This window comes from Enhydra lutris, unplaced genomic scaffold, assembly GCF_002288905.1.
Source record: "Enhydra lutris kenyoni isolate GAN:26980312 unplaced genomic scaffold, ASM228890v2 scaffoldscaffold3, whole genome shotgun sequence".
NCBI classification, from domain to species: Eukaryota; Metazoa; Chordata; class Mammalia; order Carnivora; family Mustelidae; genus Enhydra; species Enhydra lutris.
In genome coordinates this window covers 30293497-30365585 of record NW_019154087.1, presented here as the reverse complement: position 1 = coordinate 30365585, position 72089 = coordinate 30293497, and the positions used below count along the sequence as shown (strand labels likewise).

Here is a 72089-nt window from a genome sequence, read left to right as displayed (position 1 = left end):
CCTCATTAGGTTTGCTCTATCAGATAAGAATATGCAGTTATTTTTGGGAAGTTGTCCATGACATAAGCTGAAGGTGGAATTGTCTGTGCTTATGAACAAATCCAGTCCTTAAGCTTGATTTTGTCTAGGGTTCAGTGTGATATTGCTCAGGTTCTTGCTGATGCAACTTTTAATTTGGTGGATTGTGGATTTATTGTTTAGGATTTAGCTTTTGTGGTGAAGGAGCATGTCAGTGTAAGATCAGAGAATATTGGCTAATTAACTAGGAAACATTTCAGCAGATGGTGACCCAGTATAAAATAAGCCCTAATTAAAAGCTGTTTGAAGGGATGATAAATAGAAAAATATAGCTTTGGAAGAGCAGTCAGTTACTAAACTCCTGTCTCTGTGTACATTCTGATCACTTTTCACTTTGTTCTTTACCATCTCTCACTGGTGATATAAAATCTCTAGCGTAACAGCAGACATGGAGTTCATAATTTATTTAGTGCTAGTTCCCATATTCTTCTGTTTTGTCTTTCACTGCCCATCTATCTTTTCTTACTTTCCTCCTTCCCTTCACTGCCTTTCCCTTTGTCATCTTTCTAATTCCCTTCATTCCTTTTCTCCTGTAACCAGCCTCCTATACCTTCTACTTTGATTAGATATAATATGGACTAGAAGCATATGAATTTGCATAAGTATTTGTTGTGTTCATTAAATTAGGTGTTGAATTTCCTGGTCTTAAATTTAAAGATAGGTGAATTTAATGTTTAATAAGATTTAAAGCAGTAATACTCCTAAAACTGGGTATTTAATGATTTTGTAAAATTTGAGATGTATTGATTGAGAGGAGATTTGAGAGTGGCAAGGAGCCTTTGACAGGTCAGTATTTTCCCATCCCTGGTTTCAGTTCTGTTCAATAATCATTAACCCTTCCAAATCACTTTGGAGACTATCATGGCGTCCTAGTGTGCATTTCTAGACTTTTTCAGACAAAATCTGAGATCACTATAATGTATGAGTCCAAAACAATAGAGATGGAAAATTAGTCTGTTAGCCACTGCATATTCATTTGTTGGTATCAATTTTGTATCATAGAAGTAGAGGGGAATAAACTTCTTGTTCTCTTTCCCTCAAAAATGAAAAAAAAGTTACTACTTAAAACACCTTCTAGGTCACATTGTGAACTATATAGGCCTATGATATTATATAATTTAAGTAAAATTTTCAATCCTGAAAAAATAATTATGATGGATGAGTGAACTACTAGTATTTTACAAGTATTAAGAATATCTTAAACATTCATTACCTCTATTCATTTATCTTAGTTTTAAAATTTCTTCTTTTACTAAGAAAAGTGAACAGACCCCAAATCCAAATTCTATGCATATTATTTATATATGTAATATATACATGAAACAAAACAGGATTTCCTTACATTTACCCTCATAGGTAAAAGTTAAAAGACTTAAATTTACCTTAATACGAACTTCCCCAGCCTTTGGTGGTTCAACTTGTACTTCCTCAACTGAAAGAGAAGAATTTGCTGCCCAGGCAATGGCGGCCCGGCATGTAATTATCTGTTGACATGACAACAATAAAGTGACATCATTGAGTGAAAAAAATTAACTTTCATTCTGATCATACAAATGACAGTTATTTGTTATAATTAGTAAAAATATAAAAATCAAAAAAGAAAAAGAAGAAAGATCCTTGCAATTTCATATACAACCTGTTGAAATTTTAGCATATTCCCTTCCAGTTTAACAACAATTTTGGTATAGTTGAGATTGTGTCTATAAGCGTTTTATATTCTGCTTTTTTGCTAGTAACAGCCACCATATAGTGAGCATTTTTCATTTACTTGTAAGTAAGCATTTTCTCATGACTTCAAATGCTTTGTAATCAGAAATTTAAATGGCTACTTTATATTTCATCATTTGAATATGTCCCAGTTTGCTTAATGACTATCTAGACATGTAATTATTTCCATTGTTTTGACTACTCTAAAATATATTTTGATAAACAACTTTGTTCATAATTTTGACTTGCCTGGTTTCCTAAAGTAACAATTACTTTGGAAAAGATAGAGACCTTTTTAGGGCTAAATTGATTTCCAAATTTCTTTACAGAAATGTTGCATAACTTGGCATAATTCCTAGAAGTATAAAAGAATATCTGTATCATCATTTATTCTGCCCTCTTTAGCATTGACAGTAGTCATCCAAAACAAAGTATCTAATAGGTACAAAAAACTAGCTCTTTTTTTTCACTAGTATTTTTATTAAAGACTTTATTTATTTATTTGACAGACAGAGATCACAAGTATTCAGAGAGGCAGGCAGAGAGAGAGGGAAGCAGGGTCCCCGATGGGCAGAGAGCCCAATGTGGGGCTCGATCCCGGGACCCCGAGATCATGACCTGAGCTGAAAGCAGAGGCTTAACCCACTGGGCCACTCAGGTTTTCTCTCTCTGTCAAGTAAATAAACAAAATCTTAAAAAAAAAAATACAAAGAAAAGGGACAAATGCCAGAAAAGAAATTCAAATAAAAGGATACAAAAAAAAAAAAAAATTACTTCTGGGATGCCTGGTTAGCTCAGTTTGTTAAGTGTCCACTTCTTGGTTTTGGCTCAGGTCATGATATCATTGGTTGTGGGCTGGAGCCCCGAATCTGGCTTCTTGCTCAGCCAGGAGTCTACTTGAAAGATTCTCTCCTTCTGCCCGCATCTCCCCACTTCACGCTTGCTCTCTCTCTCAAAATAAATAAATAAATCTTAAAAAAAAAAAAAAAAGGAAAAAACATTACTTGTTTCAGGATGAAATAATTCTGCTTTTACCTACTGAACTCAATTAAAAATTTATGAAAATCTTTTGTAATTTCAAAATAATACACACTCAAGGCAAAAAACTTGGAAAACTCAGACAAATGTAAAAAGGAAAAAATGCAGGTCTGGCACCCAGCTATTACTATTTCTAACATTTTAGGGTAAGTCTTTCCAATTGATATTCCATGTGTGTCTGTGTAATCATACTAAGGATACTGTTTTATAGTCTGTTCTTGCAGTTTGCTTTATAAATATTTCCACGTAATTTAAAATGATCACTTAGGACTTTATTGACTAATATATCATAATTTATTTAATCAGTTTCCTAGTATTTGACATATCTGCTTCCAGTGTTATACTTTTTGGGTTTTTTTAAGAGAGATTTAAAGAGAGAGAGAGTAAGCACAAGTGTTGGGAGGAGCAGAGGGAGAGGGACAAGCAGGCTCCATGTGGAGTGCAGAGCCCAACATGGGGCTCAAACCCACTACCCCAAGATCATGGCATGAGCCGAAATCAATAGAAGCTTAACTGACTGAGCCATCCAGTTGTCCCTCCAGCGTTATACCCTTTAAAACAATGCCACAGTTAACTTATTTATAGAAACAACGTTATTATTTCTTTTAAATAAATCTCTGGGTCAAATGATAGACATGTTTTTAAGACATTTGATACAATATTGTCAAACTATCACCTAAGAAATTTCTAGCAAGTTATTTTCCCACCAGTGATGTGTGAGTTTCCACAGTTGGGAGACATTAGGCATTGTCACTAAAAATCTTTGCTAATCTGATTGGAGAAAATGGTGTCTTAATTTTATTTCAGTGTACATTTTTTAGATAACTAATGAAAATGATATAGATCTATTTGAAAGGTAGCACTTATTTTGCCTGAAGTGTCCATGATGAATTTTCTTTCCATGGTGCCTTACAGGTATACCCGAGAGAAATGCACTTCTTTGACTGCTCCTGGACAACCTAGACACAGTATTTATACTGTTGCACACCAAAAGTCATTAAAAATAATTACATAATTACACATCAACTTGGGGAAAACCAGACAGGCGAAGGAACATGGGAGAGTGATTAGGGAGGCAGTGGGTTGAAACAAGGATGCTGAATAAGGAGAGCTTGAAAGGTAGCAATGCATGAGAAAGCAATGAAGAGACTATTAAAATGTGAATCAAGTGATAGTAACTAAAAAGAAGATCAATTACTAATTAGTTAACAATAAGACTTTCTGGAATGTCAGTTACATGAAAGGTATTGCTAGATCCAGGCAAGGAAAGTATAACACAGGGTCTCTAGGAGTCAAAAAAGATGGAAAAGCATAAATAATGATACAAAATACTACAAAAGTGTAGCAGTTTCTCTGCCACAAACATATTACCTTGACAGTTCACAGCTACTATAATTTGGGTAGGAATGGAAGTGAGAGTAATTTGGGACGAGCTTCAGTAATTAGTAGCTCCCTAGTTTGGAGTCTGGCAACAGAACTCTCTTAACCCCCTAGTTAGTTGTTTATAAGTTTCATTTGAAGGGTTTTATATCTCCTAATAATTCAGAAATCCTCTCAGGGTCCTGGCCCTAAAACTACTGTCTTATCATGCAGTGTAGGGACTTGCCATTCCACTAAAGATATTCTGAAGCTCTTGCTGCAAAACTTGGATCAGAAACTGGACTAGGGTGGAGAGACTCAGCTTCTTTGTTCTGAAACCTGGCCAGAAGAATGCTCTGTGGAGGCATGTCAAGTAACTATGCTTTATATAGGGACGTATCACCTTTCTGGGCAAGATGGTACAAGAATGGAGGTTCTTGGATGGAGTTGAAGGAATTTAAGATTGTACATTCTTCTCTCTCCTTAAATAAACTTTCTCTGCAATACCCTTGTCATGAAGCTTTCTGCATCCATGCACTACTTGTGGAAACTACACATTGTACCTTTTCAGCAATGCTTGGATGATGAGATTTCAATATTGCCTGAGAAGATTGACTGTGACTTGAAGTGAATGAATGTTCTGATGTGAATGATTTTTTTCAGAAGAACCAGTTTGGGTTTGTCTCTCCCATAGCATCTTGCTAAAGGCTAAAACATTAGGAAGTTTTTTTTTTTTCTCTTCCAAATTGCCTAAATTTAGAGCTTCAGTGGGCATGTGGTCTGAATCCTGAGATGACAGGTGATAACTTACAATGTAATTGCTTTTCTACAAGATCTATCTTCCAAATCAAGGATGGTGGGATCTTCACTGCTTCTCAATCCCCTCCACTCAGTGAATTCCATAGTTCTGGAACATCAATGAACCATTTCTCTTCTGGAACCCAATTTTTGTATTAGAGCTCTTTTATTTCCAAATTACTGAAACCCAACATGAGCAAACTTAAGGCAAAGGAGGAAAATGTTGACTTCACAGAAATCATGAAAGGAATGAACAAACAAGGTCAAGGGCGGGAATGCAACTGGGAACAGCAACTAGAATCAATTCAACTTCAGTAGGATTTTCCCTCTTCCTTATGTGAGGCAATGCAACAAAATGGTTAAAAGCATGGACACTAACACTAACAATCCTGCATTCAATCTTAGCTCCATCTCTTATGTGCTGGGGCATAAGGCAAGAAATCCAACATCTCTGTACTTCAGTTTCCCCATCAATAAGGTGAGGATGACTGTAACAGTTTCTACCTCATCGGTTTGTTATAAGCATTAATTAACAAATAACAGTTGTTTAGAACTGTGCCAAGTACATAGCATGGCCTATATATAGGTATTATCTATTATTATTATTATTATTATTATTTTTATTATGGTGTCTCTGAGCACTTTTATTGCCTCTTCTAAACACTGTCTTTCTTTTGCCATATAGTGGGAAATATGGCCACAAAAAAACCACTTAATTCTTAAATCTAACAATTGTAACTAGAGAGTTCAGATCTGTCTGTGCTCTTAGGTTCAAAAATGTTAAGGGAGTCTCTCCTTGTTCAATTTGGGTCAGGTGCTCACTCTTGGACCAATGAAACCTGCCCACGCTGTGCAGATGTGGAATAAGTTGGTAATTGTTTTCACAGCCATGTTGATGAATAGCTGAAGGTTGCTGGGGAAGATCACAGGGCTGATTGGCTCCATTGTAAATTCTGGATCACCAAGGTGAAATGAAGTCTCAATAGTGCTTGGCAATATATCATTTTCCTAGCCAAATTGCTGTCCAATTTCCTGAAATAAATATCAGTCTTTCAACACTTGTGTCAAATATCTGACCATTATCCCACTCCCCATCTTTTTCCATCCTCCTTTCCCTCTAGAGATGAACTTACAGCACACTGAAAATTCACCCAGTTGTTCTGGGCAAAACCCTCCCCTTTCTATATTCACTTCATTGACAATTCCTGCCAAATCTACCTCTGATATATTTCCCAAATTTGCTAGTGTTTAATATCTTACTCTCTACTCTAGAATACAATTTCTATAAGACTTGGAACCTTGAATCTCAATATTTTTTCCTCTCTTCAAAGTAACTGGAATGATGCCAGTTACATAGTAGGAACTCAGTAAGTATCTAATTAATGAATAAAAGTGAAGTTATCAGAAAAGAACTTCCATGGATGTCTATTATGTAATCTATGTATAACGCGGTCATCCCTACTCATGTTTTTCTTCCCTATCACTTGTCTCTGCTTGGGAAACTCAATGTTACTGATTTCTTCTGTCAGTGTAACTTGTCAGCTTTTTTTTATGATCTTATTTTTTAAGTAATTTCTACACCCAACGTGGGACACGATCTCACAACCTTGAGACCAACAGTCACACACTCCACTGATTGAGCCAGCCAGGCACCTCAACTTATCAGCTTTTTAACATAGTCATCCATCTCCCACTAAGAAGAAAAGCAGAAACAAACTTTCCATTTCCCACATCTCTTTCCAACTACTACTGGGAATCAAGATGGATGTTTATGTGGCTCTCTGAATTGAGGGTTAAGAGTTAAAAGCCAAATACTATTAATCTGGGCTTCTGGTTATTAGCTTTGAGAAATTTTAATTATCCTGGGTGTAATTGGGACTTTGCAAGTTGAGCAATTGGTGGGTGGATTTTTATATTTGAATAATTTTAGTTTCACTTCATAATCTTAGTAAGAGGATGCCAGTGTATAATTTGACTTTGTAATTTGGACTGTATTGCTTCAGGGAGTTTCTACAGTGTTTTGGTAGGTGTTTGGTAGTGACTGCAAAGATAACAATAAACCAGAGTCTTATCATTGCAGACACAATTTAAGAAAAGATGCTTTACATTCACTCTTTCTTCGTCTTCCTTTCACTCCTTCACACGCAACATCCAGTTTTTACTCCCAGCACTCCACTAAAGCATCATATTGAACTTTGTTCATGATCTCCATTTCAGAAAAGTCAATGGCCATTTTTCAGCAGTTACCCTGACAGTTCAGTGCCACTGGTCACATCCTCCTTGTAACTCTTTCTTCCTTTGATTTCTTGGTTCAAACCTCTTCTGTTTTTTTCCCCATAATATTTGGTTGTTCCTTTTCTGACATTTTTTTTTTTAAAGCTTCATCCTCCTCTTCTTAACAATTAAGTATTCATGCCAATGTTCCTGACTTTGGCAGAGCCGACTTGCTGAGATTGAGAATTCAGCCTCCTCTCTTTCTGCTACCCCTGCAATAATTGTAGACTTGATACTTAGCTATGGTTAGCTCTTCAGCTTCAGGAGATTGGAAATGAAATGTTTACTGTGGAATTGTTCTTTTATGCTTCATTCTCTTCCTAAGCCATCATCTTCAGTATAGTTGATGTTTAAACAAGAGGCTTATCATGTCTCTTTATTAAAGCAATATTTTTTCTTATTATAAGTAGCATGTGCTCATTTTTAAAAATTTAGAAAATTTAGGAAGCATAAAGGAAAAAATAAAAATTCTTATAACCACATTACTTATTAATCACCATAAGTATTTTAGAACTTTTTTCTACAAATATAAATTTTATTTTTTTCAAAGTTAAGATTGTATGGTTGTATTATATATGTTGTCCAGTTTTTATAGTTATCATCATTTGGAGCTTCAGCCTCATATAAAGGCTCCATCATGGTAGTAATTGGAAGTTTCACCACAATGTGATTTTCATGGAGTTCCTGATGAAGATTTTTGCTTCCAGAAATTGTGGAGCAATTTATATTCCTAGAAGGATTAAACAGAAGTGCAAATTTATATAATTTCACTATCATTGAATATTATATCATTTTATATATTTCTCATGTTGTAGGGTTTATTGTACTTACTTATGCATAGCAAACTTTAGAGTGAGAGTTTAACAATATATCAACATTTCCTTTGCTGTTCAGTGTTGCGATTGAGAGCAATAATTCTTCCTGATCACAAAGTAGTGATGATGATGCTAATGATGATGGTTTAACTATCTAATGGTTTTAAGTAATTTGTATATATTAGCCTTTGGTATGATATACTATGGTATAGTATAAAAGTATTATTTTTGGTGTCAGTAGACATAGGTCTCAATTCTGGCTGCTCTGCTTATTAGCTTCATTAACTTGGCAATCCATTATATATCCAGGTATAGGTTATCTCTCCTCTAAAATACCAAAGTAATACCTCTCATTATTATGTAGATCACATGATGTTATGTATGTATGGAACTCTTACATACTCTTACATACCTTACATATATAAGGTACTCTTACATACATCATTTCATGTGATCTCCATACTGTACATAATAATGTTTTTTCTTCTGCTATTTATAGCTATAATTTTTAAATGGTTATTATAAGCCATGATCTATGCTAAAAACTTTGATCACACTTCAGTTAATTATTAATTAAACAAATCTGAAATATTCTCAAAGTATTTCAGGATTAGTTTTTTGCTATTGAAGTTCCAGGTGGATTGCCTAAGTTCTAATAGTTATTGAACCAATCTGGCATTTTGTGTTGATTTGGATTATATGGAAATAATAATTTTGGTTATCATTATGAACAGAAGTCGTTGGCTTTTTGAAAACAATATGCTTAGATTTATTATGATGAGTATGCTTTTTAAAAAATTTTTTTAAAAATAAATTTATTTATTTATTTTAATAAACATATAATGTATTTTTATCCCCAGGGGTACAGGTCTGTGAATCGCCAGGTTTACACACTTCACAGCACTCACCATAGCACATACCCTCCCCAGTGTCCATAACCCCACCCCCCTCTCCCAACCCTCCTCCCCCCAGCAGCCCTGTTTGTGTGATTAAGAGTCACTTATGGTTTGTCTCCCACCCAATCCCATCTTGTTTCATTTATTCTTCTTCTACCCTCTTAACCCCCCCATGTTGCATCTCCACTTCCTCATATCAGGGAGATCATATGATAGTTGTCTTTCTCTGATTGACTTATTTCACTAAGCATGATACCCTCTAGTTCCATCCATGTCGTCGCAAATGGCAAGATTTCATTTCTTTTGATGGCTGCATAGTATTCCATTGTGTATATATACCACATCTTCTTGATCCAGGATGAGTATGCTTTTTCTAAACTTTCATTTTAAATGTCATATGCAAAGGCAGTAAAAAAGGAAGTCAAGGAAAAAGAATGCAAAAATGTCTATAAAAGCCTCCATTTCTAGAGTAATTTTTGGGCAGGCATTGTGGGATGAAAATTGAATTTTTAAAAGTTTTGAAGTAATATAGTAAAGATGTCATTCTCTCCAAATTTATCTACACGTTTAACAAAATTCTTATTAAATTCCAGCAACTTTTTGTAGACATAAATAAGATTATTCTGAAATTTATATGAAAAAGCAATGAAACTAGAATAAACAATTTTGAAAAAGAAGAATTAAAGTGGGGAGTTTTACTCTACCTGATCTTAGTACTTACCTTCTAGCTACAGTAATCAGAATGGTATGGTATTAGTGGATGAATAGACACACAGGTGTCAATAGACACACAGATGGAATAGAAAATCCAAAAATAGAGCAACACAAATATGTCCATTTTGACAAAGTATAAAAACAATTCAATGGAAGAAGAGTAATCTTTTCAACAAATGGTTCCTGGGTCAATTAGACATTAATAAGCAAAAAAGTGAACCTCAACCTAAGCCATATACTATATAGAAAACTAACTCAAAATGGACCATGGATATAAACACAAAAACAAAAAACTATTAGAAGAAAACAGGGAGAATATCTTCAGGACTTCAGGTTTGATAAAAAGTTCTTTTTTTTTTTTAAGATTTTATTTATTTATTTGACAGACAGCAATCACAAGTAGGCAGAGAGGCAGGCAGAGAGAGAGAGAGAGGAGGAAGCAGGCTCCCTGCTGAGCAGAGAGCCTGATGTGGGGCTCGATCCCAGGACCCTGAGATCACGACCTGAGCCGAAGGCAGAGGCTTTAACCCACTGAGCCACCCAGGCGCCCTCTGATAAAAAGTTCTTAAACATGACATCAAATCATAATCCATAAAAGGAAAATAATGTAAATTGGACTTTGTCAAAATTAAAATTTTTTCTTTGTAATAGATCTTATTAAAAGAATCAAAAGATACAGATTGGGAGAATGTGGTTGTAATGACATCATCAAAACAAACAAACAAACAAAAACACCATATAATCGACTATAGCCTTACATCTAGAATACATAAAAAAACTCTCAAAACTCAACAGTAAATGAGCAAAATACATAAAAAGATATTTCACTAAAGAAGAGTTCAGCATCATTAGCCATTAGGGAAATGCAAGCTAAAACCATATTATATATACCTATTAGAACTATACACCATTAGAACAGTTAAAACTAAAAATAGTGATAATACTGTGCTAACAAGGATGTGGAAAAACTAGATCACACATGCATCACTGGTGGGTACATGAAATGGTACAGCCATGCTGGAAAAAAGTTTGGCAGTTTCTAATAAAATTAAATATGTACTTACAATATATACTGGCTTAAATAACATTCAAACCTCTTGGCTATCCAGAGCCTCAGAATGTGACCTTATTTGGAAATAGGGTTGCTAGATACTGAATGTTTGAGTCTTCTCAAAATTCGTAAATTGAGACCTAATCTCCAATATGATGGTATATGAGGTAGGGCCTATGGGGTCTACTTAGGTCATGACAGTGGTGCCCCCTTTTAAAAGAAACTCCAGAGAATTCTCTTACCTTGTCTGCAATGATGACTCATTAGGGGAATGGCCATCTATGAATTAGGAAGCAGGCCTGAACCAGGTACCAAATCTGCTAGCACCCTGATCTTGGACTTCTCAGCCTCCAGAACTGTGAGAAATAAACGTGTTGTTTAAATAACTTAGTTGAGAGGGTCCAAGATGGTGGAGGAGTAGGAGACCTTAGTTTTGTCTGGCCCCAGGAATTAATCTAGATAGCTGTCAAAGCATTCTGAACACCTGTGAACTCAACCAGAGACCTAAGAAAAGAATAGCTGCAACTCTACAAATAGAAAAGTGAACACTTTCTGCAAGAATGACAAGGAAAAACTCCCCTCAAAAAAGAGAACAAGAGGCAGTACTGACTGTCAGGGACAACTAATCAGTATGGACATAAGTAAGATGCCAGAACTATAGTTCAGAATAGCAATTATAAAGAAAATACCTAGGCTTGAAAAAAATAGTACAAGACACTAGATAATCCCTTTCTGGAGAAATAAAAGAACTAAAATCTAAGTCAAAATAAAAAAGGCTATTGATGAGATGCAATCAAACATGGAGGCTCAAATTACTAGGATAAATGAAGCAGAAGAGAGAATTAGTGATAGGGAAGATAAAATGATGGAGAATAAAGAAGCCAAGAAGAAAAGAGATAAGCAACTACTGGATCACAAGGAGACAATTTGAGAGATACATGATACCATGTGAAACAATATTAGAATAATTTGGATTCCAGGAGAAGAGGAAAGAGGGGGAGTATATTGGAGCAAATTATAGAAGAGAACTTCCCTACTCTGGGGAAGGAAACAGGCATCTAAGTTCAGGAGGCACAGAGACCCCTCCTCAAAATCAATAAAAATAGGTCAACACCCCATCATATAATAGTGGCACTTGCATGTCTCAGAGACAAAGACAAAATTCTGAAAACAGCTCAGGACAAGAGGTCCATAACCTAGAAGGGTAGAAATATTAGACTGGCAGAAGACCTATCCACAGAGACATGACAGGCCAGAAAGGATTGGCATGGTATATTCAGGGCGGTAATGTGAAAAATATGCAGCCAAGAATACTTTACCCAGCTAGAACGTCATTGAAAATAGAAGGAGAGATAAAAAGCTTCTAGGACAAATAGAAACCAAACAAATTTGTGGTCACCAAAATAGTCTTAACAAGAAATATTAAAAGGGATCCTCTAAGCAAAGAGAGAGCCCCAAAGTAACATAGACCAGAAAGGAACAGAGAAAGTATACAAAGACCCCACTAAAAAGGAGACTTGCAGTCACCTTACAGACAATACAATGGCACTAAATTCATGTCTTTCAATAGTTACTCTGAATGTAATGGGCTAAATGCCCCAATCAGAAGATTGTATAAAAAAGCAAGACCCATCCGTACGCTGTCTGAAGGAGACTCATTTTAGACCCAAGGACAACTCCATATTGAAAGTGTGGGGTGGAGAACAATTTATCATGCTAATGAACATCAAAAAAAAGCTGGGGTGGCAATCCTTAAATCAGACAAATTAGATTTTACATCAAAGACTGTAATGAGAGAGGAGGAAGGACACTGTGCCATAATTAAAGGTTCTATCCAACAAGATCTAACAACCGTAAATATCTATGCCCCTAACATGGGAGCAGCCAATTATATAAGCCAAATAATAACAAAATCAAATAAACACATCAATAATGTAAAATAACAGTAGGTGATTTTAACACCCCCGTCACTGCAATGGACAGATCATCTAAGCAGAAGATCAACAAGGAAATAAGGGCTTTGAATGACACACTGGCCCAGATGAACTTCACAGATATATACAGAACATTCCATCCTAAAGCAACAGAATATACATTCTTGAGTGCACATGGAACATTCTGCAGAATAGGTCACATCCTGGGTCACAAATCATATCACATTTTTGGACCACAATGCTTTGAAACTGGCACTCAATCACAAGAGGAAAGTTGGAAAGAACTCAAATACATACAGACTAAAGAGCATCCTACTAAAGAATGAATGGGTCAACCAGGGAATTAAAGAAGAATTTGAAAAATTCATGGAAATAAATAAAATTGAAAACATGACAGTTCAAAATCTTTGGATGCAGCAAAGGCAGTCCTAAGAGGGAAGTATATAGCAATACAACCTTCCTCAAGAAACAAGAAATGTCTCAAATACACAACCTAACTCTATACCTAAAGGAGCTGGAGAAAGGACAGCAAATAAGGCCTAAAGCCAGGAGGAGAAGAGAAATGATAAAGATCAGAGCAGAAATCAATGAAAGAGAAATCAAAAGAACAGTAGAACAGATCAATGAAACTAGGAGCTTGTTCTTTGAAAGAATTAGTAAGATTGACAAACCCTTAGCCATACTTATCAAAAAGAAAACAGAAGGGACCCAAATAAATAAAATCATGAATGAAAGAGGAGAGATCACAACCAACACCAAAAAAATACAAACAATTATAAGAGAATACTATGAGCAACTATATGCCAAAAAATTAGGCAATCTGGAAGAAATGGATGCATTATGAGAAACATATAAATTACCAAAACTGAACCAGGAAGAAATAAAACCTGAACAGACCCATAACCAGTAAAGAAATTGAAGCAGTAATAAAAAAATCTTCCAACAAACAATAGCCTAGGGCCAGATGGGTTCCCAGGGCAATTATACTGAATGTTTAAAGAAGAATTAATACTTATTCTTCTGAAACTTTTCCAAAAGAGAGAAATGGAAGGAAAACTTCCAAACCCATGAGGCCAGTATTACCTTTATCCTAAAACCAGACAAAGACCCACTAAAAAGGAGACTTACAGACCAATATCCCTGATGAAATGAACACAAAGTTCTCACCAAGATACTAGTTACTGGATCCAACAGTACATTAAAAGGATTATTCACCACGACCAAGTGGGTTTTATTCCTGGGCTGCAAGTGTGGTTCAACATCTGAAAATCAATGTGATATACCACATTAGTTAAAGAAAGGACAAGAACTATATGATCTTCTCAATAGATGCATAAAAAACTTTTGATAGAATACAACATCCCTTCTTAATTAAAACTGTTCACAGTATAGGGATAGAGGGAACATACCTCTGTATCATAAAAGTCATCTATTAAAAAGCCCACAGCCCATATCATTCTCGATGGGGAAAACCTGAGAGTTATTTCTCTAAGGTCAGGAACACGACAGGGATGTCCACTATCACCACTGCTGTTAAACATAGTATTAGATGTCCTAACCTCAGCAATCAGAAAACAAAAAGAAATAAAGGCATCCAAATTGGCAAAGAAGAAGTCAAACTCTCACTCTTTGCAGATGACATGATAGTCTATTTGGAAAACCCCGAAGACTTCACCTCCAAATTGCTAGAACTCACAAAGGAATTTAGCAAAGTGGCAGGGTATAAAATCAATGCACAGAAATCAGTTGCATTCCTATACACTAACAATGAGACAGAAGAAATAAGAAATTAAGTAGTCAACCCCATTTACAGTTGCACCCCAAACCATAGGATACCTAGGAATAAACCTAATCAAAGAGGTAAGTTCTATACTCAGAAAATTATAGAACACTCATGAAAGAAATTGAGGGGGGAACAAAGAAATGGAAAAACATTCCATGCTCATGGATTGGATGAACAAATATTGTTAAAATGTGTATGCTACCTAGAGCAATCTATACATTCAATGAAATCCCTATCAAAATAACATCAATTTTACTCACAGAGCTGGAACAAACCTTTCTAAAATTTGTATGGAACCAGAAAAGACCCTGAATCTTCAGGAAAATGTTGAAAAAGAAAACCAAAGCTGGTGGCATTACAATGCCTGACTTCAAGCTCTATTACAAAGCTGTCATCATCAAGATAGCATGGTACTGGCACAAAAATAGACTCATAGATCAATGGAACAGAATAGAGAACCCAGAAATGGACCCTCTACTCTTGGTCAGCTAATCTTCGACAAAACAGGAAAGAGTATACAATGGAAGAAAGACAGTCTCTTCATCAAATGGTGTTGGGAAAATTGGACAACCACATGCAGAAGAATGAAACTGGACCATTTCCTTACACTATACTCAAAAGTAGACTCAAAATGGATGAAAAACCTAAATGTGTGACAGGAATCTATCAAAATCCCTGAGGAGAACAAAGACAGCAACCTCTTTGACGTGGGCCACCGCAATTTCTTGCTAGATGTATCTCCAAAGGCAAGGGAAACAAAGGCAAAATTGAACTATTGGGACTTTATCAAGATAAAAAGCTTTTGCATAGCAAAGGAAACAGTCATCAAAACCAAAGGACAACCAACAGAATGGGAGAAGATATTTGCCAATGAAGTATCTGATAAATGGCTAGTATCCAAAATCTATAAAGAACTTGTCAAATTCAACACTCAAAGAACAAATAATCCAATCAAGAAATGGGCAAAGACATGAACAGACATTTCTGGAAATAAGACATCCAGATGGCCAAAAGACACATGAAAAAGTACTCAACATCACTTGGTATCAATGAAGTATGAATCAAAACCACAATAAGATACCACCTCACACCAGTCAGAATGGCTAAAATGAACAAGTCAGGAAATGACAGATGTCGGCAAGGATGTGGAGAAATGGGAGCCCTCCTACGCTGTTGGTGGAAATGCAAGCTGGTGCATTCTGGAATTGCACTCTGGAAAACAGTATGGAGGTTTCTCAAAAAGTTGAAAATAGAGCTACCCTATGACTCAGCAATTACACTACTGGGTATTTACCTCAGAGATACAAATGTCATGATCTGAAGGGGCATGTGCACCCCAATGTTTATAGCAGCAATGTCCATAATAGCCAAAATATGGAAAGAGCCCAGATATCCATCAAGAGATGAATGAATGAAGAAGATGTGGTACACACACACACACACACACACACACACACACACACACAATGAAATATTATGCAGCCATCAAAGAAATTTTGCCATTTGAAACAATATGGATGGAACTAGAGGATATTGTGCTAAGTGAAATAAGTCAATCAGAGTAAGAGAATTATCTATGATCTTACCAATATGTGGAATTTAAGAAACAAAACAGAGGATCATAGGGGAAAAGAGGAAAAATAAAACAAGGTGAAATCAGAGAGGGAGAGAAACTATAAGAGACACTTAATAATAGGAAACAAGTGAGGTATGCTGGATGGGAAGAGTTTGGGGGTATGGGTATCTGGCTGATGGACATTAAGGAGGGCATGCGATGTAATGAGCACTGGGTATTAGATAAGACTGATGAATCACTGACCTCTACCTCTGAAACTAAGACTACATTACATGTTAATTAATTGAATTTAAAAATGTTTAAAGAAAAATGTCTTTCAAAATAAATTTATCTAGGGATGCCTGCATGGCTCAGTTGGTTAAGTGTCTGCCTTTCAACTGGGGTCATTACCAGGGTCCTGGGATTGAGCCCCACATTGGGCTTTCTGCTCAGCAGGGAGTCTGCTTCTCCCTCTGTTCTCTCTTTCTCTTCCTTTAAAATAAATTAAAAAAAAATAAATAAAATCTTTTAAAAAATAAAATAAAATAAAATAAATTTATCTAAGTAAAAAGGTTAAAAAAAAAAACTCGACCTCGTTGATGGTGTTTGTTAGAGCACCCTGGACAAAGACAAGGTTCTTTGCAGATGTATACTTAAAATGAGGTAATACTGGATTAGGATAAGGCCTAAATTCAGTATGAGCATGTGTCCTTATAAGAAGATACAATAGAGTGATGTGCATGCAGGTGAGAAGGCCATGAGAAAATGGAAACAGACAGTGATTGCAGTGATATCACAACAATTCAAGGAACCATCAAAACCTAGGAAAGGGATAGATTCTCCCTTAAAGCCTGCAGAAGTCACTAAATCTTCTGAACCCTTGATTTTGGACTTCTAGATTTAGAATTGTGAAAGAATGAATTTTTGTTGCTTTAAGTTATCCAGTCTATGGTGATTTATTACAGTAGCCCAAGGAAACAAATACAGATTAAAAAAAAAAGATTTTGGGACGCCTGGGTGGCTCAGTTGGTTAGGCAGCTGCCTTCGGCTCAGGTCATGATCCCAGCGTCCTGGGATCGAGTCCCACATCGGGCTCCTTGCTCAGCAGGGAGCCTGCTTCTCCCTCTGCCTCTGCCTGCCATTCTGTCTGCCTGTGCTTGCTCTCTCTCCCTCTCTCTCTCTCTCTGACAAATAAATAAATAAAATCTTAAAAAAAAAAGATTTTGTTTATTTATTTGAAAGAGAGTGAGTGAAAGAGAGAGCAGGAGCAGGGGTGGGAAGCAGACTCCCCACTGAGCAAAGACCTCCCTCCCCCCCACCCCCGCCAATATGGGACTTGATCCCAGAACCCTGGGATCATGACCTGAGCTGAAAGTAGTCACTTAACTGACTGAGCCACTCAAGCTCCCCATAAATACAGATTTTTGTATAGAGAAGTGGGGTTTTCCTTTAATAAATGCCTAAAAATGAGGAAGTGGCTTTGGATTTGGCAATGAGTAGAGGATGGAAGAATTTTGTGACATAAGATAGAAAAAGTTTAGATTGCTTTGAAGAGACTGTTGGTAGAAATACAGTTGGTAGAAATACAGTTGGCCATTTGTATGTATGAACAGAAGTGTCTGTATATGTCTTCTGCCCATTTCTTGACTGGATTTTTTGTTTTTTTGGGTGTTGAGTTTGATAAGTTCTTTGGATAGTTCTTGGATACCAGCCTTTTATCTGATATGTCACTTGCAAATATCTTCTACCATTGCATAGGGTGTCTTTTAGTTTTGTTGACAGTTGCTTTTGCTGTGCAGAAGTTTTTTGCCTTGATGAAGTCCCAATAGTTCATTTTTGCTTTTGTTTCCCTTGCTTCTGGAGACATGTCTAGTAAGAAGTTGCTGCAGCGCAGGTCAAAGAGGTTTCTGCCCATGTTCTCCTATAGGATTTTGATGGATTCCTGTCTTACGTTGAGATCTTTCATGCATTTTGAGTTTATTTTTGTGTATGGTGTAAGAGAATGGTCTGATTTCATTCTTCTGTATGTGGCTGTCCAATTTTCCTAGCACCATTTATGGAGACTGTCTTTTTTCCATTGGATATTATTTCCTGCTTTGTTGGAGATTAGTTGACTACAGAGTTGAGGGTTCATTTCTGGGTTCTCTATTCTGTTCCATTGATCTATATGTCTGTTTATGTGCCAATACCATTGTGTCTTGAGGACCACAGCTTTGTAATACAGCTTGACATTAGGCATTGTGATGCCAACAGCTTTGGTTTTCTTTTTCAACATTTCTCTGTTGATTTGGGGTCTTTTCTGGTTCCATACAAATTTTAGGATTGTTTGTTCCAGCTCTTTGAAAAATGTCAATGGTATTTTGGTAGGGATTGCATTGAATGTGTAGATTACTCTGGACAATATAGATATTTTAATGACATTTGTTTTTCCAATCCATGAGCAAGAGTCACATGCTCTTCTGACTGAGCCAGCCAGACATCACTGTGTAAAGGAGTTTAAGGAGAACATTTAACCAACAGTTTTTATAGTTCCAAAAGTATAACAAAGAGACCTTAAGGACTGCTGTAACAATTTGGGCCAGTGCTTCCTTCTTCTGGAATATTATTAACTATTAGCCCTACAACAACCCCAGTATATCTAGAAGATTGGTCAGGGGAAGGAGGGGTTTTTAGTCATGAGATTTTGTCCCACTTGGAAGCACTGTAGCTCTTCCTTCCCTTCCTATTTCTTTCCTAACTTGTGGGAAGAGCTGTAAGACATTTGCTCACCCAGAAAGTTGCAGAGATTTCTACGTCTGAAGCAATGCAGATCATGTAATCATGATAGCTAGGTCCCAAGGTGTTATCAGTCTTCAAATTTTGGAAATGTATTATATAAATCTCCCCCTTCCCCAAATGAAAGGAGATAACTGAATATACTTTGACTTCTTCAGACTGTTAATGATTTACTTCTCATTTAATGTTTAATTTATGAGTCATTTTTTTTCTAGTTTCCCAGCTTCCAAGTTGCCCAGGGGGTGGACTAGTTTGTACTGAGAAGAAAAGAAAAGAAAGAAAATCAGTTTCAAAGTTATCATTTCTTCTTTATTTAATACTAATTTTTCATATATGAACTATCATTCAGTTAGAATTCCTCACTTTTTCTTCACTTACCAAACTAGAAAGAGATGTAATTCTTTTTAGGAACTGTTTTAGGGAAAATAATTTTTGGCTATTTCACAAGAATTATTGTCTCTTCAATGATCAGTGGAGAGCCGCAGATTTGAATGGAAATGTAGACCCAGAGAGGCAACAAGACTCATTTGTGAGCTTAAACTTTACTCTCAGGGTAATGGACATGATGAAATTTGATCACACCAGTGTGTTCTATTGCTGATTGCAAAAGTCTAAATTGCACAAGATTAAGTTTCAGAATAATATTGACTCCTCCCCTACCATGTGTATTGCAGTGTTAGGTACTGGGGAGACTAGATACATACAAAACAAGGTCTTGGCACAGTAAGACACTCCCTTATAGTGAGAGATTTAAGTCAAAGTTCAACATAATTTAACATAATATTAAACATAATAAACATATTAAAGGTCAATATAACCTTGAGGTTTAACAATATTAAAGGGTACATGTAAGGCAATAACATGAACACTTATAAGCTGTAGAACTATCTGTTCAGGAGTCAGAGGAGAAAAAATTCTCTTGCTTCCATGTCTTGTGATGTCCATGTTTTCATTGCTGGGTAGCCTTTGTCACAATAAAGGAACTTTGGTGTCTCTCCCAGAAATACGTTAGTAGCTCATTTTGTTTTTTCACTTTCTCATTTCTCACATCAGCATGATGGCATTTGATATTTGGCAGGCTTCCACGAGGAAGGAGGAGCACACCAGGTAATGGGGCTCAAGTTCAACGTTCAGTGTGGGGATTACGAAGTCTAAGAAGTATATTAGTTTGAAACGGATTCAAGGGCAAGTAATTGAAAACCTGACTCGGAACGAACTTAACAGTTAGGGGTTATTTTCTTCCAAAGATAATCAGAATTTGGAGGTAGGGAGGAGGAGTCAAGATGGCAGAGAAGTAGCAGGCTGAGACTATTTCAGGTAGCGGGAGATCAGCTAGATAGCTTATCTAAAGATTGCAAACACCTACAAATCCAACGGGAGATTGAAGAGAAGAAGAACAGCAATTCTAGAAACAGAAAATCAACCACTTTCTGCAAGGTAGGACTGGAGGAGAAGTGAATCCAAAGCGATGGGAAGATAGACCACGGGGGGAGGGGCCGGCTCCCGGCAAGCGGCAGAGCAACGGAGCACAAAATCGGGACTTTTAAAAGTCTGTTCCGCTGAGGGACATCGCTCCAGAGGCTTAACCGGGGTGAAGCCCACGCAGGGTCAGAGTGGCCTCAGGTCCCGCAGGGTCACAGAAGGATCGGGGGTGTCTGAGTGTCGCAGAGCTTACAGGTATTAGAACAGGGAAGCCGGCTACAGAGACAGAGCCGAGGAGTAAGCTCTAAGCTCGGGATTACCTTGAACCGGTCGCAGGCTCGGTCAGCTCGGAGTGTGGCCGGAGGCAGGGTGACGGGAGTAAATCGGCGCTGTTCTCTGAGGGCGCACTGAGGAGTGGGGCCCCGGGCTCTCGGCTCCTCCGGGCCGGAGACCGGGAGGCCACCATCTTCATTCCCGCCCTCCAGAACTCTACGGAAAGCGCTCAGGGAACAAAAGCTCCCGAAAGCAAACCCGAGCGGATTACTCAGCCCGGCCCCTGGTAAGGGCGGTGCAACTCCGCCTGGGGCAAAGACACTTGAGAATCACTACAACAGGCCCCTCCCCCAGAAGATCAACAAGAAGCCCAGCCAGGACCAAGTTCACCTACCAAGGAGTGCAGTTTCAATACCAAGGAGAGCAGCAGAATTCCAAAGGAGGAGAAAGCAAAGCACGGAACTTGGCTTTCTCCCCATGATTCTTTAGCCTTGCAGTTAATTTAATTTTTTTTCTTTTTCAATTTATTTTTCTTCTTCTGCTAAATTTTTTTAACTTTTACCCTTTTCTTTTTTAACGTTTTTTAACTAGTTTATCTAATATATATATATATTTTTTTCCTTTTGATATTTTTTCTTTATTGGTTTTCTCTTTTTGTTTCTTTCTTTCTTTCTTTCTTTTTTTTCTTCTTTCTGAACCTCTTTTCATCCCCTTTCTCCCCCTCACGATTTGGGATCTCTTCTGATTTGGCTAAAGCATATTTTCCTGGGGTTGTTGCCACCCTTTTAGTATTTTACTTGCTCCTTCATCTACTCTTATCTGGACAAAATGACAAGGCGGAAAAATTCACCACAAAAAAAAAGAACAAGAGGCAGTACCAAAGGCTAGGGACCTAATCAATACAGACATTGGTAATATGTCAGATCTAGAGTTCAGAATGATGATTCTCAAGGTTCTAGCTGGGCTTGAAAAAGGCATGGAATATTAGAGAAACCCTCTCGGGAGATATAAAAGCCCTTTCTGGAGAAATAAAAGAACTAAAATCTAACCAAGTTGAAATCAAAAAAGCTATTAATGAGGTGCAATCAAAAATGGAGGCTGTCACTGCTAGGATAAATGAGGCAGAAGAAAGAATTAGCGATATAGAAGACCAAATGACAGAGAATAAAGAAGCTGAGCAAAAGAGGGACAAACAGCTACTGGACCACGAGGGGAGAATTCGAGAGATAAGTGACACCATAAGATGAAACAACATTAGAATAATTGGGATTCCAGAAGAAGAGGAAACAGAGAGGGGAGCAGAAGGTATATTGGAGAGAATTATTGGAGAGAATTTCCCCAATATGGCAAAGGGAACAAGCATTAAAATCCAGGAGGTTCAGAGAACCCCCTTCAAAATCAATAAGAATAGGTCCACACCCCGTCACCTAATAGTAAAATTTACAAGTCTTAGTGACAAAGAAAAGATCCTGAAAGCAGCCCGGGAAAAGAAGTCTGTAACGTACAATGGTAAAAATATTAGATTGGCAGCAGACTTATCCACAGAGACCTGGCAGGCCAGAAAGAACTGGCATGATATATTCAGAGCACTAAACGAGAAAAACATGCAGCCAAGAATACTATATCCAGCTAGGCTATCATTGAAAATAGGAGGAGAGATTAAAAGCTTCCAGGACAAACAAAAACTGAAAGAATTTGCAAATACCAAAAAGCTCTACAGGAAATATTGAAAGGGGTCCTCTAAGCAAAGAGAGACCCTAAAAGTAGTAGATCAGAAAGAAACAGAGACAATATACAATAACAGTCACCTTACAGGCAATACAATGGCACTAAATTCATATCTCTCAATAGTTACCCTGAATGTTAATGGGCTAAATGCCCCAATCAAAAGACACAGGGTATCAGAATGGGTAAAAAAACAAAACCCATCTTTATGTTGCCTACAAGAAACTCATCTTAAACCCGAAGACACCTCCAGATTTAAAGTGAGGGGGTGGAAAAGAATTTACCATGCTAACGGACATCAGAAGAAAACAGGAGTGGCAATCCTTATATCAGATCAATTAGATTTTAAGCCAAAGACTATAATAAGAGATGAGGAAGGACACTATATCATACTCAAAGGAACTGTCCAACAAGAAGATCTAACAATTTTAAATATCTATGCCCCTAACGTGGGAGCAGCCAACTATATAAACCAATTAATAACAAAATCAAAGAAACACATCGACAATAATACAATAATCGTAGGGGACTTTAACACTCCCCTCACTGAAATGGACAGATCATCCAAGCAAAAGATCAACAAGGAAATCAAGGCCTTAAATGACACACTGGACCAGATGGACATCACAGATATATTCAGAACATTTCATCCCAAAGCAACAGAATACACATTCTTCTCTAGTGCACATGGAACATTCTCCAGAATAGATCACATTCTTGGTCCTAAATCAGGTCTCAACCGGTATCAAAAGATTGGAATCATTCCCTGCATATTTTCAGACCACAATGCTCTGAAGCTAGAACTCAATCACAAGAGGAAATTTGGAAAGAACCCAAATACATGGAGACTAAACAGCATCCTTCTAAAGAATGAATGGGTCAACCAGGAAATTAAAGAAGAGTTGAAAAAATTCATGGAAACAAATGATAATGAAAACACAACGGTTCAAAATCTGTGGGACACAACAAAGGCAGTCCTGAGAGGAAAATATATAGCGGTACAAGCCTTTCTCAAGAAACAAGAAAGGTCTCAGGTACACAACCTAACCCTACACCTAAAGGAGCTGGAGAAAGAACAAGAAAGAAACCCTAAACCCAGCAGGAGAAGAGAAATCATAAAGATCAGAGCAGAAATCCATGAAATAGAAACCAAAAAAACAATAGAACAAATCCACGAAACTAGGAGCTGGTTCTTTGAAAGAATTAATAAGATCGATAAACCCCTGGCCAGACTTATCAAAAAGAAAAGAGAAAGGACCCAAATAAATAAAATCATGAATGAAAGAGGAGAGATCACAACTAACACCAAAGAAATACAGACAATTATAAGAACATACTATGAGCAACTCTACGCCAACAAATTTGACAATCTGGAAGAAATGGATGCATTCCTAGAGACATATAAACTACCACAACTGAACCAGGAAGAAATAGAAAGCCTGAACAGACCCATAACCAGTAAGGAGATTGAAACAGTCATCAAAAATCTCCAAACAAACAAAAGCCCAGGGCCAGACGGCTTCCCGGGGGAATTCTACCAAACATTTAAAGAAGAACTAATTCCTATTCTCCTGAAACTGTTCCAAAAAATAGAAATGGAAGGAAAACTTCCACACTCATTTTATGAGGCCAGCATCACCTTGATCCCAAAACCAGACAAGGATCCCATCAAAAAAGAGAACTACAGACCAATATCCTTGATGAACACAGATGCAAAAATTCTCACCAAAATACTAGCCAATAGGATCTGACAGTACATTAAAAGGATTATTCATCACGACCAAGTGGGATTTATTCCAGGTCTCAGCTTGGTTCAACATCTGCAAATTAATCAATGTGATACAATACATTAATAAAGAAACTACAAGAACCATATGATACTCTCCATAGATGCTGAAAAAGCATTTGACAAAGTACAGCATCCCTTCCTGATCAAAACTCTTCAAAGTGTAGGGATAGAGGGCACATACCTCAATATTATCAAAGCCATCTATGAAAAACCCACCGCAAATATCATTCTCAATGGTGAAAAATTGAGAGCTTTTCTGCTAAGGTCAGGAACATGGCACGGATGTCCATTATCACCACTACTATTCAACATAGTACTAGAAGTCCTAGCCTCAGCAATCAGACAACAAAAGGAAATTAAAGGCATCCAAATCGGCAAAGAAGAAGTCAAACTATCACTCTTCGCAGATGATATGATACTATATGTGGAAAACCCAAAAGACTCCACTCCAAAACTGCTAGAACTTGTACAGGAATTCAGTAAAGTGTCAGGATATAAAATCAATGCCCAGAAATCAGTTGCATTTCTCTACACCAACAACAAGACAGAAGAAAGAGAAATTAAGGAGTCCATCCCATTTACAATTGCACCCAAAACTATAAGATACCTAGGAATAAACCTAACCAAACAGGCAAAGAATCTATACACAGAAAACTATAAAGTACTCATGAAAGAAATTGAGGAAGACACAAAGAAATGGAAAAATGTTCCATGCTCCTGGATTGGAAGAATAAATATTGTGAAAATGTCTATGCTACCTAAAGCAATCTACACATTTAATGCAATTCCTATCAAAGTACAATCCATTTTTTTTTCAAAGAAATGGAACAAATAATCCTAAAATTTATATGGAACCAGAAAAGACCTCGAATAGCCAAAGCAATATTGAAAAAGAAAGCCAAAGTTGGTGGCATCACAATTCCGGACTTCAAGCTCTATTACAAAGCTGTCATCATCAAGACAGCATGGTACTGGCACAAAAACAGACACATAGATCAATGGAACAGAATAGAGAGCCCAGAAATAGACCCTCAACTCTATGGTCAACTAATCTTCGACAAAGCAGGAAAGAATGTCCAATGGAAAAAAGACAACCTCTTCAATAAATAGTGTTGGGAAAATTGGACAGCCACATGCAGAAAAATGAAATTGGATCATTTCCTTACACCACACCCGAAAATAGACTCAAAATGGATGAAGGACCTCAATGTGAGAAAGGAATCCATCAAAATCCTTGAGGAGAACACAGGCAGCAACCTCTTCGACCTCAGCCGCAGCAACATCTTCCTAGGAACATCACCAAAGGCAAGGGAAGCAAGGGCAAAAATGAACTATTGGGATTTTATCAAGATCAAAAGTTTTTGCACAGCAAAGGAAACAGTTAACAAAACCAAAAGACAACTGACAGAATGGGAGAAGATATTTGCAAATGACATATCGGATAAAGGGCTAGTGTCCAAAATCTATAAAGAACTTAGCAAACTCAACACCCAAAGAACAAATAATCCAATCAAGAAATGGGCAGAGGACATGAACAGACATTTCTGCAAAGAAGACATCCAGATGGCCAACAGACACATGAAAAAGTGCTCCACATCACTCGGCATCAGGGAAATACAAATCAAAACCACAATGAGATATCACCTCACACCAGTCAGAATGGCTAAAATTAACAAGTCAGGAAATGACAGATGCTGGCGAGGATTCGGAGAAAGGGGAACCCTCCTACACTGTTGGTGGGAATGCAAGCTGATTCAGCCACTCTGGAAAACAGCATGGAGGTTCCTCAAAATGTTGAAAATAGAAGTACCCTATGACCCAGCAATTGCACTCCTGGGTATTTACCCTAAAGATACAAACGTAGTGATCCGAAGGGGCACGTGCACCCGAATGTTTATAGCAGCAATGTCTACAATAGCCAAACTATGGAAAGAACCTAGATGTCCATCAACAGACGAATGGATAAAGAAGATGTGGTATATATACACAATGGAATACTATGCAGCCATCAAAAGAAATGAAATCTTGCCATTTGCGACGACGTGGATGGAACTAGAGGGTATCATGCTTAGTGAAATAAGTCAATCGGAGAAAGACAACTATCATATGATCTCCCTGATATTTGGGAGAGGAGATGCAACATGGTGGGTTAAGGGGGTAGGAGAAGAGTAAATGAAGCAAGATGGGATTGGGAGGGAGACAAACCATAAGTGACTCTTAATCTCACAAAACAAACTGAGGTTTAATGGGGGGAGGGGGGTTGGGGTGGGATTATGGACATTGGGTAGGGTATGTGCTATGGTGAGTGCTGTGAAGTGTGTAAACCTGGCGATTCACAGACCTGTACCCCTGGGGATAAAAATATATTATATGTTTATAAAAAAAAAATTAAAAAATTTGGAGGTAGACATTTTCCTGCATGTGTTCAGCAGCATGAAGACATTAAGGCTAGGGTTTCAGAAGGTTCCTTAGCCTTTCCCATAATTGTTACCATTGGGTCCAAGATGCATGTCCCAACTCCAGGTTTTACAAAGATGTTTAAACAGGCAAAGGGGAGAAGGAGGAAAAAAGGGATACTGCTAATCACATTTGCTTTCTTCATCAAAAAAATGGGCAGCTTCATTCTAGAAGCCTTCATCAAAATTTTGTTACATCTCTGTTGGTAAGAAGAATGTCATATGGCCACTCCTAGATGCCAGAAAGGCTGGGAAAGCAAGTATATAACTCCTAAGCCCTGTGGTAGAGGCAGCAAGGTAGAAGTGGTTTGAGGTATACTGGTTTAGGCAATGGATATTATTGGTCAGGAACAAAGGACTACTGGAAGTAGGAATATGTGTTTTACATGAATAGTCTCACTTAGTTATCACAATGACGCTATAGATAGGTGCTTTTATTATCCTTATTATACAAGTGAGACAACTGAGGTTAGCTAATTTGTACTAGTTACTTGCTAGGATTCAAACTAGATAGTTGCAGGGATCCACACTATTTGTTGACATTCAACATTCAACCTTTTTTTTTTTTAAAGCAGTGTTCATATTCTTATTGCATTTAAAATCAGATGTCGCAGACTTTTATGTCCATGCTTAAAAACATATTTTGAACAACGGCAACATGACCGGAATAAACATACCAACTTCTAAAGATAATAAAATTAGGTTGCCTAGGTGGCTCAGTGGGTTAAGCCTCTGCCAAAGGTCATGGTCTTAGGGTCCTGGGATCGAGCCCCATATTGGGCTCTCTGCTCAGCAGGGAGTCTGCTTCTTCTTCTCTCTCTCTGCCTGCCTCTCTGACTACTTGTGATCTCTCTCTGTCAAATAAATAAATAAAATCTTTAAAAAAATAAAAAAATAAAGATAATAAAATGAAAGCAGTAATAGCCCATTGAATCTGTAAATTTTGTTTCTTTTTAAAAACTTCATCTTATTTTTCATATAGTCTGTTTTCATACTTGGGAGAGAGTCAGTGCAGATCTTTGACAGCATGTTCTGGGCAGCGGCCCCAAGGAAGAGCTGGCTTGATAATGAGAATTGACCACTGGACTTGGGGCTCTGTAACCCTGGTGAAAAACACTGCTTTAGTCTTTCTCTATGGGAACTTGACAGATGGCTAATAGTCTTGAAAGCCTTGTAATAGTCATTGGACAACATATTGTATAGGGTGTCATCTATGAGGTTGGGAACAAGTTAGTTTTTTTATTTGTTTGTTTTTTAGGGTGAGGTAAACATACAAAATCTGGCTTCACTGTCTTCCAGGAGTTTGACTTGTTTGTTATTATTTTCATTATTTATCTTTGAAGCATAGTCATTTCCTGATAAATTTAGTTTAAATGCTAACAATGTGGGAGAAAGAAGGCTATATAAGGTTTTTCAGAGTTTTCATATTTACTGGTGGACCTTATAGAAAAAACATCTCTAATACAGTAGGGCCGATATTGACACAGTGTTTTTCAGAGCATGATGTTTGTTTAAGCGGTGTGCCTTTAAACCTCAGACTCTTGTTGTTTTTATGTATGCACAAATCAGAGTTAAAAAGTCCTTCCTTGGCAGTTAGTTGGTCTCTTTTATGTGAAACATCTCACTCTACTAAAAATTTGTAAGATTCAGGAACTCATAAGGATTGATACTTGGTTGATAAATGAAAATTGTGTTTCTTCACTTGAGATCTTCATGAGGCCTCCTGTAGGACAGGTAGTTAGCAGGTTGCATTGTAGTGTTGTAACTGGGATGCCCAAGGGAATGGATAGGCTTTTCCCCCCTCACATCCAGAATCTATATTCAGACGTCCAATATCTTCCTGTCTACCTGATTATTTGCCTACCATTCTGGACTCATGTTTGAAATGTATACCACACTTAACAAGGCATACAGTGAAGGTTCTGTTGCCTGGGATCACAGAAAGCATTCCCAGCACCAAAGAATCAAAATCTTGTGCTTTTATCTTAGGATGTAAGTTTTATTTTCTGTATGTATAAACTACAATACACTACTACCCATACAAAAGGTGCACTAGGTAGGTGACTGCTTTGATAACCAGTCATCTTATTTATTAATTTTTAATTTTGATGCTTTACGATCTCACAGTCCAAAGTTTCAACTTAAGAGTTATTAACAGTCAGTTAGCCCATGAACTTGCAAGGCAAATTGACTGAGATGGTTCTTACAAGAAATGTTCAGGTCACACATCATATTTTAGAAGTTCCCTTCTAGATTTTTTGGAATTTGGAAAGCATTTCCCCATGCACAAAATTATGGGGAAGATAAAGTCCATACTAGAGATCTTCCTCTCATGGTTCCCTAAAAAGAATTTCCTTTCCACCCTGTTGCTACTGCTATTACAGTCTACTTGTCCAACCTTTTAAAGTTGATCGTACGTGCCTCTTTTCCCTTATTGCTCAACTCTTGAGTTTCTTCATTTATTCCATTCATTTCTCCTTCTCTCCTTTTTTTTGCTAGAATTGTCACTTCCAGAGGGAAAAGGGAGCTCTTTCCTAAGATCTCTGGCCTTCATAACCCAGTGTCTCCTGTCTTTACTGGCTTCTGCTTGTCTGTCCTCCTCAGAGAACTTCCTTCTCCTTTTTTTACCCTAAAGATGGGGACACATCCCAATACTCTACTCTCAAAAACTGTTTTTATTTTCATGCTTTTCACTATTACCTCTGCCTGGTATGACTGGGGAATGAGGCAATAACCACCTCATCTCCTGTGCCATCTTGGACCTCACACCTCACATCTACTTACTGGTCATCTTTTGAATACCATCTGTCGCCTCCATTATGGTGCATCCTGCACTCTCTCAGTCTTGCTGCCAAGTCACTTGTACTCCCTAAGGACATCTCATTTATCTGGTGCCCTCTTTCCCCTTTGACACTGCCCTAGAACAGGTTCCATTCTCTATTGTCTCTACCTAGTGAAAGCCTTCTTACTCTCCTCACCTCTCATGCCCCCTCCCCAGGACTGCAAGAATGAGCTACTGATGTGTTGTGATCCATCACCCCTCTGCTCAGAAAATTTCAGTAAAGCTCCCATGGTCCAGAGGATAAAATCTAAACCTTCTTTGAAGAATTCAGGAATCGGTGTTACCTAGCCCCACACATTTCCCATCTTAAAGTTGGCAGGTCAGCAATACGAAATGATTATAATTCCCTGAACACATTCCGCTCTTTCATGTTGAGCCCTCTGTCTGGGACACTCCACCCCCTTTTCTTTGTCAAACTTCTCTTTACTTTTTATTTATTTATTTTTATTTATCTTTAAAAAATTTTTTGAAGATCTTATTTACTTGTCAGAGAGAGAGAGAGAGAGAGCGTGAGAGCTCACAAGCAGGGGGAACAGCAGGCAGAGGGAGAAGCAGGGTCCCTGTTGAGGAAGGAGCTTGATGCAGGACTCGATCCCAGAACCCTGGGATCATGACCTGAGCTGAAGGCAGACACATAACCGACTGAGCCACCCAGGCATCCCAACTTTGAGAATTTTTTTTTTCCAACTTTGCAAATTATTAAGCACTTCTGAGTTCTCTTGATTCTGACAGGATTGTGCAGATAATCTTCTGGACACCAGGTCCCAAGTGAATACAATGAGCAAACCAAGGCCACATATACAACCATTAACCTCATCGAAATTGTGTTTGGCCCCGAGTCTCGTGTTCCCATTCTTCTTTTATTCTTGCCTCCCTAATTTTGGTTTCTCTTTTTATTTGGTGACCCATTTCCTAAGTATTATTAGGTTTTTGACAAATAGAACTTAATGAACTTCAATAAAATTGTTATTTTAACATTTTCAGGGAACATCTAGTAGAGGTTATTTGTGTAATAATCATTTACTAACAGAATTAAGTAGTCAAGTGTCTAAGAAATGTAATTTTCAAATACAGACTTGATCTCACTCTGCTTCAACTTCTGAGTGATTTTGTAATGGTTCTGTCAAAATGACTTTCTTTCTAATCCTAAACCAGCTTATATGATTTGTAAAATGGCAAGGGGTTAATTAAGAGATCCTATTGCTTCTTTTTGCTTATTTACTATTTCCGAAGGAGCCATGTCACTGTATCAGAGCTATTAGTTACACCATCAACATGAAATTATTTCTCTGCAAACTGAAAATTTTCTTCAATTTGACAGCATTTTGGGGCTGGATAAAAGTCAGTGCAAGGTATGTATATTCACAGTTATATATTTTTAAAGGAGACCAGCAATGTGGAAATTTTTGGTTCTAGAGTCAAAATTTTCATTGCTGGAGACCAGTAGGACACCATGACAATATGCACCATTATAGCCTCATCAGGATACCATTTTTATACCTTGATTTCAACCTGCCTCCTTTCCCACCAATGTCAGTCCAGTGCTGGGTGCGGAAGGTACCTACCCCCAACTTCCACACAGATACCCCATGGAAGACTGTGCCACTCAGTGACATGCCCTGTCCTACTCTCCACTTGCTACCCATAGCCTGGGAGGAAGGAGTGTTGGAGGTGATTATAGGCCTCTGGGCAACCAGTAGGATTTTATGCCCACTCTTGTGATGTGTGCATTTGGAACCATGCCTTCATTCTCTGGCAGCACCAGCATAAAACATTGGTGTGCTGAGTAATATGGGACCCAGAGTATTCCATGGTGTTTTCTTAGAACCATTCTGAAAGCTGCCTTGACCATAAATATCTCCCTCAGCCTCTTTGACAAAACAATTAAACTATGCCCTACGTGTACATGGCACTCCACAGTTGACAGAGCCCTATCACTAGCATCATATTGTCTAATCTTTATGAAGCTGGGTTGGCCTGGTAGAGTAATCTGTTTGTTTGTTTTTTCTAAGATTTATTGGTCCATTACGTTAATTGAGGTAAAGAAACCTTTTAAAATTTACAATAGTTTATCAAGTAATATAAATTTTTCTGTTTACCTCAAAACGTAATGCTAATCTCATTGTAAACAATGGACAGAATTTTTTATACCCAGATATATGAATAAAAGTTGATGAAGTAGACCTCATACCAGCATCAAAAATACAACAAAACCTTCATTTTTCTTTTTACAATCACTGAATTCCATAACAAAGAGAAAAAGGGTAACTTTTTTTTTGCCCCAAGTTTTAATTTAAATTTCAGTTAGTTAACATACAGTGTAATATAAGTTTCAGGTGTAGAATGAAAAAGTTTGGTAGCTTCATGAAACAAAGACTGTGATCTATAAATCTCACTTCTCATCTACACATGTTCTCAAACACATTTTTTGGGGGGGGCAATGGCTTTTGATTTGGACTATTGGCAGCATGGAGAAAAGAGAACACATTTACGTGGGGACTTCATCAGTACCTCAGTTTTTTTCCTTTGAAAATTTTAAAGGTAAGAAATGATTTCTAAAAATAAGAAGCACAGTCCATAATTTGGACATGACTTAAGCAAAAGTTTTTAATCTCTTTTTCAATAGTTAAAAAGTTAGAAAGTTTGCTGGCAATTTATTTCAAGGGAATATATCAGATATACATCATCTCTCAATGCATTGCCAATGTACAGACATTAGGGAAGGCACAAAGAAGTACAATGGTCAGGCTGTCTGCTGGACAGGACCAAAACCTTAGGGGTGTCTGGGTGAATGGTGCTGATTGTTAAGAACTGCTGGTTTGGTGTTCACTGAAAGTCCAGCTGACACGGGCATCATTTTATCACACTGATTCACATTTTGTTTGCAAGCTACTTTCCCCTCCACATTTCTGCACTGGTGAAAAAGCAGTCCCTCTCTTTTCCTTCCACTTTTGTTGTGACTAAAGGGTTGGTCTGAGACCAATTCTATGTGTCAGATAGGGGTGTGGACAGGTGTTATCTGCTCTTCCCTGGCCTACAGAAAATCCAGAATCATCTGGTAAGTGTGGTGCTGCGGGGTGAGGTGCGTGTGCCATACGCGATCATTGGTTAATAGGAAACACATCGTTGGTTAATAGTCAACACACAGGTGTTAGGTCTTCAACATTTCAGTCTATGGAGAATCTCTTAGCTGAAGCGTGCTGCTCTGAGGCCTTCACAGCATCTTTAAGAAGCTCTTCTGCAGAATTGGATAAATCCTTAATATTGTCATAAGCTAGAGTTCTTTGTATCTGTGTGATCTGTCAGTGCTGATACCGTACATCCTTCACAATCAAAAGTGTGTCAAAGGCACTAAATTAATCTTTTATACTTTAAAACAAACAAACAAACAAAAAGGTTTCATGGGCCTTGTGTTTTGAGTAATTCTTTGAAGCAATGGATGAAACGGCCTCAGAAAGGTTGAGAGACTTAGGGAAGGTCACCATTATGTAGGTGCTAGATCACTTGCTCTCAGTCTGAAGTCCTTTCCACAATATCAAACAAACTGTAGACACAGAAACAAATAACTCTTTTAAAGAGAGACAAAACCCCTTAAAAGAGTACATCTGGAGATAAACCTTAAAATGCAAATCTTCCCTCAAGAGTGGGAAAGCGTGGACAAATGAGTAAGTACCACAGGCTCTTGCATATTCAAAAAAATAACATTAATTCCAGGATTATAGATTTAAGACATGATAGTTACTAGAAAACTTCTAGATTGAAAATGCACATCTGTATATGCATGTATGTTTACTTAAAAAAAAATCTATCACTTTGGATGTTTGTGCATTTCTTAGTTCCCCATTTTACATGTTGGGTCCACAGCTGCTTCTTTCCGATCCCTACACTTCAAGTCACTGTATTACCTTTTAATGACGGTATGACTCATTTTAGTTAATTGTAATAATTAACTGTGTAGCCAATAAAGTACCAAAAAATTACAGATTTTTGAATATGTTTCCAGGAATAGTTCAGTTTTCACATTTAATATTTGAACTTCATATTTATCACATGTAGCATGAAACTGCTTCTGTTTTAAAGAATAATGGCATGTTCACTGTGAAGAGTATGAAAAGCAGTAAGTGTACTTCCCTCTGTCATATAAAAATATGTGACATTTCCCTAAAAAATTCCTCATTTTTAGAATATAGCTAATAATTGGTAACAACTTTGTATGGTGCCTGATGGTAGCTAAATTTATCGTGGTGATCGCTTCATAATGTACATAAATGTTGAAGCACTACATCGTACATCTGAAACTAATACAAGATTGTATGTCAGCCACACTTCAATTTATTTATTTGTTTATTTATTTATTTTTAAGATTTTATTTATTTATTTGACAGAGATAACAAGTAGGCAGAGAGGCAGGCAGAGAGAGAGAGGTGGAAGCAGGCTCCCCGTGGAGCAGAGAGCCCGAAATGGGGCTCGATCCCAGGACCCTGGGATCATGACCTGAGCCGAAGGCAGAGGCTTTAACCCACAGAGCCACCCAGGTGCCCCTACACTTCAGTTTAAAAAAAAAAAAAAAGAAATTCCCTGCATATAGAGGTTCTAAACCTTCCCTACTGTTAAATCTAAGTGTATCCTTTCCCAGACGATAGCGTTTCCCTTAGGACTTTGGTACATTTCATAAAAAGGAAAATATAGACAGTGGAAATAGAAATAGGAGAGTTCAAGCACAGTAGCTCATCATATGTATGTTGGAGGTTATTATGTATCATATAAAGTATAATGAAGACCTCCTCCCCTAGGTTTCAGGGACTAAGGGCGGCACAGGTACAAGAAACTCAAGAAGTCAAAGAAATACCTATCTTTCCTCAATGGAAAGATGCCATAATTCAACATGAGTAGAATGATTAAGAAGGAAAGTTTACTAGATTCAACTATGCAGCTAATGATTCATCTAGCTCTCACTTGAATTTTAAACATTGGCTTGAAAAAGGATTTCACATGAATTTTTGTTACTTTTGGATAGCTCTCATGCATGATTTGTTGACTGCATCTCTGAAGAACAGAATTGGTGATGTTGTTTGGCTGCTCATTCCAGAAGGTTCACGAGCCAAAAGCCTGCTGCAATGAAGCCATCCATATGGTCTTAGAATGTTAGGATGGTGCGGATGCTGCAACAGGAAATAAAAGACATATTAGTTGTTTTACTGTTCAGATAACCCACCCTCTTCCATGTGAGAGTTCAAGGAACATTCAGCCTTGTCGCAGTGAGAGGCTCTTTGTGGTTCCCTCTACTTTGTTCACATCCCTGTGCATTCACGTCAAGTCAAGTAGTACGGTCCTTTTGCTGGTCCTCTCTTGTGTGTTCTCCTGCCTTAAGCTCAATCATAACATCCTGAGTAGGACTGTCATTTAGGCTTCATTGTATATGAACATCCTCCAAAAATCACTTTGGAGAGCATGGATATCTGGCATAATAACGCAAAACAACAATGAATAATGGCATGTAATAAGTTCTTGCTGTTTGTCACATATTCTGTAAATGCTCTTCATATATTTTATCACTTAAACTTCAGCTGAAGCAACCATGCTAGGAGGCCGGTCATAATGTTTCCTTTTTAGAGATTAAAAACACTGAGAGAGAGGTTTATAACTTGTTCTAGGTCACATATCTAGTGTGGGGTATGAGAATTTAAACCTAAATATAAAGTTGCAGAAATTACAAAATGATAGATAACTTGCCTGAAGGAACCATAATGTAATAAAGACCACCTTGAAGGTTTCATAGAGCTTTGATAAAGAAATGTTGAAGGATTCTTAAAAATAGATAATAAAGTTGATTTGTATTCAGGAACTTCATTCTTGTGGAGATTAGAAATGTAATACTTACACTGGAACTAATGTCCTTCCTAAAATCTATCTTCTGATGGATATATACTTTTAGAAAAAGATGGTCTTTGTGCCTTAAATACATACATATATATATTCTTATATTTAATAAGGGAAATATATATAATTTTAGAAACAAAGATAGTGTGAGGAAGAAAATAAAAATTACTTGTAATCTCATATTCACAGATAATCAGTGCTAATATTTTCTTGAATTTTGATCAACTTTTTTTTAGAGTATGTCAATTTTTTACTGCTCATATTGAAAACTTGGGGTCATCCTGTATATGTTTGTATTCTCAATTCTGTAACTTAAAATTACAATATGAGAATTTCCAAATTTCATGAAATAACTTCTTTTTAAAGGCTTCATTGATTTCTAGTACATTGTTGGAATTTATTTAACCATCCCCTTAATGTTGGACTTTAGTATGTTTCCAAGTTTTGATAATATAGATAACAGATGAGTGTGCTTAAATAGATGTATGTTTGTATCTCTGATTATTTCTGTAGAATAGTTTCCCAGAAATGGAATTGCTGGGACTAAGGATCTAAGTTTTTTTAAAGGTTTCTGATACAAATTAACCAAATTACTTTCCAGAAAGGATGAAATCTGCTGCTCTCCTTTCTCAATAAGACTTGTCAGACTGCCCAGTATGTTATGTGTGTGGGTGCTGAAGAAATTTATTTAAAGTTGAAAAACTCATGAGAAGTGTGTGATAGCAGAAAAAGTTATGGGCAATGCAACTAGAAGGTGGGAGTTAGCTATAACTGCCTAGTTCAAGTTATACCTCATGTATAAATGCAGACGACAGAATTCTTCTTAGGTAGTTATTATAGTTAAATGTTAGAGGTAGGAAATGGAAATCGGCTTTTTCTTAATCTTGGAAGAAAATGTAAGACTTCAGCCTTTAAAAGAGCATTCCCCTTTACAACACAGGCATCCCTCACTCTTCCTCCTTGCAGATGCTGCGTTCTTTATGAATTGAAGGTTTGTGGCGACTGTGTTGAGCAAGTCTCCCGTTACTACTTTTCCCAACAGCGTTTGCTCACTTCCTGTCTCTTTGTCACATTGGGGTAATTCTTACAATATGTCAAACTTTCTCATTGTTGTTATATTTGTTCTGGTAACCTGTGATCAGTGATCTTCGATGTTTTTAGGTAATTGTTATGTATTATGTAATTGTTTTGGGGCTATCATGAATACGCCCATAGAAGATGATGAACTTCATCCATGAGTATCGTGTGTATTCTGACTGCTACTGGCCATTCCCATCTCCCTCTATTTCCTGGGACTATCACCCAAGACACAACAATATTGAATTAGGCCAATTAATAACACTGCAGTGGTCTCTAAGTGTTCTAGTGAAAGGAAGAATCAAACTTTATTGCAGTCTTATTTTAAGAAATTGCCACAGTCGCCGCAAACTTCAGCAATCCCCACCCCATCAGTCAGCAGCCAATGACACTGAGGTACGACCCTCCACCAGCAAAAAGATTACAACTCACTGAAAGGTCAGATGATGATTAGCATTTTTTAGCAACACAATATCTTTTAACGAAGGTATGTCCACTGTTTGCAGACATACTGCTATTGCGCACTTACTAGACTACAGTACAGTGTAGAAGTAACTTTTATAAGCACTGGGAAAGCAAAAACTTCCTTTGACTCACTTTACTGCATATGTGCTTTATTGCAGTGGTCTGGAGACAAGCCCACCATACCTCTAAGGTATGCCTATAATTTTTAGTTGTGAAAAGTTCTTTGTAAACTGAAAAAAAAATGGTGTCTTTTAATGAAAAAATCAGTGATATCTGTTTAGAAAAAAATATCAAGGTAGTTCTACCTGCTTCCATAATGAAATAGGCCCTTAATCTAATTTAAATTTATTTGTAGCCATTAAAGGTCAACCTTTTTAGGTGGCCAGGCAGAGGCTGCAGTGACTTCAAGTTATAGTTAAGACTGTGTGACTGATTCTTTTCCTTGCAAGGGTGACTCTTCTTTAGTAAGTAAAGCTGAGTGGCTCTGATTATTCAGAGTCACTGTAACCAAAATAATTTGGTTTCAGTAGAAAAGGAAGTAAGAAAGCAATTGTTTTAGTTTCTCACAATACAATCTTAATTGTTGTTTATATCCAAAGACTGAACTACGAATGGAGAAACAAGGAACTCCAGTATTTTTTCATTCTTTCACCTTTTTTCTCTATTGACCCATACCCACCATAAAAAGAAATTTAGTATCTACCTCTTTCCAGAGCGAAGCAGGCCAAATCCTTCATTTATTTTTTCAAAAGGTAAAACATGGGTTATTAATGGATCCAGTGGAAACTTCTTAGCCATAAAATCAGCCACAAGTTTGGGGACAGAATCTTTACTCTTAAAGCCTGAAAAGAAAACGACATCATCATAAGTTTCAGCTATGGGTAAGAGGAGAAATGGAGAGGAGACTTTCCAAGCAGAATTAAGAGGAAAGTTTATAGAAAGTGCTATGTCCCACAGACTACTATTACTGAGGCTAATAAGAGATAGTATTTCAATATCGTTTTGCCATGTTATTTTTTTTTTAATCCACCTGGAGGAACTGGGGTTCTTAATTATTAGCTCTCCATAGTGAAATTATACCATAGGTGCTTATTCCCAAAATCAAGGAGAAAATTTGGCCTAATTTTAGGTGATGAGAGCACACGTGAATGACTGCTATGGATTTCCTGGGTCCTGTGAGGTATTTCAGTGCCTTGTGCCATCATGGGTATAAAAGAAGGGTACTGGAAGATTCTAGTTAACTTATGGGAACACCAAAAATTGTGTCTTTGAACCTTCTGTGTGCATCAGATTCATAAATCTAGTTGATTTAGAGCCTATAGCTTATAAAGGAATTTTAATTTATTTTTAACCATGTTGCTTTTTAAAACCCGGTTTTGTCGCTTGTAAAAGGGAAGAACTCCTGAGGTTAATAAGAATTCAGCCATCAAGCCTAACTACATACCACCAAAAATTGCTCCTTTCCAGGTACGTCCGGTCAACAGCAACATGGGGTTCATAGAGAGATTTTGTGAATTAGGAGGTCCTCCTACAATGACGCTTACACCATAGGACTCTTGACAGCAGGACAAGGCAGCCACCTGGAATAAAATTAGTATTTAGCATCATTAAAGTGAATTTTCTGATAGTTCCCACTCATGATGCATGGTATCATGCAATACTGATTTAGTTAGATTGTGAGTGTGTTCGGGGAAGAGATAATGTCTTTTGTTTCTTTATTCCCCATTGTGCCTAGAATCGTGCTGTGATTATTTTAGGAAATGTCCAGAAAATCTTTTTTTTTAGTGAGACCAGTGGATGAATAATTTGTGTATGCATAATTCTTCCTTATAAAATAATGGAGGCAAACATCATTACAAACATATCTATATAAAGTCTGAGTCCTCAAGTAAAATTATTGTTTTGTCATCACATGGCTCTCAGGCAGTCTGTGAGTTGATTAAGTCATTTTTCATTTATTTATCAAGTCAATATTTTGAATGCAGTACTTTGAACTACGTGTTTTGATGGCAAACAAGATATAAGGTCAATTACATCATCAAAATTGGTCTCTTATCCACTTGATGGTCTCCTGGAACTTCACAAGAAAGACTAGCCCCTCCAGTCAAGTTTTTAAACATGTTCCATTGTAAGAGAATTGTTGAGGACCTCCCTGCCCCAGCAATACATATGGATTCATCCTTTATTTCAGAATATGATGTATATGAGACCAGGTAACCTCAGAAGATGTGGCTGTTGGGTATTTGGTATCTTCACATGAAGTAACAATCCAATTTCACAGAAGAAAAGAGAGAGAAAACAACAGAAAAAAGGCATAAGAAGAAATGCTACCACCCTGAATAAAGTTGGATTCCCTTGGAACTTCTGTCCTCTGAAGTTGGCATATTGTCCCAAGTCAAGGCTACAAAGAGCTTAACTCTTAGGGCAGTGCTCCCTATTACAGCACTCCTGGGATTTACTGGAGAACCTCAAAAGGTGGATTTGTTGGCTTCTGGAGACTGTTTCAGTAGGATGCTAGAGAATTCTGGTTAGGTGGACTATAACTGGAGATGTGTTCCTCATTGCAATTGATGATATTTATAATTATTTGAAAGTAGCGTTTTGTATATTCCAACAGTGATGGAAACACTGCAAGATCAGAAACAGTATTGCAGGGCACCTGGGTGGCTCAGATGGTTATGCATCTGCCTTTGGCTCAGGTCATGATCCCAGGTACTGAGATCGAGTCCCACATCAGGCTCCCTGCTCAGCAGGGAGTCTGCTTCCCACTCCCCCCTCTGCTCCCCCTGCTTGTGCTCTCTCTCTCTGTTAAATAAACAAATAAAATCTTTAAAAAAAAAAAAAAGAAACAGTATTGCATGTCAATAATACTAGCTACTGTTTATGGAGCTTATCATCTGACAGGTAACACTGTGCTAGGTATTTTACATGTGTTATCTCATGTAATTTATAAACCATGCTATGCGATATGTATCTCTTAAATTTTTTTGGTGGAAAAAATATTTTGACTTTCTAAAGCATTCAGCCCAACACATAGATATTGGGTGCTAACTCTGTGCCAGGCACTGTGCTGTCTGCTGTGGCAAAATGGGGCAGTGTGGTAAATGGTAAAATGCAATATTTTCTATTAATAAAATGATACTGGTCTAAAATTGACCATTATCTCTTCTGGCCAAAGTATGATATATGAAAAGAAATCAAAACTTATTAAAACATAAAAAATTGTTAAACCATTTTTGTTAAGAATGTGGGGAAAAGTCAAACTTAGCAGTCTGAAAATAGAATTTATATTATCAATATTTACTTGAATTTGAAATTTTTTACTAAAAATTAACAAAGTAAATTTGTAATGGCTTAATTAAAAAAAAAAAAAAGACCCCCTTCCTTCTCTAAAGGGGAACTACTGAGACAGATTTGCTTAGCTGATGGAATTAAAGATTTCTCATAGTAATAAATTGAATATCCCAGGTAACCAACAGGGGATAGAAAACCACCATTCATAGTTTTAAACATATTATTTATATATAATATTTATATTCCACTGCCTAAAAGTACACCCTGGAATGTAGAGACCGATATCTCAGGGCATTTCCTGTTACATACCATGGTGTCAAGCCGCCCGATGACTTCAAATGAAAAATCCACACCGCCACCACTCATTTCCTTCAGCACGTCCTGGATGGGTTCCCTGTAGTCCTGAGGGCTGATGCACTCAGTGGCACCCACCTCTTTGGCCTTTGCAAATTTGTCTTTGTTGATGTCCACCCCAATGATCCTGGCTGCTCCTGCTGCTTTGCAGCCTATGATCACAGACAGGCTGACTCCTCCAAGGCCAAACACCGCACAGGTGGAGCCCTGGGTGACCTGTATTTACAGAAAATGCAAGAATGGATTAAATAATGATTACTAGAAATTATCTAAGCTGAAGAAAGTGCCATGCCTTGTCTGTCATGAGAAGCTCTTCAAACTCTTAGGTCCAACCAGCTGTCAAATCTCATTAGGCTTTAGTTGCTTTGTGTTGAAATTAAGAGGGTTGAACTAGATGAGTGGTTTTTAGACTCTGCTGGACGTAAGACTCACCTGGGGAGCTTTAAAACATCTCCGTGCCCAGGTCATGGCTCATAATCAATTTCATCAGAGTCTCTGCTGGTCAGACCCAGTTCCCAGGTGACTCCAATGGGAAGCCCAGGTTTGGAGCAGTGCATTGCATGATCTTTAAGCTCTAAATGCCAGTGACTCCCATCTTGAAGAGAATCTAATAGCTCAAATCCATCAACGCCCAGCTTTATTATATCACGCATAGAAATGCAAGTTTGGGGAAATGAAATAATAAGTGGAAAGATTATTCTGCAATACTGAAAAATAATCCAAACAGATCCTCAATAATTAATTCCTTGGTTCATTAGCTTTCAGTATCATGACCAGTATCACGAGAGCAGAAATGAGCTGTGAAACATAGAAAAGTTATCCTTAGTTTAGAGGAAAGCCTGAGAACAGGGGAAATTTAACAGATAACTAAGATAATACAGCTTGAGACTGCTGTGATCTTGTGGGTTGTTATCCCTGCTTTTAAGAATGTACTAAAAACAATAGTGCACTGAAAAGTTGGTCTGTATTTTATTAATGGCTGAGATTAATTATTACGGGTGCCCTTGCTTCTGCTCTGCTCAAACAGATGATGTAATCGCACAAGATACCTAGTGCTAGAGCCACAGAAATTTGGGAAACAAGTCCGCTCAATGATTTAAATTGGTCCGTTAGTAAATCTAAACTGATATGGTCAGCCTTCCGGGTGGCTGAGTATATTTCTCCTGTCCCAAGTAATCATTCTGTGGGAAACAACACCACTTTTTACCTTACTTAGAAAAAATTGAGACTTGTGATTCTGATTTAAAGGTGAAGGTATTTATGTATCATGACTTAAGATTCAGCAATTTTTAAAAAGATTTTATTTATTTAACAGAGAGAGAGAGACCACAAGTTGGCAGAGACAGAGAGGAGGAAGCCGGCTCCCTGCTGAGGAGAGAGTCTGATGTGGGGCTTGATCCTAGAACCCTGAGATCATGACCTGAGCCAAAAGCAGAGGCTTAACCCACTGAGCCACCCAGGTGCCCCTGAGATTCAGTAGTTTTGAGAGAAAGGCTAGTGGCTGCTCTCACACTAACCAGCTGTGAGATTTTCAGCAAATGGCTTTATGTCTCTGAGCCTCCATTTCATAAAATGAAGGGATACTGAGAGATTTCCAACCTTTTGAGAAGAGGGGCCTTTAAAGAATTGCTCTTTAAAATCTGCCACCTTTAAAATCTGTGTGTGTGTGTGTGTGTGTGTGTGTGTGTGTGTGTGTGTGTGTTCTTGGCAGCAGACGAGATGCAGCAGTGAAATCCCGTAATGACTGGGCTAAATGCCAAATGCATTATTGAAGCTTCATTACTTCCCTTTCAGGGATCCACAGAGGGGGTGGGTTGCTGACTCTTGGATTGGAGTTGTGCTAGATAAGGCTTTGGAATCTACTGCTGGTCTTAATTCTGGGAGTAGAGGATCCGTGGGCTAGATGTTCCTCAGAGGCAACCCCTTCATCTCATTGACATCTGCTGCCTCAGAAGCTTGCAGAACCTACTCCACCTGATGCATGTTGGTGCTAGCAATACAGTAAATAACTAAATGAGCTCCCAGCTCTAAAATTTAGTGATCACATAAAGAACAAGTAGAGAAGAATAATTGTGAAAATTACAATTTTCCTTCTCCTCACTAAACATCAATAGCTTTTTTGTCTGTGGTAAACAGGTGAATTCTCTAGGAAATGCTCCTCAATTCCTTCCGAGGCCATTTTTGTGCTCATAACTGATAACCTAAATTTTGTAGAGTATATCAATGTTATTGTGGTAACAAGGCAGAAAGCTACCAGCAAATCTATGAAGAGTGATCTCTGATTACTGTGAGAAATGGCTCTCCTTTTAGTTCCTCATAGTCTGAGTATAACCAATTTTATCACTCATTGTCATTCCTACCTTGGCAACGTTGACTGCAGACCCATATCCAGTAGAAAATCCACAGCCAATGAGACAGACTTTCTCCAATGGTGAGGCTGCATCGACCTTGGCTACTGCAGTCTCATCCACCACTGTGTACTGGGAGAAGGTGCTGGTGCTGATGAAATGGTGGATGGGCTTTCCTCTGCAGATGAACCTGGTAGTTCCATCCTGCATGAACCCCCGAGGCTTGCTCAGACTGGCCAGTACAACACATAGACACAGAGGGCATGAGACAGGGACATAACCGATGCACAAATCCATTGGCTGTGTAAGGAGAGTATCAGAAACTTACTCATTTTTCAAGCAGAAGTTGCCTTGCGGGTGTTTACAAACATTGCATTTTCCACACTGGGGCGTGAAGAGTGGAATGACTTTGTCACCTGGAAGGTACAAAACACATTCTTCTTAAATTTCTACTCAGGAATTAAGGGAGTAAGAACTGGAAGCTAATGTGTATGTATTAGAGGTGTGGAAAATCTCCAAGAAATAGAGTTCAGTCACCACCATGTCACTGGTCCCTCCCTGCCGGCACCCTTAATGGCCTGGGTTTGTATGTGCCTGAAGATTCCCAAAGAGGAAATGCGAATATAGGAAACAATGTGGATTTAAAGGACTACTTCTCCTGTGTTAATAGTTCTCTTTCATTGGGTGCCTTTTCTCTTGGGGATTTTATACATACCATCTCATAAACCCTTGGTAATTAAACCTTAAATATTCTCACTGTAACTGTAAATACAACTTTCAGCTGCGAGCAGGCTGCCATCATTCCATTAGATGCCTGGTAGACCTCAGTAGTTTTAATAGTTTGGGATGAAGTAAAAATGCATATTTTAGCAACCATTTCTTGGCTTTTCAGAGTGACTATGCATTTAGGGTTTTGTTTTGTTTTTTAAAGGAAAACTAACAAAAATGGAACAAAAAGAATTCACCAAATCCCTCTGTAGACCTCAACAATGAGTTAGGCATGCTCTTTGAGGAAAAAAACTGACTTTCAAATGTTTGTATCTGGCAACCGAATTGGTAAATTATTTTTTCTGCTTTGGTAGAAGGAACAGGGGTAAAAAGTAAGTGTGTTATTTATTATTAATTTATTTCTAACTAAAGGAAAGATTAAGAGCTGAAATTCAAACCAGATGATTTATTTTATTATTTTCTGTTGATAGGTCAATTAAGTATTTGGTAAGGGGGAGGCCACATTTACTGTTAAAGTGATTTTTTAGAATTAGACAGAATTTTTATTTTTAATCACCTAAGCAACCTATCCACAAGACCCAGAAAAGTGGTTAGGTCATAACATTTAATACATAAATTTTATATGGAGATGATGGCATGGAAATTTTCTATGTATTCACCCATAAATTGTTAAACTATTAGGATAGGATATCCTATAGGATAAAATAAATATTAAAGATAAAGTAGTACTTTGTCACCAATCATATTTAACCACTTTAAAGGTACTAAAACAGATATTGTTTATGGCAGGATGTTTTCTGCTGGGTATACTTCCTTCCCTTCCATCTAGACTGTCTCATTCATTTCATGTTCAAGATGGGAGGCCATACTGGAAGAGGAAATCAGTGAATGGGCTCCTCTTCCCATCTAAGAGGAGATCATGTTGATTTAATCGTAGACTCATGGCCCCCATCCTGTGAAATCAGCATGGACCAGTTTCCATACACTGATTTGGAGGATCAGGACATAGTCTTAATTTTTCTTATTTTGTCTCATTTGTCATTCTTTTTGGAGCTGACAGAAGACAATACTCAGCAACAGTAAAATGGAAATTATTTGTTTATGAACTCTAACTTTGGCAGGCACTGCATCTTTTTCAATTCTGATGTGTCCCTGGGATCTAACCTGGTGTCTGACATCTAGTAGGTACTCAAAAGGCACTTGCTAAATGAGAGAACTTATGAGTGCATGAATGCACACATGTCTGAGTCAGACAGGGAGGAAAGAAAGGAGGAGACCTATGTTCCAGTCCCAGCTCTGCCATGACCTTCTGTAAGGTCTTTCCAGGCTGGATGATCTTGGGGTCCTGAACTGAGACACATTCCTTAAGTGAGAATTCTGTACCTGGTTTTACTGTAGTCACTCCTTCTCCAATGCTTTCCACAATGCCAGCTGCCTCATGGCCCAAGATTATAGGGAGAGGTGTGACAAGCGCTCCACTAGCCACGTGATCATCAGAACGACAGATTCCTGAGGCCACCATCTACACAATAAAGGGAGGATATTTAGATTTAGAAAAGATTAGGACCCTTTCCTTTTCCTCATCAAACAATTTGGAATAGTCCATAAAATAGTTGTTTCTGAAATATTTAAGTCTTATTTAATATACAAGAATATATCCTTTTTTTATAGAAGTAGAAATTTCAGGTTAACACTCAGAAAATTGTCACTTAAGTTCTACCATCTGATGCTAATTGATTTCAAAATCTTGATGTATATCCCTTTGTGCTTTTTTCCTGTACAAACGCATAAGTTCTTTTTTTATTTTATTAGGATTATACTGTATATACTCCTTGGTTCCTTCTTAAAAATTTGATGATTTGTATGTACATCTTTCCTTGACAATAAATGTAATTCCACTGCTTGGATCACCATATAAAAAGTGCCTTTTAATGGATTTTTGCTTATTTCCAATTTTACCATTTTCTGAAATTTTTAAACCTAAAACTAAATAGAAATGGAAAAATGTTTCACCTTAATACGAACTTCATGGGCCTTAGGTGGTGCGACCTCGACCTCCTCTATGGAAAAGGGTTTCTTTATCTCCCATAGCACAGCTGCTTTTCATTTGATTACCTGGAAATTGAACAGAACAATGATACCAGTTTTTCCCCCCCTCTTAAAGTCAAGGAGAGTGACTTTCATTTTGTTATGTGCAACATCTATCCCCATGTCTAGAAACTAACAAGGGTTCCATAGAAATGAAGGACCTCTGATTTACAAAGAGAATAAAAATACCTTTTTAAACAACAGGCAAAGCAATAACATAAGGAAAGAGAAACAGAATTAACTATAATGAGATATTGCGATAAAAGGGAATATATTCTTTTAGGCCTCTGTATGTTGGTTTTTCTTCTCCAAGGGATGTTTCTTCCTCATATTTTTTAATGTGGTCCTTAAATTGGTTGTTTATCCACAACTGTTGACTAGTGCATGAAGTTCTGAATCGAAATAATTTCGCTGACAGGTGTAGTGCTATTCACATGAAATCTATTGCCTTCTTGCTCAATTCTCTGCTGAAACCCAAACGATCTAACTTTATGATTTCATTTGCACATTTGCCTCCCTGCCCACAATGCCTTCTTTTTCTCTATTTGGCTGTTCTCTTCTTTTGATTTGTTTTCCCTACTGTTTGTGTGTGCTACTTGTTTGCATCACTCATTTGACAGTTAGCTTTGGTAGTCCAGTCTTTTTCATCAAATGTATGTGTAGAAATTCCTTCCACATTAGATTTGCAACAAAAATTGCTGAGGTTATAGCTGTATACACCCACTCACACCCACCCAAATTTGCACATATATATTTAAAAATGGGAGAATGGTGTGCTTGAATTTCTAGCTTGCACAGGCGACTCATGGAAGTTCTTAAAAATAAAAAGGTGAAAACATGTTTTTAGTGCTTGGGAATGTAATATAAAACTTGTCTTGGGGCTCCCGGGTGGCTCAGTTGTTGAGTGTCTGCCTTTGGCTCAGATCATGATCCCAGGGTCCTGAGATCCCAGGGTCCTGAAATGGAGTCCCGCATCGGGTTTCCCGCTCAGTGGGAGGCCTGCTTCTCCCTCTTCCCACTCCACTTGCTTGTGTTCCTTCTCTTAAAAAAACAAACAAACAAACAAACAAAACAAAACAAAGAAACAACAACAAAAAACAACTTGTCTTCATTGTTGCAAAGCTTATACAGGTAAGGGAGTTTTTCCCAGAAAGAATTGATGTAATTGCAAATATGATAAAAAAAAATCTTCAATAGAAATTTATCCTTCTGACAATTCATTTTCATTATTTATATGTCAAATCCTTCCACTTTGCAAGGCTTTTGCATTGACCATAGTCAATGCCACAAAAAATGTGAAAGCTCTTGGAAATAACACACTAATGGTAGATAGGTCCTAATTATAGGGTTCTGTTCTGGGTGAATTACATGCTTGATCTGTAAACCTCACAATAATGCTACCACGGCAGTATTATTGAATTTTTGGTCTTATTTTACAACTAAAAAGATTGAGCTCAATTGACTCAGTAATTAATTGAATAATTTTCCCAAAAGTCACAAAGCTGGCTGGCCAGAGAATCCAAACTTAAAAAAGAATCATCCAACTTTACTTGTTTGCTACCCCATGGTAGTGAAAGATTAACAAAGGTTAAATAGTAGTAGCAGCAACAGTAGCAATAGCAGTGACTAATGTTTATTGAATTATTTCTATGTGCCAGGCACATTTCCTAAGTGTTTTGCAGTATTGATTTATTAAGTTCTCACAACCACCTTATAAAATAGATATTACTGCCTCTTAGCATTTGAGGACAATAGAATGCAGGAAGGATAAACCTAAATGGTGTTGCACAAAGCTAAAAGTGATTGATGTTGCATCCAAAGGGAGAGCATTGTTTTCATTAATACATTTGGTTTACACTTTTGCTCTCTGACCCCCTTCTTTTAAGCTGAGTTTTGGCATATTTAACTTTCCTTTTTCCTAACTATTCTTCATTTAAAACCTAATGCCATTGTAAAGGATAACTAGTAATGAATGAAAATAAAGAGAGTTGCAATGAGAAAACTGACAGCTGGTGGTCTGTGTGATTTTCAGCAGATCTTACTGATACAACAGGAGTGTTGTATCACAGTGTGTGTAGAAACTTCTGAATCTTTAATTTCTCTTAGCAAGATAGCATACTGTGGGTGGGGTCCACTTCTAGCATAACACCTATCCTGGAAACAGCTGCACAGGCTTTTGCAATTGATCAGTTAAACAACATGAATTGTTTATGTTGCACGACCACTTGCGTGTTTCTCTGCCCCCGTGAGCACACTGAACAAACAGATGCGAATCCATGGAAGACTTGGAATCGGTTATCTGTGTTCCGGTGCTAATAAGTGATTCAAACTGTGTCACTCTTACTATTTTTTGTAAAAACAAACAAACAAACAAACAAACAAAAAATGGAAAAGACATTATTCCATAGGATTTCTATGGAAATTTCCTGGATTATGCCACAATCGGACCCTTTTATTTATTTATTTATTTATTTATTTATTTATTTAATTTTTAAAAAATTATTTTATTTATTTATTTGACAGACAGAGATCACAAGTAGGCAGAGAGGCAGGCAGAGAGAGAGGAGGAAGCAGGCTCCCCACAGAGCAGAGAGCCTGATGTGGGGTTCGATCCCAGGACCCTGGGATCACGACCCGAGCTGAAGGCAGAGGCTTTAACCCACTGAGCCACCCAGGTGTCCCAATAAGACCCTTTTAATTCAGAATTTGCATGCTGATATTGGCTTGCTTAACCTTGATGATTCTAATGCTTTGAAATCAATATGCCTTTTGTAAGAGATTTCATAGGAAGCTTCAAAGGATAAAATTCTCTGAACCAAATTCCTGTCATAGACCTTTTGTCAGATTTAACTTTCCTGTGTTCCTAAAAATATGATTACAAAAAATAACACATTTAAATTGTGGTTTCTTAATATAAAGATAACTTCTTGATTAAGAACATAGAATTTTAGATTTGCGAATTATTAGTGATTGGCCATATCTACTGCACATTAATATAGGAAGTCAAGACTATTAGGTACAGATGCTATTCATTCTTGATAAAGATATTTAGGAATTGCCTTTTTTTTTTAAGAAATAGAAATTAGGGGCGCCTGGGTGGCTCAGTGGGTTAAGCCGCTGCCTTCGGCTCGGGTCATGATCCCAGGTCCTGGGTTCGAGCCCCACGTCGGGCTTTCTGCTCAGCAGGGAGCCTGCTTCCTCCTCTCTCTCTGCCTGCCTCTCTGCTTACTTGTGATTTCTCTCTGTCAAATAAATAAATAAAATCTTTAAAAAAAAAAAAAAGAAATAGAAATTAAATTTAGAGATCACCCAATTCAACAGAAAAAAAAAAAAACCCTCCACTGGTTTTTACATGAAGCTTTGCATAAGCCAATTATTAACAAGACAATTAAAAAAATATTTTTCCTTTTAATTGAACAGATGGGGAGACAATGCATAAACAGGTATTTTGCATGATTTCATGAAGGCACTTTTAGTTTTCTCGTGTGACTTCCGCAAGTTACAGCAAATGCTGTAGGAAACATTAAATTGCCATTGCATAGCATTTAAAATTGAATTCAGACAGGACACTCAGGTGTACAAAGAGCTAAATTTTTTGGAAAAAAAGTGTTCTGAAACTCATCAACTATAAGTGTACTATAAGTTATACTTCTAAATAATTTATAAGAAATATGTCCCAGTTTTGTCACAGTCTATAAAGTACTCTTAACAGAGGAATAGCCTATTTTCATTGTAGTGTAGTAGAATAGCATATTGAAGCACATAATGTTGTTTCAGTACATATTATTTTTTTTTAAATTTTTAATGATTTTATCCATTTATTTGAGAAAGAGAGAGAGCATGAGAGGAGAGAGGTCAGCGGGAGAAGCAGACTCCTGAGCAGGGAGCCAGATGCGGGATTCGTCACTCCAGGATGACGACCGGAGCTGAAGGAAGGCAGTCGCTTAACCAACTGAGCCACCCAGGTGCCCCTAAGTACATATTATTTATAATTTTCATGTGAATTTTAAATTATTCATTAATACTATCTCTTTGTGTATTGTATAATAAGAATATATTTCTGAAAGGGAAAAAAAAAGTTTTTTTGCTTACTTTTCCTACTGTGCTCATGGTTCTGTTTTCTCTTCAAGGCAGGAGACTGGTGAATCCTTATACTGTTTTCTGCTTGGGTACATAAAGTTGATACATTACACAGATTGTTTGCTTCAGTAACAACCCGTTGCACCCACGTGATCTGAGGTTTTTAAGCCAATCTCCTCAGTTTATTCTCCAGCAACTCAAATCAGAAAGAAAAGGTCACTGAGACAGCGTTCACACACTGACTTTTTTGGCAATATGCCAACTTCAATTAATATCTTGATTTCATTAGGTTAAATATTTCCCTACATATAAATTTTAATCTCCCTCTTTTTCCTGGATTCTATATTTCTTCTCTCTCAATCCCACATAGGGTGTTCAGAGTTCTGTTTTCTCATTGCCTGCACTAATGTCCAACTTTTTTTTTTTTAACCTTTAAAGATTTTACTTATTTATTTGTCAGAGAGAGAGAGAGAGAGAGAAAGCACAAGCAGGCAGAGGGGGAAGCAGGCTCCCTGCTGAGCAAGGAGCCCAATGCGAGCATGACCTGAGCTGAAGGCAGACGCTTAACCAACTGGACCACCCAGGCACCCCAGGCAGACCTTAACGCTACCAGCTATGTGCACTTGGATTTTTTATTTAAGTGTCTTTGGTCTCAGTTTTGTTATCTATAAAATGAGGATGACTAACCTCCTCAAGGAGTTGTCTGAGGAAAACAGATCATCCTTTTAAAGCGCTTAAAAGAGAGCCTGAAATAGGACAAACTTGGATGCATATTAGCTACTCGCTAAGGTTTCAGTGCTAACTACCTTACTACCACTTTCTTCTTGTTCTCCAAGCACTCCAGGGGCTGAATGTTCTTAATGTTCTGTGTGGCCTTAACATGCCTTTTGTGATCTTTCAGCTTTCCAGCAATTGTGCCACCAGTTTTCTGTATTAAATCCCCTTTGTTTGAAATAGTTTTCTATTTCCCTTACTTGAAACTAAGACAGTTCTTCTCACCAAGAGTCCTCCTGGAAGTGCATTCTCAAGTAAACAAATATTTACGCAGAGTTGATGTCTTTGTAATGGTCGCAGTTTGCTGACAGAAAGCACTGGAATGAGTATGTTTAAGGAGGTTGAGAAGAAAGGAAAAGATCCAGAATCATCAACAGAGAAGTGGAGAGATGACTAACAGGGCCCAGTTGTTCTTTTCCATTACAGATTGAATGTAGGCCTCATCTGCAATGTTTTGCACACTGTCCATGTGCCTTCCAGCAGTTTTCTGGAGCACCTGCAAGGGGTTCAAAATATAGTACCTTTTGAATCCTGATATGATAAAGTCACTGAAAATGTGATGATCAGCCACAACAACCTATTTGCGTAAGGCTATGAAATTTGTTTTAGAATTCCCATTTATTTTGTATTCTATGAGTCCTAGAATATGACCAACTCTTTTGTCTTCATCATTTTTCTAGTTTTTGATTTTTTGTTTTCATTTTTGCCAAAATTATACATGCCTATATGTAGGCAAAAATTTTTTTCTACAAAATCTCATAAGAGACTCTTAATCTCACAAAACAAACTGAGGGTTGCTGGGGTTGGGGGGAGAGGGATGGGGTGGCAGGGTGATGGACATTGGGGAGGGTATGTGCTATGGTGAGTGCTGTGAATTGTGTAAGACTGATGATTCATATACCTGTACCTTTGAAGCAAATAATATATTATATGTTAATAAAAATAATTAAAAAGGAAAAAAGAAGCAACCTCTTAAGAGAAGCAGCAGTATTGACCCTCCTACTTCTTCCTACATTTATTCCTCCCTAGCAGCCACAGCTTTCAACTTTTGAAACTTACTATATTGTTTTTTATTTCCACATCTCTTAAGTAGTATCCCTATATTCTTAACTTGGTTTTTCTTTGTGCATGTCTATTAACTTCACATTTTGGAGGATGAAAATTTGAGACTGTCATTACCACAAAAACACTCTACTTCTCTTCTGCTTCTCAAAGGAGTAACAGAATAATTTGTATTATTAAGACTATGTGAATGCTGCTTACGGGTGAGCTGTGTAGTTTACAGTGTTTTTTGTTTTTGTTTTCTCCCTTTACCTAAGCAATTCTGCTTTCCCCTAGGATTAATTTTTTTTTTTAAACTAGCTTGGTTTTATGGCTAACAGACACATGAAAAAATGTTCTTCATCATTAGCCACCAGGGAGATTCAAATAAAAAACCACATTGAGATACTAATGTGGGAAACAGAAGCAAAAGAAAAATTATTAAATTTCCTTACCCACTGACAAGCCCTTGAAACAGGCAGAGTGATTCCTCTAGGGATTCTCCACCTTAAGGCTTCGCTAGGAGCAAAGGGCTAGCCTAGCCTGACCGACCCCTATGCCCAACCAGGATCCTGTAAGTCTACTTTAACAATTTCTTTGGAAACTTCCTTTATCTCTAAACCCTCCAAGATAGTGTTGACAATCATCCCCAAGCATATGGCCCACTGATCTAAAGGGTCTCAGGACAAAAGTTTTATTACCAGTAATGAATAACCTTTTCCCCAACAATAGCAGCCCCTCAAGGTCCTGGAAACCTTGCTTCCAAAATTCCTTAGAGACTTACACCATCCCTGACTCCCTCCCACTTGCAAGTATATAATGGACCCCTCCTCACAGCCCTGGAGCAGCAGCTCTTTCTGCCCATGGGTCCTGTCCCCATGCTTTAATAAACCACTATTTTGCACTGAAGATGTTTCAAGAATTCTTTCTTGGTCATTGGCCCTGGACCTCACCCCACTGAACCTCACTTATATTCTAAAATGTCATCAATACCACCTTACATCAGTTAGAATGACAAAAATTGACAAAGCAAGAAACAACAAATGTTGGGAGAGGATGTGGAGAAAGCGGAACCCTTTTACACTATTGGTGGGAATGCAAGTTGGTGCAGCCACTTTGGATAACAGTGTGGAGATTCATTAAGAAATTAAAAATAAGGGCACCTGTGTGGCTCAGTGGGTTAGAGCCTCTGCCTTTGGCTCAGGTCATGATCCCAGAGTCCTGGGATCGAGCCCCGCATCGGGCTCTCTGCTCAGTAGGGAGCTTGCTTCCCCCCACCCCCCCGCCTGCCTCTCTGCCTGCTTGTGACCTCTGTCTGTCAAATAAATAAATAAAATCTTTAAAAAAAGAAATTAAAAATAGAGCTACCCTGTGACCCTGCAATTGCATTACTGGGTATTTTCCCCAAAGATACAGATGTAGTGAAAAGAAGGGCCATATGTACCCCAGTGTTCATAGCAGCAATGGCCACAGTCACCAAACTGGAAAAAACCAAGATGCCCTTCAAAAGACAAATGGATAAAGAAGATACGGTTTATTTATACAATGGAGCATTACGCCTCTATCAGAAGATGAATACCCAACTTTTGTGTCAACATGGGTGGGACTGGAGGACATTGTGCTGAGTGAAATAAATCAAGCAGAGACAGTCAATTGTCCTATGGTTTCACTTACTTGTGGAGCATAAGGAGTAACATGGAGGACATTGGGAGTTGGAGAGGAGAAGTGAGTTGGGGGAACTTGGAGGGGGAGATGAACCATGAGAGACTGTGGACTCTGAGAAACAAACTGAGGGCTTTGGAGGGGAGGCGGGAAGGGGTTGGGTGAGTCTGGTGGTGGGTATTAAGGAGGGCACGTATTGCATGGAGCACTGGGTGTGGTGCATAAATAATGAATCTTGGAACACTGAAAATAAAATAAAATTAAATTAAAAAAATAAATATTATTGATGAATTAAAAAAAACCTAGCTTGGTTTTGTTTTTATACTTACAACAAATTCAATGCCCAAAGTGTCTCTAATTCACCACTTAAGACAAATAGATGCCATCAAGCATTCCCCCCCCCCCAACCCCCCCCCCCCCCCCCCCCCCCCCCCCCCCGCCATTTTGTCTTGTAGAGAAATCCCACCTGGAGCTTTGACTTGCTCCAGAATGGCCTGGGTGTGCTCGGCCCCTGGGGCAACCTGTGGTATTGAATTCCAGGGGCTGCTGTGACAAATGTTCACAAACCGGGAGGCTTAACACAGTGGAGTTTTATTTTCCCCCGGTTCTGGAGGCCCAAGATTTGAAGTCACTATCACTGGGTTGAAATCAAGTGTCAGCAGAGGTTCGAAGAGAGACTCCATTCCTTGCTTTTTCTAGTTTCTGGCAGCTGCCACATTCCCCGGCTTGTGGTCTCACACTCCACCCTTTCCTTCCCAGCTCCTTTCTTCCTCCTCCTTCTCATTACTGTTTTACAGGGATCTGTTCTGGGTCAGACTAAAGGAGCATGCTGTCTTTCTGGCATGCAGTGGTTTTAAACAAAATGAGGATTAACTTTTCAGTTTGAGAAAATTTACCTAAACTGTTTTATTCATACTCACTCCTTCCTTCCCTCTCCCACCCTGCCTTCTCTGTTTTTTCATTCATTCTGGAACTCCTCTTATTCATATACTGAATGTGTTGACACACTACTCTCTTTCTCTCCCCGGCCCCTTTTCCCTTTTTCCATCTCTTCGTATTTGTGCTCCCTCCAGCTTCAAACCTCTGCTTACATGAAGGCACAGGTGGCATAGGATTTCCAAAGCCTAGCACTGATGCCTCATTTTCAGTTGCAGGTGGAATTGAAGCCTGGGGCGATGAGCAGCAGGGTGCCAGCAATGAAAAATTTGATTTCTAAGATTAAGAGCTTCTACTTTGGCTGGCTTGCCCCCAAATTGTCACCTCTGAATTTATACATCTTATATTCATGGAAACAGGAGACCTGATTCTTTTTTTTTTTTTTTTTTTGGTTACCATGCCTGTTAGTCTCCTGAGAAATTGTAGATAATATTTCTAGGATGACTGATAAGTTCATGGTCCAGTTCAGACCTCTGCTACAGCTTGAACAGTGACAGCTTGATAATAACACATCTCAGTGTGCCAGAGACGTTGACTGCTATCCCAGAATGATTATAATAGCTTACCCCTTGCTTTCAGAAGTGTGCTAGTTCATGTGGTTAATTATGGGATTACCCTGCTTCTCCTTCCGTGTGAGCCTGAACAGAGGCTAGTGGACACCCTGGATGGGACCTAGATTTAGTCAGCTCCAAAAGGCTTGCTGGGAAGAGAACAAACCTCAGAGTTTCAAGAGTTAGAACTTGTTAACTGTTTGCCACGTAGTTCTGGTGGTTGGGATCTATTTCAGTGATATTGTGACAATTAACTATAAAGAGTAGTACAAAGTATCAGTTAGCTAACCTTTACTACTTTATGAATAATATATAAGCTGGTCTAGGGTTAAAAAAAGAAAAGGCTAATGTGATTTAAAAAATTTGACAGACTCATAAGAAAATTACTCTCAGAAGCTGAGTTAGAATGAATCAAAGTCTGTATTCAATAATTACATAATACTTAAATATTTAATTTTGTTAGGAGATGAGTAGAACAAAACTTTAATCAAGTAGCCATTGAAAGATCTGAAAGCAGTGACTGCACTGAAGTTTCATTTGTATAAAACTTGTAAGAACCTGGAAATGGGCCATTGCATAAGAACAGATAGAATTATTGGAATGAGAAAGAATGAAAAGTGCAGTAGTTATACTATAGCTTTAATCAAATTGGTATTTGTAGAGTTTAATGGTCATAAATGTGGACTTGGGTGTTTTTCTTTTTTTCTCTGACTTAAAATCCAGAAGACATTCTGTGTGCTGCTAGCATAAACACCAGGGAAAGAACTTGCTTATTGGTGTAAACTGCATGCTAAGTGGAAATTAAAAAAAAAAAAATCCTGGTTTGCACAGCTGTGTGAAAGATTGTCCAGGTAAGCTTTTTAAGGCATTTACCATGTCAACAAACATAAGAAATTTTCTTTTCAATGAAGGCAAATCAGAGAAAAAGCAAGATCATTCTTATGTAAGCCTGATGTTTCTGGTTTCCTACTCACCTGGAAATCCAGGAATTGTGGAGGAATTGTGGTAATCTTGGCAGACTCTAGTTGTCTTAAAGTAGATCACTGTAGTCTCAAAACAGAACTAATATTGTTTACTTTAATGTTAAAAGTAAGTATCTTCGTGAAATGCTTTGTCTGGAATCTAAGTTGCAGAGAGGAGAAGGGAAGAATGCTAAAAAAAACAACTTTAGGAATAAGTTTTTCTCCTGAGTCTAAATTCAGACCTTGGTAAAGTAGACTCTAAAAGAAAGGCTGGAGTGCAGTACATTCCTTTATAAAAGAGAGTTCCAAGGTACCACCCTTCCCCTGCCCCTCCCCTCCATGCTCAAATAAAAATAGCAGGAAGGGTTTAGAGGAGTTCATGGGCTATTTATAAGACACATGGTGTCTTCTCCTACAGGGACATTCCAAAGATTATGACTTAAGCAGTAGGCAATTATCAGGTCTGAGGGTTCTGGGCCCCTTTGAGCAGTTTAGTTATTTATTTTTAAAATTAACTTGATTGATGTCAACTTTACACACAGAAAAATGCACGCATGCTGTGTGTACTCAGTAAGTTTTGACCAATTAATAGACCTCTAAATCCACCACAAACAAGATATGGAACATTTCCATCACCCCCCAAAGTTCCTCTTGGGCTCCTTTGCAGTCAATCCACCCACATATACCCAGTGCCAGGCAACCACTGTTGCGCTTTTTGTTAATATAGATTGCTTTGTCTATTCTACCATTTCATATCAATAAAATCATGCCAGTACACCCTCTTTTGTGTTTAGCCTCTGCAGTTTTTGAGATGTAAGTATCTTGTGGGTATCAGTAGTTTATTCCTTGTTATTGTTAGACTGTGTCCATAGCATGGATTTACCACAATTTGTTTATCCATTTACCGGGAGATGGACATTTCAGTTGTTGCAGTTTGGGACAGTAGGAAAATAACCACTAGAAACACTTGTGTACAAGTTCTCTTGTGGACATATGTTTTCATTTCTTTTGAATAAATATTGAGGAGTAGATCTGCAGGTCATGTGGTAGGTGGATATTGAATTTTATGAAAAATGGCCACTCTGCCATTTTACACTCCCACAGGCCCTGCATGTAAATTCTCATTGTTCTGCATCCCCATCAACACTTGAGACTGTCAGTCTTTTAAATTTTAGCCAGTGTATTGGTTATAGTGTTATTTTAGTGTGGTTTACATTTGCACTTACTTCAGGGGCACCTGGGTGGCTCAGTCGGTTAAGAATCTGACTCTCAGTTTCAGCTCAGGTCATGATCTCAGGGTTATGGGGTCCAGCCTGGTGTTGGGCTCCCTGTTAAGTGGGGAGTCTGCTCCGGATTCTGTCTCTCTCTCTCTCTTCCCTTCCCCACACACATGTGCATATGCTTTCTCTCTCTCTCTCAAATAAATATATAAATAAATAAATCTTTTTAAAAAATCTGTACTTAGCATTTTTTTTCATGTTCATATCGGCCCTTTGTATATTTTCTTTTGTGTGAGCTGTTTAAATCTTTTACTTATTTTGATTGGGCTCTTCTTATTATTGAATTGTAAGAGTTCTTGAAATGTTCTAGATACCAGTACTTTGTCAGATATCTGTGTCAAGAATATTTTCTTCCACTCTGTGGCTTGCATTTTCACTTCCTTAATGGTGTCATTAGAAAAGCATAAGGTTTTTTTCTTCTTCTTTCTTTTTTTAAATTTTTATTTACTATTTCAACTTCTTTTCAGTGTTCCAGAATTCATTGTTTATGCACCACATCCAGTGCTACATGCAATATGCGCCCTCCTTAATACTCACCATCAGGCTCACCCTACCTCCCACCCCTCACCCCTTCAAAACCCTCAGTTAGTTCCTCAGAGTCCACAGTCTCTCATGGTTCATCTCCTCCTCCAATTTCCCCCAACTCCCTTCTCCTCTCCTTTGCCCCATGTCCTCTGTGTTATTCCTTATGCTCCACAAACAAGTGAAACCAGATGATAATTGACTTTCTCTGCTTGACTTATTTCACTCAGCATAATATCTTCCAGTCCCATCCATGTTGATACAAAAGTTGGGTATTCATCCTTTCTGATGGAGGCATAATACTCCATAATGTATATGGACCACATCTTCCTTATCCATTTGTCTGTTGAAGGGCATCATGGCTCTTTCCACATTTTGGTGACTGTGGCCATTGCTGCTAGGAACATTAGGATAGAGATGACTCTTCTGTTCACTACATCTGTATCTTTGGGGTAAATACCCAGTAGTGCAATTACAGGGTCATAGTGTAGCTCTATTTTTAATTTCTTAAGGAATATCCAAACTGTTTTGCAAAGTGGCTTCACCAACTTGCATTCCTACCAACAGTGTAAGAATAGGGTTCCACTTTCTCCACATCCTCTCGAACAGTTGTTTACTGTCTTATTAATTTTGGCCATTCTAACTGGTGTAAGGTGGTATCTCAATGTGGTTTTGATTTGAATCTCCCTGATGGCTAATGATGATGAACATTTATTCATGTGTCTGTTAGCCATTTTTATGTCTTCTTTGGAGAAGTGTCTGTTCATGTCTTCTGCCCATTTTTTGACATGATTATCTGTTTTTTGACTGTTGAGTTTGAGGAGTTCTTTATAGATCCTGGATATCAGCCCTTTGTCTCTAGTGTCATTTGTGAATACCTTCTTCTATTCCGTGGGTTGTCTCTTTGTTTTGTTGACTGTTTCCTTTGCTGTGCAGAAGATTCTTTTTCCTTGATGAAGTCCCCAAAGTTCATTTTCACTTTTGTTTCCTTTGCCTTTGGAGACATATCTTGAAAGAAGTTGCTGTGGCTAATGTCGAAGAGGTTACTTCCTATGTTCTCCTCTAGGATTTTGATAGATTCCTGTCTCATGTGAGGTCGTTCATCCATTTCGAGTTTATCTTTGTGTATGGTGTAAGAGAACGGTTAAGTTTCATTCTTCTATACATAACTGTCCAATTTTACCAGTGTTGGTAATAATTTCAAATAATTGTGTTTTTTTTTTAATTAAAAAAAATTTTTAAATAAACATATAATGTATTATTAGCCCCAGGGGTACAGGTCTGTGAATTGCCAGGATTATACACGTCACAGCACTCACCATAGCACATACCTTCACCAATGTCCATAACCCCACCACCCTCTCCCTACCCCCCTTCCCCCGGCCAACCTCAGTTTGTTTTGTGACATTAAGAGTCTCTTATGGTTTGACTCCCTCAGGAGCCCATCTTGTTTCATTTATTCTTGTCCTACCTCCCAAACCCCTCATGTTGCATCTCCATTTCCTCATATCAGGGAGATTATATGATAGTTGTCTTTCTCCGACTGACTTATTTCGCTAAGCACAATACCCTCTAGTTCATCCAAGTCTTTGCAAATGGCAAGATTTCATTTCTTTTGATGGCTGCATAGTATTTCATTTTTTAAATATACCACCTCTTCTTTATCCATTCATCTGTTGTTGGACATCTAGGTTCTTTCCATAGTTTGGCTATTGTGGACATTGCTGCTATAAACATTCGGGTGCATGTGGCCCTTCGATCACTATGTTTGTACCTTTTATTTTTATATTTAATTTTTTAATTTAATTACTATTTTTTTAATAAACATATAATATATTTTTATCCCCAGGGGTACAGGTCTGTGAATCGCCAGGTTTACACACTTCACAGCACTCACCATAGCACATACCCTCCCCAATGTCCATAACCCCACCCCCTCCCCCCCTCCCCCCATCAACCCTCAGTTTGTTTTGTGAGATTGAGAGTCACTTATGGTTTGTCTCCCTCCCAATCCCATCTTGTTTCATTTACTCTTCTCCTACCCCCTTAACCCCCGATATTGCATCTCCTCTGCCTCATAACAGGGAGATCATATGATAGTTGTCTTTCTCCGACTGACTTATTTCACTAAGCATGATACCCTCTAGCTCCATCCATTCATTGCAAATGGCAAGATTTCATTTCTTTTGATGGCTACATAGTATTCCATTGTGTATATATACCACTTCTTCTTTATCCATTCATCTGTTGATGGACATCTAGGTTCTTTCCATAGTTTGGCTATTGTAGACATTGCTGCTATAAACATTCGGGTGCACGTGCCCCTTCGGATCACTACGTTTGTATCTTTAGGGTAAATACACAGTAGTGCAATTGCTGGGTCATAGGGTACTTCTATTTTCAACATTTTGAGGAACCTCCATGCTGTTTTCCAGAGTGGTTGCACCAGCTTCCATTCCCACCAAGAGTGTAGGAGGGTTCCCCTTTCTCCGCATCCTCGCCAGCATCTGTCACTTCTTGACTTGTTAATTTTAGCCATTCAGACTGGTGTGAGGTGATATCTCATTGTGGTTTTGATTTGTATTTCCCTGATGCTGAGTGATGTGGAGCACTTTTTCATGTGTCTGTTGGCCATCTGGATGTCTTCTTTGCAGAAATGTCTGTTCATGTCCTCTGCCCATTTCTTGATTGGATTATTGGTTCTTTGGGTGTTGAGTTTGCTAAGTTCTTTATAGATTTTGGACACTAGCCCTTTATCTGATATGTCGTTTGCAAATATCTTCTCCCATTCTGTCAGTTGTCTTTTGGTTTTGTTAACTGTTTCCTTTGCTGTGCAAAAACTTTTGATCTTGATAAAATCCCAATAGTTCATTTTTGCCCTTGCTTCCCTTGCCTTTGGTGATGTTCCTAGGAAGATGTTGCTGCGGCTGAGGTCGAAGAGGTTGCTGCCTGTGTTCTCCTCAAGGAGTTTGATGGATTCCTTTCTCACATTGAGGTCCTTCATCCATTTTGAGTCTATTTTCATGTGTGGTGTAAGGAAATGATCCAATTTCATTTTTCTGCATGTGGCTGTCCAATTTTCCCAACACCATTTATTGAAGAGGCTGTCTTTTTTCCATTGGACATGCTTTCCTGCTTTGTCGAAGTTTAGTTGACCATAGAGTTGAGGGTCTTTTTCTGGGCTCTCTATTCTGTTCCATTGATCTATGTGTCTGTTTTTGTGCCAGTACCATGCTGTCTTGATGATGACAGCTTTGTAATAGAGCTTGAAGTCCGGAATTGTGATGCCACCAACTTTGGCTTTCTTTTTCAATATTCCTCTGGCTATTCGAGTCTTTTCTGGTTCCATATAAATTTTAGGATTATTTGTTCCATTCTTTGAAAAAAATGGATGGGATTTTGTTAGGGATTGCATTAAATGTGTAGATTGCTTTAGGTAGCATAGACATTTTCACAATATTTGTTCTTCCAATCCATGGGCATGGAACATTTTTTTCATTTGTGTCTGCCTCAATTTCTTTCATGAGTACTTTATAGTTTTCTGAGTATAGATTCTTTGCCTCTTTGGTTAGGTTTATTCCTAGGTATCTTATGGTTTGGGTGCAATTGTAAATGGGATGGACTACTTAATTTCTCTTTCTTCTGTCTTGTTGTTGGTGTATAGGAATGCAACTGATTTCTGTGCATTGATTTTATATCCTGACACTTTACTGAACTCCCGTACAAGTTCTAGCACATTTGGAGTGGAGTGTTTTGGGTTTTCCACATATAGTAGTATATCATCTGCGAAGAGTGATAGTTTGACTTCTTCTTTGCCAATTTAGATGCCTTTAATTTCTTTTTGTTGTCTGATTGCTGAGGCTAGGACTTCTAGTACTATGTTGAATAGCAGTGGTGATAATGGACATCCCTGCCATGTTCCTAACCTTAGTGGAACAGCTCTCAGTTTTTCTCCATTGAGAATGTTATTTGTGGTGGGTTTTTCATAGATGGTTTTGTTGATATTGAGGTATGTACCCTCTATCCCTACACTTTGCAGAGTTTTAATCAGGAAGGGATGCTGTACTTTGTCAAATGCTTTTTCAGCATCTATGGAGAGTATCATATGGTTCTTGTAGTTTCTTTTATTAAGGTATTGTATCACATTGATTGATTTGCAGATGTTGAACCAACCTGAGACCTGGAATAAATCCCACTTGGTCGTGATGAATAATCCTTTTAATGTACTGTCAGATCCTATTGGCTAGTATTTTGGTGAGAATTTTTGCATCTGTGTTCATCAAGGATATTGGTCTGTAGTTCTCTTTTTTGATGGGATCCTTGTCTGGTTTTGGGATCAAGGTGATGCTGGCCTCATAAAATGAGTGTGGAAGTTTTCCTTCCATTTCTATTTTTTGGAACAGTTTCAGGAGAATAGGAATTAGTTCTTCTTTAAACATTTGGTAGAATTCCCCTGGGAAACCGTCTGGCCCTGGGCTTTTGTTCGTTTGGAGATTTTTGATGACTGTTTCAATCTCCTTCTGGTTATGGGCCTGTTCAGGTTTTCTATTTCTTCCTGGTTCAGTTGTGGTAGTTCATATGTCTCTAGGAATGCATCCATTTCTTCCAGATTGTCAAATTTGCTGGCATAGGGGCACCTGGGTGGTTCAGTGGGTTAAGCCTCTGCCTTCAGCTCAGGTCATGATCTTAGGGTCCTGGATCGAGTCCCGCATCAGTCTCTCTGCTCAGCAGGGAGCCTGCTTTCCACTCTCTCTCTGTCTACCTCTCTGCCTACTTGTGATCTCTGTCTGACAAATAAATAAATAAAATTTAAAAAAAATTTGCTGGCATAGAGTTGCTCATAGTATGTTTTTATAATTGTTTGTATTTCTTTGGTGTTGGTTGTGATCTCTGCTCTTTCATTCATGATTTTATTTATTTCCAAAAATTTCTTTCCAAATTTCTTCTTGTGATTGAGTTCTAGCTTCAGAGCATTGTGGTCTGAAAATATGCAGGGAATGATCCAATCTTTTGGTACTGGTTGAGACCTGATTTAGGACCGAGGATGTGATCTATTCTGGAGAATGTTCCATGTGCACTAGAGAAGAATGTGTATTCTGTTGCTTTGGGATGAAATGTTCTGAATATATCTGTGATGTCCATCTGGTCCAGTGTGTCATTTAAGGCCTTGATTTCCTTGTTGATCTTTTGCTTGGATGATCTGTCCATTTCAGTGAGGGGAGTGTTAAAGTCCCCTACGATTATTGTATTATTGTCGATGTGTTTCTTTGATTTTGTTATTAATTGGTTTATATAGTTGGCTGCTCCCACGTTAGGGGCATAGATATTTAAAATTGTTAGATCTGCTTGTTGGACAGATCCTTTGAGTAGGACATAGTGTCCTTCCTCATCTCTTATTATAGTCTTTGGCCTAAAATCTAATTGATCTGATATAAGGATTGCCACTCCTGCTTTCTTCTGATGTCCGTTAGCATGGTAAATTGTTTTCCACCCCCTCACTTTAAATCTGGAGGTGTCTTCGGGTCTAAAATGCGTTTCTTGTAGGCAACATATAGATGGGTTTTGTTTTTTTATCCATTCTGATACCCTGTGTCTTTTGATTGGGGCATTTAGCCCATTAACATTCTGGGTAACTATTGAGAGATATGAATTTAGTGCCATTGTATTGCGTGTAAGGTGACTGTTACTGTATATCATCTCTGTTCCTTTCTGGTCTACTACTTTTAGGGTCTCTCTTTGCTTAGAGGACCCCTTTCTATATTTCCTGTAGAGCTGGTTTGGTGTTTGCAAATTCTTTCAGTTTTTGTTTGTCCTGGAAGCTTTTTATCTCTCCTTCTATTTTCAATGACAGCTTAGCTGGGTATAGTATTCTTGGCTACATGTTTTTCTCATTTAGTGCTCTGAATATATCATGCCAGTTCTTTCTGGCCTGCCAGGTCTCTGTAGATAGGTCCACTGCCAATCTAACATTTTTACCATTGTATGTTACAGACTTCTTGTCCCAGGCTGCTTTTAAGATTTTCTCTTTGTCGCTAAGACTTGTAAATTTTACTATTAGATGATGGGGTGTGGACCTATTCTTACTGATTTTGAGGGGGAGTTCTCTGTACCTCCTGGATTTTGATGCTTGTTCCCTTTGCCATATTGGGGAAATTCTCTCCAATAATTCTCTCCAATATATCTTCTGCTCCCTCTCTCTTTCTTCTTCTTCTGGAATCCCAATTATTCTAATGTTGTTTCCTGTTATGTTATCACTTATCTCTCAAATTCTCCCCTCGTGGTCCAGTAGTTGTTTGTCTCTCTTTTGCTTAGCTTCTTTATTTTCTGTCATTTGGTCTTCTGTATCACTAATTCTTTCTTCTGCCACATTTATCCTAGCAGTAAGAGCCTCCACTTTTTATTGCACCTCATTATGTTGTACCCGAGTTTTTGCGTCCGAGAGACCACCAAGCAGCCAACACCAATGCAATTACATGAGGGTCTATTTAACAAGCTTAAGCTTGGGCCCCAGTATACCCGACACAGCGGAGTAGGGACTTGGACCCCAAGCTTAGTTAAGGCAGGGATATTTATGGGTTCCTGTTACTAAAGCAGGGTGGGGGTTTCTGGAACCAAAGCAAGGTGGAGCTTCCTGTTACTAAAGCAGGGTGTGGGTCTCTGGAACCAAAGCGTGTTGGGGGTTCTTGTTACTAAAGCAGGGTGGGGTTCTCTGGAACCTAAGCAGCATGGGGGTTCTTGTTACTAAAGCAAAGTAGGGGAAAGTTCAGCCCTTGGGCACAGGGGTCTGAGATGGCTGCTGAAGCTAAGATGGCTGTACTTATGCTAAGGCTAAACCTGAGGTGGGATGGCCTTAATTTTTCTTGGCCTCCACATTTACCCCTCTCAGAGGAACCTAAGGAAGGACCCAATCATGGTCCAGGATGGTCTCAGCTACAAGGTCTGGTGGTTGGTATTGCTGTCTGAGTACCATGAGCTGAACTGTACTGACTCTGTCTTTGACAAAAGTAAGCAACATTAGTGGGGTAAGTGAGAATGGTGCAGTCTTAAATTTAGGGGATTGTCCTTGTTGGGCTGACTTTTCCATTCTGGGATGAAGTCCTTGAGAATGGCATGTGAGTCAGCTGGCCGGACATGGATGTAGTGGACCTAGGGAGTAATCCCGTCAACCTTGAGAGTGGTGGGAGTGGTCAGGATCACGATGTAGGGTCCCTTCCAGTATGGTTGAAGTGTCTGGTGTTGGTATCTCTGGATGTACACCCAGTCACCCAGCTGATATTGATGGGGGTCCAGGGGTGGCCCAGTCTCATAGAGGGCCCTCAGCTTAGGCCACACCTGTTCATGGGTTCGTTGTAATGTTTGGAGGGAGAAAAGGAATTGGTGATCATCAAACTCAGCAAGCACCTCAGATTTTACATTGGGAATAATAGGTGGAGGAATACCAAACATGATCTCATAAGGGGAAGTCCCATCTTATATGGGGAGTTTCGCACCTTGTATAGGGCGAAGGGAAGGAGAGTCACCCAATCCCCACCAGTCTCCAAGGCTAATTTAGTCAAGGTCTCTTTTAATGTTCTGTTCATCCTCTCTACCTGTCCTGAGCTTTGGAGCATATATGTGCAATGTAATTTCCAATCTGCCCCAAGTACTAGTGCCACTCACTGTGTTACCTTAGAGATGAATCCTGGTCCATTGTCTGATCCAATCTTAACAGGAAAACCATATCTCAGTAAGATACCTTCCAACAGTTTCTTGGTCACGGTCTGTGCGGTTTCATGTTTGGTGGGAAATGCCTCTGTCCCTCCTGAAAAAGTTTCTACAAATATCAGTAAATACCTGTATTCATATTTTCCAGGTTTTATCTTGGTGAAGTCCACTTCCCAGTAGGCTCCTGGGCAGTCCCCCTGGAGCCGGGTGCCTGGGTTAGATCCATGGGCGGTGGCGTAAGTTAATTGGCATGTGTGGCAGCTTGCCACAATCTGTTCAATCTTTGATCGGGAGTCTTTGATAGTGATCTTTGCATGTCGCACCAAGTCTTCCATTTTTTTTGTTCCCATGTGTGTACTCCTGTGCTTTTTGGATAGGAGTCGCCATCCCAGTTCCTCTGGTAGGATTATGCTGCTATCTGCAGCTCTCCACCAGCCATGTAGGCATTGTGTCCTGGGCAGATGCCTAATCCATTTTAAGTCTGTGTCAGTGTAGTTGGGGTTGTCTGGCAAGCTCAGTGCTCCCGGATCTGGCAGTGTGGTCACTAAGACATGGTCCACTGAAAGAGCTGCCTCTTTTGCCTTTAACTCGGCCAGCCTGTTTCCCCTGGCCACTGGTGTGTCTGCTTTTTGATGTCCTGGACAATGGATAATGGCCAGTGCCTTAGGCAGCCAGAGGGCCCTTAGGAGCTCGAGGATTTCTGCCTTGTTTTTAATAGTCTTTCTTTCTGCTGTTAAGAGCTCTCTTTCTCTATAAATGGCTCCGTGGATGTGGGCTGTGGGATTCTCATGACAGTCTCCTTCCGTGCATCCATTAACCATCTTTGTCCATCTTTTAATTTGTACCCCAGGTAGCTCACCTCCATTCTGCAGATCTGAGCCTTCTTAGCTGAAGGCCGGTATGCCAGAGTTGCTATCATTTGGAGCAAGTCCTTGGTGCCTTGTAGGCATGTTTCCTGGTCCTCTGCTGTCAACAGGATATCACCTACATATTGTAATAGAGTCAGATTAGGGTGTTTGGCACAGAACTCACCTACGTCTTCATGCAGTGTCTCGTCGAAGATGGTGGGCAAATTCTTGAATCCTTGTGGTAGTCAAGTCTAGGTGAGTTGGCCATTGATGCCCTTCTCCGGGTCTGCCCATTCAAAAGCGAAGAGGTCTTGGCTCTTTGGGGCCAAGGGAAAGCTGAAAAAGGCATCCTTTAGGTCTAGCACTGTATACCAAATCTCGTCTGGGGGCAAGGTGGAGAGGAGGGTGTAGGGGTTTGGGACTGTAGTGCATGTCCATCACCCGTAGGTTAACTTCCCTCAAGTCATGGACTGGCCTATAATCATTAGAGTGTGGCTTTCATACCTGTAGCAGGGGAGTGTTCCATGCCGACTGACAAAGCCGCAGTATGCCTGAGTCTAGCAGTTGCTGGATGTGTGGGGTGATCCCCGTCCGTTCTGTGAGAGGCATGGGGTATTGGCGGACTCTGACTGGTTCTCCTCCTGGCTTTAGTTCATTGTATATCACTGGCCAATGTTGGGCCAATCCCATTCCCCCGGTTTCTGCCCACACTTGGGGAAACTCCTGCAACCAGTGGTCAATGTCGGTCATTGTTTCTGGGGGCGTTTGGTGAAGACAATATTCGTCCTCCAGGTTCATGACAAGCACCTGGATCGGGTGTCCCTCTTTATCCAGAACCTTTGCCTCTTCACGGTGGAAACTAATTTGGGCTCCCATCTTGGTGAGAAGGTCCCGGCCTATCAGGGGGTAGGGGCACTCAGGAATGACCATGAAGTAATGGGCTACCAAGCCCATGCTGAGATCCACTGTTCTTCAGGTAGTCCATAAATATTGTTTAGTGCCTTTGGCCCCCTGTACCCATGAGGTCTTATTTGCCAACTTCCCTTGAGGTTGTAGCAAGACAGAGTGCTGTGCTTCCGTGTCTACTAGGAATTTAATTGGTTGCTCCTCCACTTTAAGGGTTACCCTGGGCTCGGGGAGGGGTGCCAAACCCCGACTCTCCTAGTCATCTAACTCTTTGACCTCTAAGATAGTAGTGGAGGCCTTTGGTCTTTTGTTGGGGGATTCCTTTAACCGGGGGCAGACCCTTGTCCAGTGGCCTTCTTTCCTGCAATAAGCACACTGGTTTCTATTCAGTTTGGGGCAATCTTGGTGGGGTCCATCCCCCTTACCTTCTCCTGAAGCCAGCTTCTTGAGACTTCTCTGTTTTTCATGTGGGCCATTCATGGTCATGGCCAGTAGGATCTTAGCCAGGTTCTGAGTCTGATGGTCACTTATCCTAGCTGTTGCTCCTCCAGGGTCTCTCTGTTATTGTAGACTCTTTTTGCCACCACTATCAGATCCTGTAGGCTCTTCTCTCCTAGTCTTTCTACCCTCTGTAATCTCCTTTTCATGTCCGGAGCAGCTTGATTACCTAAAGCCATAACTATGGCAGCTTTGGTCTCTGGGGCCTCTGGATTCATAGTGGTGTACTGTCTGAATGCCTCTATGATCCTTTCTAGGAATGCCGCTGGGACTCTCATCTTTACCCTGTTTTACATCATATACCTTGGCCAGATTGGTAGGCTTGCGTGCTGCAACCTTGAGACCTGCCATTAGAGTCTGGCGGTAGACCCGGAGCCTCTCCTTACCTTCTGCCGAGTTGTAGTCCCAAGCGGGGCAAGACAAGGGGAAAGCTGCATTTATGAGATTGGAGTTATGAGTTGGCTGTCTGTCGTCACCCAGCATGGACTTCCAGGCTTCCATCTGGATTTGCTTACTTTCCTCAGTGGTAAAGAGGACCTGCAAGAGCTGCTGACAGTCATCCCAGGTGGGCTGATGGCTAAAAAGAACAGTATCCAAAAGACCAATCAGATCCTTTGGGTTATCAGAGAACTTTGCATGTTGAGTTCTCCAATTGTATAAATCACTAGTAGAGAATGGCCAATATAACATTGGTTATCCCCCTGTTTCATCGGGGGGTCCCATGGCATGGAGGGGAAGGACAGTGGAATTGGCCAGTCCCAGGTTTGAGGCTGGGGCCGCTCAATGGGTCCGTCCACGTGTCCCTGCCGCCGGCCCATGCATGGGAGCCCCTGATCTGGGAGAGGGGCTGTCGAGGGGGGGGTGGGGAGACCTGGTAGGGTGGTGGAAAAATCAGGTCCTCCGTGGGAGTGTCCTGGAACACCGGGTAAAGCAGAGTCTTTGGTTTGGACTCCGCTTTCTTGTTAGACTTAGGAGTTGGTTTCCTCAGGGCCAGGATCTTGGGTGTAGGTCCTGCTTTGGGAGGGAGAAAATGTTTAATCCAGGAGGGAGGATTCTCTATCATGTCTTGCCAGACCAGTATATAAGGTATTTGGTCAGGGTGGCTGTGTGGTTTTTCTCTGAAGATGACAGGCTTAACCTGTTGGATAATAGGCAGTTGAAAGGTTCCCTCCCGGGGCCATTTTACATTTAAAGCTGGCCACTCAGACATGTAGAAAGTCTGAAATTTCCCACTCAGACATGTAGAAACCTGAAACTCAGGTTATGAGCTCTCTCCCTGATGTCTGAGAAGTGGTTAATCATCAGGGACAGAGGGTTAGTCTGTGTCTGTCCCATCATGCCTTCAGTCCACAACAAGGCACATAAACTTACAATAATTAACAAGAACACACTCACACAGACAAATGATCCGGCGTGGCCGGGAAGACAAAATTGAAAGGAAGTTAAGGGAGAATCCGACCGCAATGGCAGCCGGCTTTTCTCACAGATGAGGATCTTGTCCTCCAGGCGGGGGTAAGGGATGCCTCTTCCAAAAATTCCCATAAACTTAACAACTAGCACAACAGACAAAATTCCCATACATTTAACAAACAGCACAACTGACAACAAACACAAGACGCCTGACCACCTAGGGGGACTCGAACCCCCTGGCTGTCTTGGGGGACCACGAACCTCCTGGTGACCACTTAAGGGACTCTAACCCCCTGAAACGGTGGGGGACTCGAACCCCCTGCGGAGGCAAGGGACATCTCCCAAGACCCCCAGTCAACGGCCCACCACATGTCCACGTCCGCTTGAGCCAATGTCGACCCAGATACAAGTTGGAATTCCTATAGGTAAAAATGCAGATTGGAGCTCCCAAAGTATGTGAGCAAATAGATAAAAATGAGTGCACTCACCAGCCAGCGCAAGACGCTCTGGGTTGGGGTCCTGGGAGTCTCCCAGATTTTAGTGGGACCTCCAAATGTTGTACCCAAGTTTTCACATCCAAGGGACCACCAAGGAGCCAACACCTTTATTTAACAAGCTTAAGCTTGGGCCCAAGTATACCTGACACAGTGGAATAGGGACTTGGACCCCGAGCTTAGTTAAGGCAGGGGTATTTATGGGTTCCTGTTACTAAAGCAGGGTGGGGATTCCTGTTACTAAAGCAGGGTAGGGGTTTCTGGAACCAAAGCAGGGTGGAGTTTCCTGTTACTAAAGCAGGGGAGGGGTCTCTGGAACCAAAGCAGCGTGGGGGTTCTTGTTACTAAAGCAGGGTGGGGGTCCTTAGAACTAAAGTAAAGTAGGGGAAAGTTCAGCCCTTGGTCTGAGATGGCTGCTGGAGCTAAGATGGCTGTACTTATGCTAAGGCTAAACCTGAGGTGGGATGGCCTTGATTTTTCTTGGCCTCCACAATTAATAGCTTTTTTGATTTCAACTTGGTTAGATTTTAGTTCTTTTATTTCTCCAGAAAGGGCTTTTATTTCTCCACACAGTATTTCTCTAATATCTTCCATGCCTTTTTCGAGCCTGGCTAGAACCTTGAGAATCATCATTCTGAACTCTAGATCTGACATATTACCAATGTCCATATTGATTAGGTCCCTAGCCTTTGGTACTGCCTCTTGTTCCTTTTTTTGTGGTGAGTTTTTCCGTCTTGTCATTTTGTCCAGATAAGAATATATGAAGGAGGGGCGCCTGGGTGGCTCAGTGGGTTGAAGCCTCTGCCTTCGGCTCAGGTCATGATCCCAGGGTCCTGGGATCGAGCCCCGCATCGGGTTCTCTGCTCATCGGAGAGCCTGCTTCCCCTCCTCTCTCTCTGCCTACTTGTGATCTCTGTCTGTCAAATAAATAAATAAAATATTAAAAAAAAAAAAAAAGAATATATGAAGGAGCAAGTAAAATACTAAAAGGGTGGCAAAGACCCCAGGAAAATGTGCTTTAACCAAATCAGAAGAGACCCCAAATCATGGTGGGGGGGGGAGAGGAAGGGGGTAAAAAGAAGTTCAGAAAAAAAAATTAAAAAAAGGAAACAAATAAGGAAAAAAGGAAAAAATATAAAAAAGAAAAAATATATATATATTAGTGGGTGACTAGAACAGGGTCACCCACTTAATTTTGGGAGTATTTTGGTCTCTTAGAAGAAACAACCTCCCAAAATTTTACAGAATGAAAAACATACACAAGGGTAAACACAATGAAGGGATGAAATACGTCTATAAAGATGAAAAGAATATTTTTTATTAATTTCTAAAAAAGGAGTTGATAAGTTACGTTGGTTGGGGGAATCCAAAGAAAGTGGAGAGAATTTGCTCGGGCTGGAGACTAGAACAATCCCAGTGCTAGATTTACATTGTATTTTGATCTATTAGAAGAAGTTGTACCCCAAAATTTTTAGAAGAAAAAACCCTATGTGTATACAAAAAATTAAGTTAGATACAATGAAGGAAAAAATATGAATATAATAATGAAGGTTCAAAAAAGATTACTATTATTATTTTATGAAAGGTATTGTTAAGATAAACTAGTTTAAAACGTTGAAAGAGGAAAGGGTAAAAGTTAAAAAAAAATTAGCAGAAGAAAAAAAATAAAATTAAAAAAAAAATTAGTTAACTTTGCAAGACTAAAGAATCATGGGGAGAAAGCCATGAATTCCATGCTTTGCTTTCTCCTCCTCTGGAATTCCGCTGTTCTCCTTGGTAAGTAAACTTGGTCTTGGCTGGATTTCTTGTTGATCTTCTGAGGGAGGGGCCTATTGTAGTGATTCTCAAGTGTCTTTGCCCGAGGCAGAATTACACCGCCCTTACCAGGGGCCAGGCTAAGTAATCCGCTCGGGTTCGCTTTTGGGAGCTTTTGTTCCCTAAATGCTTTCTGTAGAGTTCTGGAGGATGGGAATAAAAATGGCAGCCTCCCAGTCTCCAGCCCAGAGGAGCTGAGAGCTCGGGGCCCCACTCCTCAGTGTGCCCACAGAGAAAAGCGCTCAATCACTCCCATCTCCCTGGCTTCTGGCCGCGCTCCGAGCTCACCCAGCCTGTGACCAAGCATCTCTGTCTCTGGCACACAGCTCTGCCTGGAGTCTCTGACCCCTGCAGATACCTGAGCTCTTCTAGGGGGAGTCTCCCCAGATCTTGTGGGGACCCTTCTCACAGAGCAGTGGCCTGTGCCATGGATTATGATTCAAGGTAACCCCAAGTTTAGAGCTCACTCCTCAGCTCTGTTTCTCTAGCCAGCTTCCCTGCTCTAACACCTGCAAGCTCTGCGACACTCAGACACCCCCGATCCTTCTGTGACCCCGCGGGACCTGGGGCCACGCTGACCCCGCGTGGGCTTCACCCTGGTTTAGCCTCTGGAGCGATGTCCCTCAGTGAAGCAGACTTTTAAAAGTCCTGATTTTGTGCTCCATTCTTTCGTGGTTTGCCAGGAGCTGGCCCCTCCCCCTGCAGTCTATCTTTGTGTCGCTTTGGATTCACTTCTCTGCCGGTCCTACCTTTCAGAAAGTGATCGATTTTCTGTTTCTAGAATTGTTGCTCTTCTCTTCGATCTCCTGTTGGATTTGTAGGTGCTCGGAATGGTTTGATAAGCTATCTAGCTGATCTCCTGCTACCTGATGTCGTCTCAGCCTGCTACTCCGCCATCTTGATTCCCAATAATTTCTAATAATTATTTCTATTTCCTTGGTGTTAGTCATGATCTCTCATTCATGAGTTTATTGATTTGGGTCCTTTCCCTTTTCTTTTGGATAAGTCTGGCTAGTGGTTTATTGATCTTATTGATTCAAAGAACCAGTTTTTAGTTTTGTTGATCAGTTCTACTGTTTTTCTGGTT

At 39.1% G+C, this 72089-nt stretch overlaps 2 protein-coding genes across 2 annotated transcripts in view; both read right to left on the bottom strand.

Moving 5' to 3' along the window:
* LOC111155041 (alcohol dehydrogenase 1-like) overlaps positions 1–3708 on the bottom strand; it is a 12129-nt gene extending 8421 nt beyond the window's left edge. The window contains exons 1-2 of the mRNA XM_022515068.1: positions 3685–3708; positions 1461–1562 (exon numbers count right to left, since the gene is read on the bottom strand). Coding sequence (XP_022370776.1) covers positions 1461–1562; positions 3685–3708 — 126 coding nt within the window. The remainder of the gene's footprint in view (positions 1–1460; positions 1563–3684) is intronic.
* Positions 3709–34421: 30713 nt separating this feature from the next.
* Positions 34422–49789, bottom strand: LOC111155163 (alcohol dehydrogenase E chain). Its single transcript, XM_022515242.1, has 9 exons — positions 49612–49789; positions 45445–45546; positions 44815–44953; positions 43031–43118; positions 42715–42934; positions 40310–40570; positions 38151–38286; positions 37410–37548; positions 34422–34446 (listed from the first exon to the last, which is right to left on the bottom strand). Exons 3-9 carry the CDS (start codon positions 44951–44953, stop codon positions 34422–34424), a joined length of 1008 nt encoding a protein of 335 aa, XP_022370950.1. The 5' UTR covers positions 45445–45546; positions 49612–49789.
* Positions 49790–72089: the final 22300 nt, after the last annotated feature.

Bases quoted from the DNA above. Each gene is read 5' to 3' on its own strand.
- LOC111155163 (XM_022515242.1), bottom strand. From the start codon at position 44,953: ATGGTGGCCTCAGGAATCTGTCGTTCTGATGATCACGTGGCTAGTGGA. The intron at 43,119-44,814 runs GTACAGAATTCT...TGTACCTTCCAG, and splicing joins AGTGACTACAGTAAAACCAG to GTGACAAAGTCATTCCACTC. The intron at 42,935-43,030 runs GTAAGTTTCTGA...TGTACTGGCCAG, and splicing joins AACTTCTGCTTGAAAAATGA to TCTGAGCAAGCCTCGGGGGT.